The 72,089-nt window shown below is 43.6% G+C and overlaps 3 protein-coding genes across 3 annotated transcripts; 1 reads left to right on the top strand and 2 right to left on the bottom strand.

Moving 5' to 3' along the window:
• Positions 1-36,470: 36,470 nt before the first annotated feature.
• LOC125524009 (uncharacterized) lies at positions 36,471-37,122 on the bottom strand. The gene has a single exon (XM_048689089.2). It carries the CDS (start codon positions 37,044-37,046, stop codon positions 36,804-36,806), a length of 243 nt encoding a protein of 80 aa, XP_048545046.1. The 5' UTR covers positions 37,047-37,122; the 3' UTR covers positions 36,471-36,803.
• A 4,357-nt stretch (positions 37,123-41,479) lies between these two features.
• On the bottom strand, positions 41,480-46,231 carry CNX5 (co-factor for nitrate, reductase and xanthine dehydrogenase 5). Its single transcript, XM_048687155.2, has 11 exons — positions 45,866-46,231; positions 45,688-45,780; positions 45,524-45,579; positions 45,152-45,216; positions 44,918-44,992; positions 44,746-44,824; positions 44,494-44,532; positions 44,301-44,409; positions 43,797-43,915; positions 42,917-43,036; positions 41,480-42,159 (listed from the first exon to the last, which is right to left on the bottom strand). Exons 1-11 carry the CDS (start codon positions 46,152-46,154, stop codon positions 41,770-41,772), a joined length of 1,434 nt encoding a protein of 477 aa, XP_048543112.1. The 5' UTR covers positions 46,155-46,231; the 3' UTR covers positions 41,480-41,769.
• A 123-nt stretch (positions 46,232-46,354) lies between these two features.
• Positions 46,355-49,948, top strand: LOC125522082 (zinc finger CCCH domain-containing protein 40). Its single transcript, XM_048687153.1, has 4 exons — positions 46,355-46,589; positions 47,209-47,478; positions 47,914-48,137; positions 48,875-49,948. Exons 1-4 carry the CDS (start codon positions 46,485-46,487, stop codon positions 49,767-49,769), a joined length of 1,494 nt encoding a protein of 497 aa, XP_048543110.1. The 5' UTR covers positions 46,355-46,484; the 3' UTR covers positions 49,770-49,948.
• Positions 49,949-72,089: the final 22,141 nt, after the last annotated feature.

The following is a 72,089-nucleotide window of genomic DNA, read 5'->3' as shown; positions in this document are numbered from 1 at the left end:
ATATGGTGAAGTGTCATGTAGTCGACGTTCACATGACACCACTAAGGAAATCACAACATACATACTATCAAAATATCGAACACATATCAAGTTCACATGATTACTTGCAACATGATTTCTCCCTTGACATCAAGAACAAAAGTAACTACTCACAAATGATAATCATGCTCAAGATCAGAGGGGTATTAAATAGCATATTGGATCTGAACATATAATCTTCCACCAAATAAACCATATAGTAATCAACTACAAGATGTAATCAACACTACCAGTCACCCACAAGCACCAATCTATAGTTCCGATAACAAGATTGAACACAAGAGATGAACTAGGGTTTGAGATGAGATGGTGGTGTTGAAGATGTTGATGGAGATTGCCCTCCCCAAGATGGGAGAGTTGTTGATGATGATGATGACGACGATGATTTCCCCCTCCGGGAGGGAAGTTCCGCCGGCGGAATCGCTCCGCCGGAGGGCAAAAGTGCTCCTACCCAAGTTCCGCTTCGAGACGGCGGCGCTCCGTCCCGAAAGTCCTCTCCTTATTTTTTTTCTAGATCAAAATGACCTATATACCAGAAGACGGGCACCGGAGGTGGGCCTCGGTGAGCACAACCCACCACGGCGCGCCTGGGCTCCCTGGCACGCCCAGGTGGGTTGTGCCCACCTAGTGGGACCCCTCTGGTAGTTATTTGCTCCAATATTCATCATATATTTGATAAAAAATTCCATGAAGTTTCAGCTTGTTTGGAGTTGTGCAGAATAGGTGGCCTGACGTAGCTTTTCCAGGTCCAGATTTCGAGCTGCCGGAATTCTCCCTCTTTGTGTATACCTTGTATATTATGAAAGAAAAGGCATTAGAATTACTCCAAAAAGCATTATTATGGATAAAAACATCATAAATAATAGTAAGAAAACATGATGCAAAATGGACGTATCAACCTCCCAAGCATGAAGCCAAACTGATTTTTGGTCACGCTTGTCGTTCTTCTTAAGCAGTGCTCAATGACTCTCTCTCATAGCTTCATTGTATGGCTCATCAATTTAATTCCACGGTAATTAGCACAAATCTGAACATCTCCCTTGTTCTTGAAGATTGGTACTAATATACTCCATCTCCATTATTCTGGCATCTTGTTTGCCCGAAAAATGAGGTTGAAAAGCTTGGTTAGCCATACTATCGCTATGTCCCCGAGGCCTTTCCACACCTCAATGGGGATACCATCAGGACCCATTGCCTTGCCTCCTTTCATCCTTTTTAAAGCCTCCCTGACCTTAGACTCCTAGATTCGCCGCACAAAACGCATGCTGGTCTCATCAAAGGAGTCGTCCTAGTTCGATGGTAGAATTCTCATTCTCCCCATTGAACAACTTGTTGAAGTACTCCCGCCATCTATGCTTAATCTCCTCGTCCTTCACTAGGAGTTGATCAGATCCATGCATCCTTGATGCATTTGACTTGGCTAATATCCCTCGTCTTCCTCTCACAGATCTTGGCCATCTTGTAGATGTCCCTTTCACTTTCCTTCGTGCCTAACTATTGGTAGAGGTCCTCATACGCTCGACCCCTTGCTTCACTGACAGCTTGCTTTGTAGCCTTCTTCGCCATCTTGTACTTCTCTATGTTGTCTGCACTCCTATCCAGGTATAGGTGTCTGAAACAATCTTTCTTCTCCTTAATCGCATTCTGGACATCATTGTTCCACCACCATGTATCATTAGCATCGCTTCTCCTTCCCCTAGACACTCCAAACTCCTCCGAGGCCACCTTATGAATGCAGGTCGCCATCTTCAACCACACATTGTCTGCATCCTCTCCTTCCTCCCAAGGGCCATCCTTAATGACCCTCTCCTTGAAATCCCGAGCCACCTCCCCCTTGAAAGCTTCCACCACTTCGTTCTAGCGACTTTGGCAAGCTTATCCCGTTGGACACGAATCTGAAAGCGGAAGTCAGCAACCACTAGCTTATGCAGAGGGACAACACTCTCTCCAGGTATCACCTTACAATCTAGGCACGCATGCCTATCTTCTCTTCTCGAGAGGATGAAATCAATCTGGCTAGAGTTTTGACCACTACTAAAAGTCACCAGATGTGATTCCCTCTTTTTAAAGAGGGTGTTAGCTATGAGCATGTCGTAAGCTAGAGCAAAGCTTAAGACATCTTCTCCTTCTTGATTCCTAATGCCATAGCCAAAGCCCCCATGCACCCCTTCAAAACCTGTGTTAGCTCTACCCACGTGGCCATTGAGGTATCCTCTTATGAAGAGCTTCTCACCAATTGGTACACTCCTAACCATGTCCTCTAGGCCTTCCTAGAACTCCCTCTTGGTGTTCTCATTGTGGCCTACTTGTGGGGGCATAGGTGCTGATAACATTGAGAACTAAGTCCCCAATTACTAGCTTGACCAGGATAATCCGGTCCCCACGTCTCTTCACGTCTACCACTCCATACTTGAAGTTCTTGTTGATCAAGATGCCTATACCATTCTGTTTGCAGTTGTCCCCGTGTACCATAGCTTGAAGCCGGTATCCTCCACCTCCTTCGCCTTCTGCCCCCTCCATTTGGTTTCTTGGATGCAAAGGATATCAACACCTCTGCTCACTGCTGCATCAACTAGCTCCCGAAGCTTCCCTGTCAAAGACCCTACATTCCAGCTACCTAAGCGGATCCTCCTAGGCTCGGCTAGTTTCCTTACCCTTCGCACTGGTCGATTCAAATGGGAAGACCCTTGCTCATTTTTCACTACATCCGGGCACTGATGTAGCATGCCACTAAGGATGCGACGACCCGATCCTCGCTCACTTGCCACCGTATCCAGATCAAGATACGACGCGCCACCGGGGGGGAGGGGGTGGCGGCCCGACCCTTTCTCATTTGACACCACACCCGGATTTCGATGTGGCGCGTCGCTGATGACCCACAAGTATAGGGGATCTATCATAGTCCTTTTGATAAGTAAGAGTGTCATACCCAACGAGGAGCAGAAGGAATTGATAAGCGATTTTCAGTAAGGTATTCTCTGCAAGTACTGAAATAAGTGGTAACAGATAGTTTTGTGATAGGATAAATCGTAATGAGCAACAAGTAACAAAAGTAAATAAAGTGCAGCAAGGTGGCCCAATCCTTTTGTAGCAAAGGACAAGCCGGAACAAACTCTTATAATAGGAAAAGCGCTCCCGAGGACACATGGGAATATCGTCAAGCTAGTTTTCATCGCGTTCATATGATTCGCGTTCGATACTTTGATAATTTGATATGTGGGTGGACCGGTGCTTGGGTGCTGTTCTTACTTGAACAAGCATCCCACTTATGATTAACCTCTATTGCAAGCATCCGCAACTACAACAAAAGTATTAAGGTAAACCTAACCACAAACATATGGATCCAAATCATCCCCTTACGAAGCAACGCATAAACTAGGGTTTAAGCTTCTGTCACTCTAGCAACCCATCATCTACTTATTACTTCCCAATGCCTTCCTCTAGGCCCAAATTATGGTGAAGTGTTATGTAGTCGATGTTCACATAACACCACTAGAGGCTAGACAACATACATCTTATCAAAATATCAAACGAATACCAAATTCACATGACTACTAATAGCAAGACTTCTCCCTCGTCCTCAGGAACGAACGTAATTACTCACAAAGCATATTCATGTTCATAATCAGAGGGGTAATAATATGCATATAGGATCTGAACATATGATCTTCCACCAATTAAACCAACTAGCATCAACTACAAGGAGTAATTAACACTACTAGCGACCTACTAGCACCAATCCTGGACTTTGAGACAAGAATTGGATACAAGAGATGAACTAGGGTTTGGAGATGAGATGGTGCTGGTGAAGATGTTGACGAAGATTGCCCTCTCCCGATGAGAGGAGCATTGGTGATGACGATGGTGATGATTTCCCCCTCCCAGAGGGAAGTTTCCCCGGCAGAACAGCTCTACCGGAGCTCTAGATTGGATCCGCCAAGGTTCCGCCTCATGGCGGCGGAGTCTCGTCCCGAAAAGTTCCTTCTTATTTTTTTCTCATCGAAAGACTTCATATAGGAGAAGATGGACATCGGAGAGCCACCAGGGGGCCCACGAGGTAGGGGGGCGCGCCCTAGGGGGGGCGCCCCCCACCCTCGTGAGCAGGGTGTGGGCCCCCTGGCCTTCATCTTTGGCGAGGATTTATTTATTTATTTTAAGACGTTCTGTGGAGTTTCAGGACTTTTGGAGTTGCACATAATAGGTCTCTAATATTTGCTCCTTTTCCAGCCCAGAATTCCAGTTGCCGGCATTCTCCCTCCTTATGTAAACCTTGTAAAATAAGAGAGAATAGCCATAAGTATTGTGACATAAAGTGAAATAACAGTCCATAATGCGATAAATATCGATATAAAAGCATGATGCAAAATGGACGTATCAACTCCCCCAAGCTTAGACCTCGCTTGTCCTCAAGCGAAAAGCCGATAACAATAAATATGTCCTCATGTTTAGAGGTAGAGGCATCGATAAAAATAAAATACGGACATGAAGGCATCATGATTATTCTCATAACAGCAACATATATAGATTTTGTCATATGATTACTTATGTTCAAGTGATGATCCATTCACAATGCAAGAGTATAAATCATAAACCTTATTGGGCTCCGACAAACTATAATCTCAGTCATTGAAGCAATTGCAATTTATCATAACATCGGAAAGAGTCTATGTCAGAGCTAAAAAGCAAGTCCACATACTCAACTATCATTTAGTCCTCCATAATTGCTAACACTCACGCGATACTTGTGGTTACGGAGTTTTAATCGGACACCGAGAAAGATAGGGGCTTATAGTTTTGCCCCACAACCTTTTACCTCAAGGGTAATGTCAACAATAATGGTTCATGCTCCCCTACATCCAATTAGATATATATATCATGTTCTTTCCAACATGCTGAGCTTGCCAAAGGATAAAATGAAAAAGAAAATGACTCTTGCATAAGGTAGAAGATAATAATAAAGGATAGGCCCTTTGCAGAGGGAAGCAGAGGTTGCCATGCGCTTTTATGGTTGGATGTATAAAATCTCAATGCGAAAGAACGTCACTTTATATTGCCCCTTGTGATATGAACCTTTATTATGCAGTCCATCGCTTTTATTACTTCCACATCACAAGATCGTATAAAGCTTATTTCTCCCACACCAATCAATCGTACATATTTAGAGCAATTTTTATTGCTTTGCACCGATGACAACTTACTTGAAGGATCTTACTCAATCCATAGGTAGATATGGTGGACTCTCATGGCAAGCACAAGTAGTATTTCTACTTAGTGCTGAGAATTTGGCTAGCATGAGGGGGAAAGGCAAGCTCAACAAGTTAGAGGATCCATGACAACATACTTTATCTCAGATATAAGAAATACATAACTCATTACATTGTCTTCCTTGTCCAACATCAACTCTTTAGCATGTCATATTTTAATGAGTGCTCTCAATCATAAAAAATGTCAATGATAATATATCTATATGTGAAAACCTCTCTTTCCTTATTACTTCCTATTAATTGCAACAATGACCAAAGCTATGTCTGCCAACTCCCAACAACTTTTAATCATCATACTCTTTCTATGTGAAGTCATTACTCTCAATAAGATCAATATGAACTTTTTGTTTCTTTTTATTCTTTTTCTCTTTTATTTTATTCACCCAAGATCATGGCAAAATAATCAAGCCCTTGACTCAACACTAATCTTTATTATATATAACTCACGGACTCGATTACATAGAGAGATCATAAAGCAAAACTCAAAACTAGATCATGCCATAAACTTTATTCTACTAGATCAAGATACTACTAATAGGATCGAACTAAGAAAAACGGTGAAGATAGGAGTTGTGATTGTGATACGATACCGGGGCACCTCCCCCAAGCTTGGCAGTTGCCAAGGGGAGTGCCCATACCCATGTGATTATATCTCCTTGGTTGGTGAAGAAGGTGGAGGTGTTGTTGATGATGCGGTCTTGTCATCCATCTTCCAAGGCATAGGTTCACCATCATAGAAGGATGATCGAGTCTCCGGAATCCTCGAATCTGCAGCCAAACTCATTCTTTTGAATCTATATTCATACTCACAATTTTGGTTTTGCAGGTCATAGATTTGGGCTTGGAGGTGCTCGATCTTCTCATATAGCTTGAAGATGGCCTCCTCGGTGTTCTTGGCATCCGGCTTGTAGTTGTTAGTGAACTCCGCGAGCATCGTGTGGCTAGCGTTGATCCCACGCTCCACCATCCCCTGGCACTTGAAAATTTCTTGCTCCATTGCTTCGAGCCTCGTCTCCACTCTTCCGGTTCCCTTTGGTCCCTCAACATCACGGATGTGCAACAACCCATCACGCATCTCAATGGTTTGAGGGTGTCGCAGCACCTCCGCGAGGTAAGGGTTGATGACCTTCTCGAAGAACTTGTCCATGGAAGCACTTGGGGACGTCATGATAATCTAGATCTGTCAGAAAAACAGCTCGAAACAAGAGCAGAGGAGGTTTGCGTGATACGGGAGTCAAAACCTTCGGGAGATTATATAATGAATTTTTACCGACCAAAATACGTAACGTTCAAGAAAACAGAGTCCGAAAGGCACACGAGGTGCTCACGAGGTAGGGGGGCGCGCCCAGGGGGGTAGGGCGCGCCCACCACCCTCGTGGGGCCCTCGTGTCCTTCCCGGACTGCTACTTATTTTTCTATTTTTCTAAATATTCCAAAACAGAGAAATATTGCCTTAAAAATTGTTTTGGAGTCGGTTTACTTACCGTACCACATACCTATTCCTTTTCGGAGTCTGAAACGTTCCGGAAAGTGTTCGTTATGTATTCCTCCGGGGTTACGGTTTCAATAATATTGGTTTCAACATTTATGGGATTACCTGAGATATAATGTTTAATTCTTTGACCGTTTACCACCTTCGGATTTGTGCCCTCGAAGTTGTTGATTTTTATGGCACCGGAACGATAGACCTCCTCGATAACATAGGGGCCTTCCCATTTAGAGAGAAGTTTTCCTGCAAAAAATCTTAAAAGAGAGTTGTATAGCAATACATAATCACCTATATTAAACTCATGCTTTTGTATCCTTTTGTCATGCCATCTTTTAACTTTTTCTTTAAACAACTTGGCATTTTCATAAGCTTGGGTTCTCCATTCATCAAGTGAGCTAATATCAAATAACCTCTTCTCACCGGCAAGTTTAAAATCATAGTTAAGCTCTTTAATAGCCCAATATGCCTTATGTTCTAGTTCGAGAGGTAAGTGACATGCTTTTCCATAAATCATTTTATACGGAGACATACCCATAGGATTTTTATATGCAGTTCTATAAGCCCATAATGCATCATCAAGTTTCTTGGACCAATTCTTTCTAGACCTATTAACAGTCTTTTGCAAAATTAATTTGAGCTCTCTATTGCTCAACTCTACTTGACCACTAGACTGTGGGTGATAAGGAGATGCAATTCTATGATTAACATCATATTTAGCAAGCATTTTACGGAAAGCACCATGAATAACGTGTGAACCACCATCAGTCATTAAATATCTAGGGACTCCAAACCTCGGTAAAATAACTTCCTTGAGCATTTTAAAAGAAGTGTTATGATCAACACTACTAGTTGGAATAGCTTCTACCCACTTAGTAACGTAATCAACAACAACTAGAATATGTGTATATCCATTAGAGGCAGGAAAAGGTCCCACATAATCAAAGCCCCAAACATCAAACGGTTCAATAACAAGTGAATAATTCATAGGCATTTCTTGACGTCTACTAATATTACCAATTCTTTGACATTCATCACAAGACAAGACAAACTTACGGGCATCCTTGAAGAGAGTAGGCCAATAAAAACCAGATTGCAATACCTTATGTGCAGTTCTATCTCTAGCATGGTGTCCTCCATAAGAATCGGAGTGACATTTGCGTGGGATCTGTTCCTGTTCATGCTTAGGTACACAACGTCTAATAACACCATCTACTCCTTCTTTATAAAGATGTGGGTCATCCCAAAAGTAATGTCTTAAATCATAGAAAAACTTTTTCTTTTGTTGGTATGTGAAGCTAGGTGGTATAAACTTAGCAACAATATAATTAGCATAATCAGCATACCATGGAGTACTATGAGAAGTACTTATAACATTTAATTGTTCATCAGGAAAGCTATCATTAATAGGTAGTGGGTCATCAAGAATATTTTCTAACCTAGACAGGTTGTCTGCAACGGGGTTCTCAGCTCCCTTTCTATCAACAATATGCAAATCAAATTCTTGTAGCAAGAGAACCCATCTAATAAGTCTAGGTTTAGCATCTTTCTTTTCCATAAGATATTTAATAGCAGCATGATCAGTTTGAATAGTTACTTTAGAATCAACAATATAAGATCTGAACTTATCACAAGCAAATACAACTGCTAAAAGCTCTTTTTCAGTAGTAGCATAATTTCTTTGAGCATTGTCTAGAGTCTTACTAGCATAATGAATAACATTTAATTTCTTATCAACTCTTTGCCCTAGAACAGCACCTACAGCATAATCACTAGCATCACACATAATTTCAAAGGGTAGGTTCCAATCAGGTGGCTGAACAACAGGTGCAGTGACTAATGCTTTCTTAAGTATTTCAAATGCTTCTACACAATATTCATCAAAGACAAATGGTATATCTTTTTGCAATAAATTAGTCAGAGGCCGAGAAATTTTTGAGAAGTCGTTAATGAACCTCCTGTAAAATCCGGCGTGACCAAGGAAACTTCTTATACCTTTGATGTCCTTGGGACATGGCATCTTTTCAATAGCATCAACCTTGGCTTTATCAACTTCAATATCTCTTTCAGAAACTCAGTGCCCCAAGACAATACCTTCATTAACCATAAAGTGGCACTTTTCCCAATTCAAGACAAGATTAGTTTCTTCACATCTCTGCAAAACTCGATCAAGATTGCTCAAGCAATCATCAAAAGAGGAACCATAGACGGAAAAGTCGTCCATGAAAACCTCACAAATCTTTTCACAAAAGTCAGAGAATATAGCCATCATGCATCTTTGAAAGGTAGCAGGTGCATTACATAAACCAAAAGGCATACATCTATAAGAAAAAGTACCAAAAGGGCATGTAAAAGTAGTCTTTGATTGATCTCTAGCCGACACAGGTATTTGAGAGAAACCAGAATTGTAAGTGCATCTAGTGCCACCCCTAGTTGGTTTTGGAGTATTGACGACAAACCTAGTTGAGGGACTAATGTGTTTGTGAGAATTGCAGGAAAACACAGGTAGAAGTCCCTCATTGATTCAGTTTTACTACCAGAGATGACCCCTAAAAATGTACGAAGACATTGAAGACAATGGTGGTTTATGAAGATATTCATATTGAAGACAATGACATGAGAAGACTCCCTATGAAGCTTTTGGAACTCGAAGACCTAGATCCTTCGTAGTTTTATTTCATTCATGTTGTGTCATAGGAACCACCGTACTGTTAAGTGGGGTCGAAGAGAACCAGTCAGAATGACTGAAGTGATGCCTAATTCAAATCCTATGTCTTCGAGCGAAGCCTATGAGAGAAAATCTTGTCCAGAGTCAGACAAGTCAGCTTTACTTGTAGCCCAAGTAAAGTTGCTGTGTGAGTTCGAAATCCGACCGTTGGTACACGTGTCAGTTCCTTAGTGACCCAGGGTCATTTCGGACAGATCAGGTCGGGTTGCCAAGTGGCTATAAATAGTCCACCCCCCACAACCTTAAACGGTTGGCTGCTCAGATTTCAGTGCACGGCTTTTGTCGTTTGAGAGCAACCCACCTCGAAGCCTTTGAAAGAAAAATTCCCAGTGAGGAGAAAAGCCCTAACCACCCAGAGCCAGAGTAAATTGGGCATCACTTAAGTCTTCGTGTCTGTGTGATTTGAAGACTTGTTACACTTGAGGACTGTGCATCCTCCAGACGGTTAGGCGTCGCGTTCTGAGCATCCAAGAGAAATTGTGGATTGTCAGTGAACGAAGTCTGTGAAGGTTTGGGAGTCTACCTTGAAGACTTACCTGAGTGATTGGGCGAGGTCTGTGTGACCTTAGCTCAAGGAGAAAACGGTGAGGACTGGGTGTCTTGGACTGAGTGTCCTTGACTGGGTGTCCGGGACTGTGTGTCCTTTGGTTTAAATACCTAGCCGCTCCAACCAGACGTACAGTTGTCACAGCAACTGGAACTGGTCCAACAAATCATTGTCTTCAACGTGTCACTGGTTTCATCTTCACTTCCCTTCGCTTACAGTTATTCATTGTGAAGCCATTGCATGCCTGCTTTATCTTTTGTCTTCACAACATGAATGTATGATCTGTTCGGCTTCATAACTTCTTCCTACCTGATCCTTATTACACTGAAGCTGTTTGTCATTGCGCTTTCACTCTATTGAACACATGACCATGGCTGGCCTAGTGTAATCTAACTTCCGCTGCATAGTAATAGGCATGATCTTCACTGTTTGTCTTCACAACTCTCACGTTTTGAAGACTTTCATAAAAATCGCCTATTCACCCCCCCTCTAGTCGATATAACGCACTCTCAATTGGTATCAGAGCTCGGTGCTCCCTTGTTCTGTGTGATTCGGTTTAACCACCTGGAGTTTTAGCTATGTCGACTGCAGGGATAATCAAAGTCTCCGCTGCTTGTGCCGTCTTCGATGGAACTGAATATCCCTACTGGAAGAATAAGATGCGCATGCATCTTGAAGCCATTGACGTCGACCTATGGTATGTCGTCGAAAACGGCGTTCCCAAGGCTGGAGAAGGTGTCACTGCTGCTGATGTCAAGAAGTTCGTTCAACTGGACTCTACTGCCAAGAATATCATCTGTGGTCATCTGACCAAAGGACAGTATGGCCGTGTGAGTGCCTTGAAGACATCCAAACTGGTCTGGGATTGGCTCTCCAAAGTTAATGAAGGCATATCAACCCAGAGAGATCAAAGAATCAGTGTCCTTCGCAATCTCTTCAACCGCTTCAAACGAAATGACAATGAGAATGTCCAACACACCTTTGATCGGCTCACTGACATCACAAATGAGCTTCAAGCCCTCGGAGCTACTGAGATCACCAAACATGAAATCGTCAAGACGCTGCTGAGATCACTTGATAGTTCGTTTGACATTCTGGCCCTGATGATTCAAGAACGTCCTGATTTCAAGACACTCGATCCGTCTGACATACTTGAGAGGCTCAACACACATGAGTTTCAGCTTTCTGAGAAAAGAGATATCTACGGTCCAAATTATGGGCGAACTCGTGCCTTGAAGGCAAAAGCTATCTCCTCATCTGAAGAAGAATCTGACTGCAGTTCTGATGATCCTGAAGACATTGGAAGAGAACTTGCAATGCTAGTGAAGAAGTTCCAAAAATTCACTAAGAAGAAAGGCTTCAGGAAATCTTCACGATCAAGCTCAAGGAATGATGAAGCTTCTGCTCATGACTACAAGAAGAAAACATGTCACAAGTGCAAGAAAACTGGACACTTCATCTCTGAGTGTCCACAGTGGGACAATGAGAACAGAAGGAAGAAGAAGAGCAAGGAATATGATTCTGACGACAAGAAGAAGAAGAAATACTCAAAGTCTTCTTCCAAAGCTTCGTCAAGGTCTTCATCACACAAGAAGAGCTCATCTGGCAAGGCACGTGCGTTTGTTGGAAAGGAGATGGATTCAGAGGAGGAGTCCGCATCTTAGGAGGCAGAGGTGGAGTCTGAGGAGGAGTCTGATTCTGGCATTGCGAGTCTGGCTACAGCATACGTCGCCAAGTCCATCTTCAATACTAAAGACAATGACTGCATCACCGACACCGACGCAAATGACAAGAACGACTCCACTCCTACCTACTGCTTCATGGCACGCGGTGCCAAGGTAAACACACGCACAACTCGCCATGAAACATCTAGTGACGATGAGTCTGAATGTGATTCAAAACCCAGCTACAAAACACTTGCTAAAATTGCAACTGAACAACAGAAAGCTATGGAACATATTCAAAAATTGTTAGACAGAAGCGATGATCTGTTGGGTGCTGAAATGACTCGATCTGAATCCTTAATTGAAGACATAAAAAACCTTCACGTTAAGTATCAGGAACTTGAAGATCGTCATGATACTCTCTCAACAACTCATGAAAAGCTTTCCTATGATTATCTTCAAAGGAAGCAAGAACTTGAGAAATTGAGGGTGGCTCATGAAGATCTTCAAAAGGAAAACGAGTCACTTCGCACTGAACAGATCAGTCCCGCTCAGGAAGGATTTGAACCACCATGTCTTAAATGCATTGAGCGTGATAATGCTGCTTCGGTTGCTGAATGTTCCACTGCTACTACTGTTTCAATATCTTCAACTGTTGATGTGGTAACTAACCCCTCTGCTGAGGATACCACTGCTATTGCTGATGAGAATGCTAGGTTGAAGACATTGCTTGAAACAGGGATGTACAAAAGTCTGAAAGGGCATCAGACATTATGTGATGTCCTTAAGAAGCAGATTCTGAACCGAAACCCTAGGAAAGAGGGTGTTGGGTTCGTGAGGAAAATTAATGCAGATGGGTCTTACTAGAAACCTGAGCAGTACCCCAAAACCACATGGGTTGCTGCAAAGGAATCCTCAGCAGATCCATCCAATCTGTCTGGCTTCACTTGTGCTAACCCAATTATCATTGATGAATCCTTTGATGCGAACTATAAACTGTTTAAGAATCAGAATGATGAAGTGTTTGCCAGGTACATTGGTACTAACTGCAGGAATGGACCGCCTATGAAGAAGATCTGGGTTCCGAAAACATGTCTGGAAAATCTTCCTGTGAATGTCTTCATGACACCTCACTTGAAGAAGATAAACCTCAGACCAAAGGCTTCATATGGTCCAAATGCTTCATACAAACAGGGGACTCACCTGAGTCGCACTAACGCAAATGTTTTGCAGGGGAACCATACTCAGGCATATGAATATGAGAGTGGTTCATCGAACCGTCATGTTCATATGACCAAAAATTATTCTGCTTATTCCTATGAGTATTATTGTCCACCTGCTAGACTGTTTGCTAAGGTTTCAAAGCCAAAATTCTCAGATGCTGCACTTAGACTTATAGCTTCTAAGCCACCCTTGAAGATGTGGGTGGTTAAGAAAGCTTAACTCTCCTTTGCAGGGAAAGGTCTCCAGCACAAAAACAAAATCTTCTGATGCTATTGCTGGGGACCATAAAAATCTTGTGGGGCGCAAGATAAAATGCCCAAATGGCATCATTATGTACTTCGTTCCTGAATCGCATGCTACTCTCCCCATTAGTCCTAATCTAGATCTAAGTTTTCATAACCCACTGGTTCGTCAAATGTTTATGCTTCACAACACTCTTCGTGAAGCCTATCCCCCTAACTGCACTGTAGGGTACGATACCAGCGACTTCAAAGTCTTCAGAATGGATTATTGACAGTGGGTGTACAAATCACATGACTGGCAGAAGAAGCCTTCTTATGGACTCAACTTTACGTCCATCCGACAAGAGCCACATTACATTCGCTGACACTGGTAAAAGTAAGGTATTGGGTCTAGGTAGAGTTGCAATCTCAAAGGATCAACACATGGATAAAGTCATGCTTGTTGAATCCCTTGGCTTCAACTTAATGTCTGTCTCAATGCTTTGCGATTTGAATATGATTGTAATGTTTGGCAAATATCGCTGCCTGGTGCTAATGGAATCTGACAAATCTCTAGTGTTTGAAGGGTATAGGAAAGGTGATTTGTATGTGGTAGATTTCTCAGCAGGACCACAACTTGCAGTATGTCTTCTTGCAAAAGCTTCAGAATGCTGGCTTTGGCATCGAAGGCTTGGGCATGCTGGCATGAGGAACCTCCACACCCTTGCGAAGAAAAAGCACGTCATAGGCATCGAAGGCGTCAAGTTCAAGAAAGATCACTTATGCGGTGCCTGTGAAGCAGGGAAGATGACAAGGGCAAAACATCCTTCGAAGACAGTCATGACTACTACACAACCCTTTGAACTGCTTCACATGGATCTTTTCGGTCCCACTCACTACTCAACTTTTACTACTTCTGCATGCCTCTATGGCTTCGTAATTGTTGATGATTATTCTAGATATACTTGGGTGCACATAATCCTTTACAAGACTGAAGTGCAGGATGTCTTCAGACGCTTTGCAAATCGAGCTATGAACAATTTTGGCGCCAAGATAAAGCACATCAGAAGTGACAATGGCACTGAATTCAAAAACACTGGCCTTGATACATATCTGGATACCTTGGGCATCACACATGAATTCTCAGCTCCATACACGCCACAGCAGAATGGCGTTGTCGAACGCAAGAACAGAACACTCATTGAGGTGGCCGGAACAATGCTAGATGAATAGAAGACTCCAAGAAAATTCTGGACTGAAGCCATTGATACTGCATGCCATACAATCAATCGTGTTTATCTTCACAAGATTCTGAACAAGACATCCTATGAACTCCTAACTGGCAAGAAGCCAAATGTCAGTTATTTCAGAGTATTTGGCGCAAAATGCTGGATCAAGGACCCACACCACACCTCAAAGTTTGCACCAAAAGCACATGAAGGCTTCATGCTTGGATATGGAAAGGATTCGCACTCCTACAGAGTCTTCAATCTCTTCCACTACAAAGTGGTTGAAACAGTGGATGTGCGATTTGATGAAAACAATGGATCACAAAGAGAGCAATTGCCAAATGTGCTAGATGAAGTTCCAGCAAATGAATCAATCAAGCTTATGGGAACTGGAGAAATTGTACCTTCTGAAGCTCAACCTGAAGAAGAACTTATCATCTCAGCACCTGATCCATACGAAGACAATGCTCAGACTGAAGATATACCTTCAAATGACCACATAGATCAGCAAGAGCAAAGTCTTCGCCCCACACACCCTCGTGTTGCAAATGAAGTACAAATTGACAAAATACTGGACATCATCAATGCACCTGGTCCACTCACTCGTTCAAGGGCAACTCAGCTAACAAACTTCTGTGGGCATTTCGCATTCGTCTCAATATCAGAACCCAAGAAAGTTGAAGAAGCCTTCATGGAACCTGAATGGATTCAAGCTATGCAAGAAGAGCTTCAACAGTTTGAGCTGAATAATGTATGGGAACTGGTTAAGCGTCCTGATCCACGGAAGCACAACATAATAGGCACCAAATGGATATACCGCAACAAGCAAGATGAGCATGGTCAAGTTGTCAGAAACAAAGCTCGTCTAGTTGCTCAAGGATATACTCAAGTGGAGGGCATTGACTTCGATGAAACATTTGCTCCTGTGGCTAGGCTTGAAGCCATACGCATACTGCTGGCCTATGCAAATCATCATAACATACTTCTCTATCAGATGGATGTGAAAAGTGCCTTTCTCAATGGAAAGATTGAAGAAGAAGTGTATGTTGCACAACCACCTGGCTTTGAAAATCCAAAACATCCTGATATGGTATACAAGCTCAACAAGGCACTGTATGGCCTCAAACAAGCCCCTAGGGCCTGGTATGATACACTCAAGTACTTTTTGAAAAGCAAAGGCTTCATACCTGGTTCCCTGGATCCCACTCTTTTCACGAAGACATATGATGGTGAACTGTTTGTGTGTCAAATATATGTGGATGACATTATCTTCGGCTGCACCAATCAGAAGTATAGTGAAGAGTTTGGATACATGATGCAAGAGCAATATCAGATGTCCATGATGGGGGAGCTGAAGTTCTTTCTCGGTCTTCAAATACGGCAACAACGCAACGGCATCTTCATATCTCAAGAGAAATATCTTAAAGAGTGCCTGAAGAAGTTCGGTATGCAAGACTGCAAAGGCTTCACAACACCAATGCCAGCCAAGCATCATCTGGGTCCCGACGACAATGGTAAAGAGTTCGATCAAAAGGTATACCGCTCCATGATTGGGTCTTTGCTTTATTTATGTGCATCTAGGCCAGATATCATGCTTAGTGTTTGCATGTGTGCTCGATTTCAAGCGACACCAAAGGAGTCGCATCACTTAGCTGTGAAGCGAATTCTTCGATATTTGGCTCACACCCCAACTCTAGGATTATGGTATCCAAAGGGCTCAGAGTTTGATTTAGTTGGATTTTCGGATGCTGATTATGCTGGTGACAAAGTTGATCGCAAATCTACATCAGGCACATGTCATTTTCTGGGACGATCACTTGTATGTTGGTCTTCAAAGAAGCAGAACTGTGTATCTCTCTCCACTGCTGAATCTGAATACATTGCTGTTGGATCTTGCTGCGCTCAGCTTCTGTGGATGAAGCAAACACTCAAGGATTATGGCATTCATCTGAAGCAAGTGCCACTTTACTGCGACAACGAAAGCGCCATCAAGATTGCCAACAACCCAGTTCAGCACTCGAAGACAAAGCACATTGAAATTCGTCATCACTTTCTCAGAGATCATGTTGTGAAGGAAGACATTGATATCATACACGTCAACACTGAAGAGCAATTGGCAGATATCTTCACAAAGCCCTTGGATGAGAAGAGATTTTGCAAGTTACGGTGTGAGCTAAATATCTTGGAATCCTCAAATGTCCTGTGATCAGGCACACATCCTAACACTAAGCATATTGATGACTTAGATGTTCAACACACGAAGTAGCGTATATCTTCAAACAATGAAGACATACATTCTAAGTGTGAATACATTAATGTGGAATTTGACTTCGGAGCGCCACGATAATTGTGCGCCGTGTCTGGGTCTAATACTTCCTATACGGTGGGTAACGCCACCACCAAACGTTCCATTTTGAAGTGTTTCTCTCATGGCGTTACCTCTCAATGTCTTCACAATTGGTTTGGTTTCATTCTCAATATGTCTTCATGATTATCTTCACTGCGTTGATTATATGGATATATATGTACTGATGTTCTGTCCTCTACAGCATTCACTTATAGCTATGTCTTCCTGGTTGAATCTGTTGAACTAAGTGAATGTGATCGGACCCTAACCTCTCTATGCTTTCTATCTCAAACTCTATCTCTCCAAGTCATATGCATTCTGTTGAAACTGTCAAATGTCTTCACTGTGTCCTTGTCAGCTGAAGACATAGTGACAACCATAAAAGTCCGTTTTTAATGCTCATTCCTCCACATAAGATCCGGAGAAGAAGGAATGACCGCCCGACAATTTAGGCGTGCGTGGGACATGGAACAAATCCCAACCTTCCTCTAACTGGCCACGCGTGCCCCAAATGTGAACCGCCAGGGGCACCTGCGTAATAGCGCAGTGCCGCCTCTATCCCTATAAATACACGATTCACTGCGGTCATTATCTCCTTCTTCCACCCTCGCACGAACCCTAGCGCCACCGCTAGCACTCGACGACGCCGGCGACGAAGCGCTTCACTGCCGCAACCTCTCCGACGCCGTTTTCACGCCGACAGCGGACATTGCTCTCTCCGCCGTCGCCGTAGGTGTCTTCCGTCGCCAAGTTAGGGCACGGAGGATAGAACTGCTCGGCCTCAAATCTCACTTCGTCTAGCAGTTCCAAGTGTGGTAAATAAAACCTCTTTTTACAGCTTCTTTTGATCCTACAGTCCAGTCACTTTCTGCCATAAGAAGTTTTTCTTCACACCAGTTAAAACTCTCGCTGCATCTCATAACATGCCTAGTATATTCACTTGTACTTCACAAAGTAGTTAGATTCCTCACTTGTACTGATCTATGGGTTCGTACAAATCTGGAACCAACTTCTTATCTACAAGTGAATGTCTTCGCATAATGAGGTCAATGTCTTTTAAACCGATTTATCTTCAAAATCTTCTGAGAATGCATATGACCTCTTCCCCTTCCCTCGCACCTTAATGCTGTCACAGGTACATGTCCGTGGGAGAATCCTTTGGTTCTCATAGTCTGCATTCATTTGCAGAGTACTTGCAGCATCACATCAACTCGCCTGAAGCCAGTTCTTGCAAAAGGAAGCCTTTGAAGCCTTTGAACATCTTGAAGCCTTCCAAGTTATTCATGGCTTCAAAAACAGCAGCAAGGAAGGGAGGCAGACAGCGACGTGGTGAAACGTCCAAAGATCTGCCTGATGAATTGGCAGAGATGTACAAAACTGATCCTGAAGAAAGCTATGGTCAGCGCAAGACACGAATCCAATGGATTCGAAGATATTGGGTAGAGCAATGGTTTCACTACCGCTTCGTCACTCAGGAATATGCGGAGAAGTGCGCCATCAAGAGACCGTGGGGAGATGTATTATACAAAAACCTCGTACCCAGGTCCAGAGACGAAGCCATTGCTCAAGGCTTCTATCCATGCATGGTGAGAGGACCACAGCCAGCTGAGGCACATCCGTCATCACTTCTCTGGTGCCGTGATGATAATCTCTTCAAGCGCAACTTTAAGTTTGCACAACAGTCAGCGAAGATAAACAAGAAGAAATTTGGGCTTGACTTCAACCCTGGTCCCTCCTCACCAAGGGCAGATGGCACACGCAACGCCGATCCCAATATCATCGGGCCGTATGCCAATCTTGCAGGCCTCATCACTCGCATCCTAGTCCAAGGGACTGCTGTGAATGACCCTCCAGCAAATACTGAGTCAGATGACGCCCCTGCTGCTCCGAAGCCAAAGCAGAAGAAGCCAAAAGCTCCAAAAGCTTCAAAGCCAGTCGCTTCTCCCAAGATCGCAAGAGTGAAGCCTTTAGCAACTGCTCCTCCTGAAGCCAGTGTGCAGTCAGAAGGCTTATCACGAGTGTCCAAGCCCCAAGAAGCCAAGAAGCCTCAGCCACACATAGGCAAAGAGCTCATAGCTGCTGACGTTCTGCGCTGCGAAGCCATTGATCTCTCAAGCGATGAAGATCTTGGAGATGATGCTCTTGAGCAGCTCATCAAGAGCAAGGAGGAGGCTGAAATTTTCAACAATCTGCCTCTGTTTGATGTCGCCATCATCCACAACTTCATCGATGAATGGTTTGACACACCAGACATAAGCTTCAATGATCTGCAGCTACCCATAGGCCTCAGCGTTGCCTTTCAAGGTGCAATTGCTTCAGAACTTGCAATAGCTCAGCGAATTGTAGAACTGAAGCAGAAAATTGATCATGAAAAGGCTCAGTTCAAGAAGCACGTGGCCAAGCTCAGTGTGCAAGAAGTGAAAAACTTCAAGATCATGTTGCACGAGCTGAAAGAGAACTTCCTGAAGACGCGTGCCGAAGCTCAAGGCTCGCGAGAACGCATGAAGACTTTGGCTGATCGCTGCGTGCAAGCCTACAATGAGGCAGAAAAGCGCAAGGCACTTGGGCGTCCCGGCATTGACCCCAGGATGGCCGCGAAGAAGAAAAAGAAGGCGGCTGTGCCCGAACCTGAAGCGCCAAGGTCAGAACCTGATGCTCCGATTGTCTTCCCCGCTGCAACGACTGGCTCGAAGCCAAAGAGTCGATCAACCGCCTCACAGCACAAGAAGACACGGACTGCAGAGGCTGAAGCTAAGAAGAGAAAATATTCTGAAGCCTCTCCTTCTGAACCCATCATCAAGAAGCGCAAGACCAAGATATCTCGGGCTGCTCCCACAGAGCCCCTGATAGTTGAACCACTCTGCGTCCGCTATCCTGACGCAGATCGTCAGTTGACAGTGCATGAGCCTGCTTACATAGAGGCTCCGCACGCTGAAGACATTCCAGCAGCCAACCCCAATGCTGCTGAAGACATTGGTCCCCAAGACAATGTGCAAGGTGATGCAGCCCTTCCTCAGCTTGAGACAAGCGAACAGATCAGTATTGGTCGTCCATTGACGCCAATCACACAAAATGCGTCGTGGGCAGATCGCCCACGGGAGGAAGATGAGCCCCAACCCACTGCAACTCCACTAGCGCCTACACTCCATAGGCTTCGCAGAGGGCCAAGGGCTCAGGCTGCTGAAGACATTCCGGCTGCATCAGCCGAAGAGCAAGCTGAAATACCACAAGCTCCAACTCCCCCGCACCAACAAGAAGCAGTTCTCAAGGAGAACGTGCCTGAAGCTGAAAATGTTGAGGCTGCCACAAACAACGCCGAAGCAAATGTGGAGCCCTCCCCACCAACAGCTTCAGAAGACACCGAAGCTACTGCTCCTGAACATTCTATGCCTGAGTCTGCTGCCGGACCACAATTCAACTATCATATTGCGCACAGGCCCCAGGTCCAGAAGCCGATCCCACAACTACCAAGGTTCCCAGGTCCTGCATCAGCTCCCGGTTCCTTCAACATCAACGGCTTCAGGGCAGATAACACATTTTTCGACCGCTCCAAGAACCCTTATTCAAGGGAACGGATTGTATCAGATAGGTTCTGGAGCCATCAACAGCGCAGCTATTATTCATGCATCCTCTACAACCAAGGCCGCATCTTTCCTCACAAGCGCCTTGAGGTTGAAGCTGTTGCAGGTCTGCCTTGTCTGGACGAAGCACTGGATTGCTTCAAGCAAGTGGGTTTGCTGCCATTTATCACTGATGAAGAGCACTGGAACGAAGAGCTTCTGCTCCAGTTCTATGCCACTTTGCATATCAAAGGCTACAACAGAGATCCGAAGACATGGATCCTGGAGTGGATGACAGGCAATATCCATCATGAAGCCAATGCTTTCGACCTAATTGAGCTTACCGGCCTTCCCACTCCTGGCGAATTCTTTGAAGAAGGGTGCCAACTCCATGCTGAAGCAATTGAGAGCATATTTCAGCGTCCTGAGCCAGATATGAGTCAGATGCTCTCAATGATGAAGCCATTTCCTCCAAATGCACCCTATCCAACTAAGTTCTTCGTTGAAGACTTAGAGTACCTGCCCAGAACAATATATCACATCATAAGGCGGACTCTCTGGCCAGTCAAGGGACACTCTCGATATGCAACGATTGATGGTGCAATGAAGACTCTCATATTCTGCATTCTTCACGGCAAATGCTTCAATACACAGGATCTCTTCATCCGTCAATTTGCAGCGTCTGCTTCAGAACTGTTTGGATTAAAATTTTATGCTCCTTGGGTTATGAGGCTGATCAAGCTTCACTCTACAATCTCCTATCAACCCTCAGCCCGCAATCATAGGATATTTTTGCCAGATGTGGACACATCTGCTGAAGCAATATATCCAGAGCCGGCCAAGCAACCACTAAGTCTTCAGAATGCAGAACACCAGAGCTTCACTCAAAATATTGAAGGTGTTGAAGCTCTCTCCCGAGTGTATCCAATGGCTGGCACCACACGTGCCCCTGCATCAACTGAAGCCACCAACAGCACAGCTGCCAAGAGACCCAAGAAGCGCGCTCGTGCACTCAATGACAGAGAGCTTCTTGTGGCTCTTCACCAAAAGCAAGATAGGCATCACGACTGGCTCAAGAGGCAGATGAGAAGCATCATGCAAGAAGTCAATCGCATCAGAAATCTGGCAACCAAGAATGCATTTGTCACACACGAGACCTGTCGCCGCACTTGGAAGGGCCTCACCATGATGTGCCCTAAAGCTGAACTGCATGAGGATGGCTTCACAGAGCACTTCAAATTTGACTCCACGCCTCCAAGAAGAGCGGTGATGCGCAGCACACCATCACTTGAAGAGTCAGAGTTCTCTTCTTCTGCTGCCACCGTGTCTGCCCGGATTATTGAAGAAGAAGACGACGCGGCATCATCTCCACCTGCTTCAACGCGCGTCGAATCTGCACCAAGCTCGTCTGCACCACCGCCAAACAACTCCACCGACCCTGCTGCGCCTGGGAACGTGTAGAAACCTCTATGTCTTCAAACCTTTTTGGTCATCACTGACAAAAGGGGGAGAAGCATATGATGGTTATAGTCTTCAAGCGGGTCACTATGGGCGGGTGCCTTCATATTTTTGCTACATTTTGCTTCGTGCTTACAACTCCCGTTTTTGCTACATTTGCTTCTTTGAGTTGTAACACTTAGCCTTGATGGCCGTCTGCTACCTGCTTGTCACTCCGTTATGCGAAGATAAATTCCTCATGTGCGACGATAAATTCCGCACTCATCTCTTACTGCAGACGTCCATTTTCCATTATGCATGTCATTATCTTCATATACTTTCACATGCATAGTGGATTGTCATCATAAGTTGAAGTGGATCTCCATAAGTACAACCTGCCATGTGCATTTGCATTCAAAAGGCAAATTACTTATATGCACATCTTCAGGGGGAGCCCTTGCAACTTATGAAGACAAATTCCTTTACAATTTCACAAATTATGTTTCCCTTTGAAAACTTCAACTAGTTTGTCATCAATCACCAAAAAGGGGGAGATTGTAAGTGCATCTAGTGCCACCCCTAGTTGGTTTTGGAGTATTAACGACAAACCTAGTTGAGGGACTAATGTGTTTGTGAGAATTGCAGGAAAACACAGGTAGAAGTCCCTCATTGATTCAGTTTTACTACCAGAGATGACCCCTAAAAATGTACGAAGACATTGAAGACAATGGTGGTTTATGAAGATATTCATATTGAAGACAATGACATGAGAAGACTCCCTATGAAGCTTTTGGAACTCGAAGACCTAGATCCTTCGTAGTTTTATTTCATTCATGTTGTGTCATAGGAACCACCGTACTGTTAAGTGGGGTCGAAGAGAACCAGTCAGAATGACTGAAGTGATGCCTAATTCAAATCCTATGTCTTCGAGCGAAGCCTATGAGAGAAAATCTTGTCCAGAGTTAGACAAGTCAGCTTTACTTGTAGCCCAAGTAAAGTTGCCGTGTGAGTTCGAAATCCGACCGTTGGTACACGTGTCAGTTCCTTAGTGACCCAGGGTCATTTCGGACAGATCAGGTCGGGTTGCCAAGTGGCTATAAATAGTCCACCCCCCACAACCTTAAACGGTTGGCTGCTCAGATTTCAGTGCACGGCTTTTGTCGTTTGAGAGCAACCCACCTCGAAGCCTTTGAAAGAAAAATTCCCAGTGAGGAGAAAAGCCCTAACCACCCAGAGCCAGAGTAAATTGGGCATCACTTAAGTCTTCGTGTCTGTGTGATTTGAAGACTTGTTACACTTGAGGACTGTGCATCCTCCAGACGGTTAGGCGTCGCGTTCTGAGCATCCAAGAGAAATTGTGGATTGTCAGTGAACGAAGTCTGTGAAGGTTTGGGAGTCTACCTTGAAGACTTACCTGAGTGATTGGGCGAGGTCTGTGTGACCTTAGCTCAAGGAGAAAACGGTGAGGACTGGGTGTCTTGGACTGAGTGTCCTTGACTGGGTGTCCGGGACTGTGTGTCCTTTGGTTTAAATACCTAGCCGCTCCAACCAGACGTACAGTTGTCACAGCAACTGGAACTGGTCCAACAAATCATTGTCTTCAACGTGTCACTGGTTTCATCTTCACTTCCCTTCGCTTACAGTTATTCATTGTGAAGCCATTGCATGCCTGCTTTATCTTTTGTCTTCACAACATGAATGTATGATCTGTTCGGCTTCATAACTTCTTCCTACCTGATCCTTATTACACTGAAGCTGTTTGTCATTGCGCTTTCACTCTATTGAACACATGACCATGGCTGGCCTAGTGTAATCTAACTTCCGTTGCATAGTAATAGGCATGATCTTCACTGTTTGTCTTCACAACTCTCACGTTTTGAAGACTTTCATAAAAATCGCCTATTCACCCCCCCTCTAGTCGATATAACGCACTCTCAAGAATAACCATCTAGAAAGCAATAGTGTGTATGTTTGCATAATCTTTCTAGCATTTGATCAATAAAAGGTAAGGAGTAATGATATTTCTTAGTAGCTTTATTTAATTTGTGGAAATCAATTACCATCCTATAACCTATGATAATTCTTTGTAGAATCAATTCATCTTTATCATTAGGAACAACAGTAATACCTCCCTTCTTAGGGACACAATGGACAGGACTTACCCACTCACTATCAGCAACGTGATAGATTATACCTGCCTCCAGAAGCTTTAGTATTTCTTTTCTTATCACTTCTTTCATTTTAGGATTCAGACGTCGTTGAGGATCACGAACTGGTTTGGCATCTGCTTCAAATTTATTTTATGTTGACATAGAGTGGGACTGATGCCCTTAAGATCATCAAGAGTATATCCAATAGCAGCACGGTGCTTCTTCAGAGTTTTCAATAATCTTTCTTCTTCATGCTCTGAAAGGTTAGCACTAATAATAACAGGATATATCTTCTTTTCATCAAGATAAGCATATTTAAGATTATTAGGCAAAGGTTTAAGCTCAAACACGGGATCACCCTTGGGTGGAGGAGGATCCCCTAAGATTTCAACAGGCAAATTGTGTTGCAGAATAGGTTCCTGTTTAAAGAATACTTCATCTATTTCCCTTCTTTCATTCATGAACATATCATTTTCATGGTCTAGCAAATAGTGTTCTAAAGGATCACTAGGAGGTACGGCAATAGAATCAAGACCAATAATTTCATCCTTACTAGGTAATTCTTCCTCACGATGTTGTTTACTAAATTTAGAGAAATTAAACTCATGAACCATATCATCCAAGCCAACAGTAACAACATTCTTTGTGCAATCTATGGTAGCATTGACAATATTTAAGAAGGGTCTACCAAATATAATGGGACAAAAGCTATCTTGTGGAGAAGTACGAACAAGAAAATCAGCATGATATTTAGTTTTCCCACACAAGACTTCAACATCTCTAACAATTCCAATTGGTGAAATAGTATCTCTATTGGCAAGTTTAATTGTGACATCAATATCTTCTAACTCAACAGGTGCAATTTCATTCTTAATTTCTTCGTATAAAGTATGTGGTATAACACTAGCACTAGCACCCATATCACATAAGCCATGATAACAATGATCTCCTATTTTAACAGAAATGACAGGCACGCCTACCACAGGTCTATGTTTATCTTTATTACAAGGTTTAGCAATTCTAGCAGTTTCACCTTCAAACTGAATAACATGCCCATCAATATTATCAGACAAGAGATCTTTAACAATAGCAATATTAGGTTCTACTTTAACTTGCTCAGGAGGTGTATAAGTTCTAATATTGCTTTTACGAACAACAGTTGAAGCTTTAGCATGATCCTTTATTCTAACAGGGAAAGGTGGTTTCTCAACATAAGAAGTAGGAACAATAGGATCATTATAAGTGACAGTCTTTTCTTCAACTTTAATAGGTGCATCTACTTTTACTTCTATGGGAGGATGATATTTAAACCACTTCTCCTTAGGGAGATCAACATAAGTAGCAAAAGATTTACAGAAAGAAGCTACTATCTCAGAGTCAAGTCCATATTTAGTGCTAAACTTACGGAAAATATCAGTATCCATAAAAGATTTAACACAATCAAACTTAGGTGTAATACCTGACTCCTTACCTTCGTCGAGGTCCCAATCTTCAGAGTTGCGTTTAATTCTATCCAATAAATTCCATCCGAATTCAATAGTCTTCATCATAAAAGAGCCAACACAAGAAGTATCGAGCATGGTGCGATTGTTATCAGAAAGCCGAGCATAAAAACTTTGCATAATTATTTCTCTCGGTAGCTCATGATTGGGGCATGAATATAACATTGATTTAAGCCTCCCCCAAGCTTGAGCGATGATTTCTCCTTCACGAGGCCAGCAATTATATATATAATTGCGATCACGATGAACAAGATGCATAGGGTAATACTTTTGATGAAATTCCAACTTCAATCTTAAATAATCCACAAACTTCATCCACATATATTAAGTGCTCATCAGGATGCTTCGTTCCATCTCCTGTAAAAGGGTTAGCTAGCAGTTTTTCCATCATACCCGAAGGAAATTCAAAAGGAGTTTCATTTTCAATAGGTTCAGTAGGTTGAGGAGCAACTCTTTGCTCTACTGGACGGGGTGAAGATACCCCGAACAAGCCCCTCAGAGAATTACTTTCCATAGTAACAAGTGACAGTAAATTTCAGCACAGTATATAATTTTTTCCTTACCAAATTCCACCTACCAAAGGCGCTACACTCCCCGGCAACGGCGCCAGAAAAGAGTCTTGATGACCCACAAGTATAGGGGATCTATCATAGTCCTTTCGATAAGTAAGAGTGTCGTACCCAACGAGGAACAGAAGGAAATGATAAGCGGTTTTCAGCAAGGTATTCTCTGCAAGTACTGAAATAAGTGGTAACAGATAGTTCTGTGATAGGATAAATCGTAACGAGCAACAAGTAACAAAAGTAAATAAAGTGCAGCAAGGTGGCCCAATCCTTTTGTAGCAAAGGACAAGTCGGAACAAACTCTTATAATAGGAAAAGCGCTCCCGAGGACACATGGGAATATCGTCAAGCTAGTTTTCATCACGTTCATATGATTCGCGTTCGATACTTTGATAATTTGATATGTGGGTGGACCGGTGCTTGGGTGCTGTTCTTACTTGAACAAGCATCCCACTTATGATTAACCTCTATTGCAAGCATCCGCAACTACAACAAAAGTATTAAGGTAAACCTAACCATAGCATGAAACATATGGATCCAAATCAGCCCCTTACGAAGCAACGCATAAACTAGGGTTTAAGCTTCTGTCACTCTAGCAACCCATCATCTACTTATTACTTCCCAATGCCTTCCTCTAGGCCCAAATTATGGTGAAGTGTTATGTAGTCGACGTTCACATAACACCACTAGAGGCTAGACAACATACATCTTATCAAAATATCAAACGAATACCAAATTCACATGACTACTAATAGCAAGACTTCTCCCTTGTCCTCAGGAACGAACGTAATTACTCACAAAGCATATTCATGTTCATAATCAGAGGGGTAATAATATGCATATAGGATCTGAACATATGATCTTCCACCAATTAAACCAACTAGCATCAACTACAAGGAGTAATCAACACTACTAGCAACCTACTAGCACCAATCCCGGACTTTGAGACAAGAATTGGATACAAGAGATGAACTAGGGTTTGGAGATGAGATGGTGCTGGTGAAGATGTTGATGGAGATTGCCCTCTCTCGATGAGAGGAGCGTTGGTGATGACGATGGTGATGATTTCCCCCTCCCGGAGGGAAGTTTTCCCGGCAGAACAGCTCTGCCGGAGCTCTAGATTGGATCCGCCAAGGTTCCGCCTCGTGGCGGCAGAGTCTCGTCCCGAAAAGTTCCTTCTTATTTTTTTCTCATCGAAAGACTTCATATAGGAGAAGATGGACGTCGGAGAGCCACCAGGGAGCCCACGAGGTAGGGGGCGCGCCCTTGGGGGGGGGCGCCCCCACCCTCATGAGCAGGGTGTGGCCCCCCTGGCCTTCATCTTTGGCGAGGATTTTTCTTTATTTATTTTAATACGTTCCGTGGAGTTTCAGGACTTTTGGAGTTGCGCAGAATAGGTCTCTAATATTTGCTCCTTTTCCAGCCCAGAATTCCAGCTGCCGGCATTCTCCCTCCTTATGTAAACCTTGTAAAATAAGAAAGAATAGCCATAAGTATTGTGACATAAAGTGAAATAACAGTCCATAATGCGATAAATATCGATATAAAAGCATGATGCAAAATGGACGTATCAGTCGCTGAGAGGGTTACACCCCAACGAAAATCTTTTAGGTTTCATCTCCATAAGAGTTGCTAAGTTTTTACGTTGGCTCACCAAGTCTATCACAACCCTCCTCCTCTACCCAGTCTTGGGAGCGGCTATGTTAAGACAACATAGGTGGAGTTTGTCTACTATTTTTAAATAAACAATATAAATTACTTAACAAATTTATTTGACAAACTCACTTTGAGGTAGAACCAGAAGCATATCCACATCCACAGAAATGTCGATATTATCTTCAATATCATCTCGAGGACGAATATCAAAGGTTATTTGCATATTCTCCTGAAATTCAAATGCCTTGCATAGAGCTCTCCAATTTGAGCAACCAAAATGTGGGTGATTAACTGCATTGTAGAGCTTAACCCGAAATGTGTAACCATGCTGAGTCCTAAGGCGAGCTTTCCTTGTCTCCATACTGTCACTATCTTGGAAACCGAGCTTCTCCAAGACATACGGTCTTGCATGGCAGGGGACGCACTAGTCAAATTGAAAAAAAAGATAAATTAAACGTTGAAGCAAAGAAGCACAAGTCATGATTAATTACGAAAAAATACTTGTCGTCGTTACGTACCGTAAAAACATCGAAGGTCTCGTCTAGCTTGATGATGAAGAACCTATCATTTTCCAGATGAGGCCCGCTGCGCATACCCCGGTCGTCGCTGCAGTAATCGCACTCAGGGATCCTATCATCGTCAGACATTTCCTGTGTTTATAATTCAAAGATTAAAAATCATTGGCAATTACCAGGAACTCAACACAGAGATCACTATTCAGCACGGGTTGACTTTCGGTATGCCGAGTATTCCTTGAAAACTCATCTCACGTGGTGTATATGGTGGGAACTCCCTCTCTGATATATTCGACCGTCGGTGATGGTCGCTCCTCCCTTCGTTCCCGAGTGCATTACACCAAAATGTCTAGCACACGAGAACGAAGGAGAAGCGACCCCCACGACAATAGTCGGGATTTTTCCTCTCTCATATATGGTGGACACCCCCTCACAGATTTTTCGACCATGGGTGGTGGTCGCTATTCCTCCTTCCCCTAATGCATTACAAATGTCTAGCACAAGGAGAAGAAGGAAAAGCAACCCCCATGACAATAGTCAGGATTCTTCCTTCAAGAACAAATTGAAAGTCACACAAGGAGCTGCCCCAAACAGACTGGAAGCCAGCCCATTACATATATGGAGTAATTACATTAAAAAATGGCCTATGTTTTGCGGGAATGTCATTTAATTCTTGTTCCGGAAAATCACAGGCACTCAATATTTCTTACTTTATAGCACAAGTCATGTTGAAATCCACGAAAAATTTCGGCATGACTTTTGCTAAAATAGGACATGTTGAGTGTCTGAAATTTGCCGAAACATAAATGAATCAACATTCCGGCAAAACATAGGACACTCGAAGGTGTTCCCTGGAAATTCATACACATGTCTGAATAGACAAGTAATACATGTCCAAATATCGTCATGCACATGTCCTAAGATCATCATACACATGGCTGAGGAGAATAGAAGTAGGAGGTGGACTTTTAGCTCATCGAATCAGCTGTAGAGGAAGAAGAGGAAGCTCCGACGATGATCACTCAAGGGAGATGCGACACTACAAAGCCTAAATATTCCACTGAGTGAAAAAATTAGATCACCAAATCTCATATAGCATTTTTTGACGACAAAGTGGTAATGATATAAAAATAATTAAATTGTCCAATACATTTGTATATTGAAAAAAGTTACTAACAATTACTATACCAAATTTTTTTACTGAAAAAATCTATTACTAAATTTGATACCTAAAAATTTCTCATATAGCATTCCAATACATTTCTAGATTGAAATTTTTTCATATGGCATTCCAATACATTTCTATATTGAAAATTTTCTATACCTAAAAATTTCTGTACCTAAATTTTTTTACTAAAAATTTCGTAAGTCCCAAGTCCTCGCGTTTTCATTTCAGAAAAATACTAGCTTTAGTTTTTCATTTAAAAAAACTATCTTCACATTTTCATTTAAAAAATACTAGCTTCACATTTTTATTTCAAAAAAAATATGAACTTCACATTTTCACAACTACTCATCTACTACTACTACTACATCTATGAAAACCTATGAAAACTTTCATATAGTAGGACCATTTAGCAATTCATTTCCATTTAGACCTAGAACTTGAAGAAAATTGTTGGAGATATGCCCTAGAGGCAATCATGTATGATGATATTTCCTATGTGTTTATGAATAAAGATAGTCCTTGGACATTATCAATGATGTGTATCAGCAAGTACGTGACTTGTTTGTGGAACTATGCATTGTATGATGAACGTCCTAAAAGGTCCCTAGTCGAAAGGGCTGTGTGGACACGCAACGACTAGACTAGCATATGACACGGTCGATGACTTGGTCTCACTAGCCATGCAACATTGGATGCTAACTAGATAATATGGACTCGGAAGAATCTGGTCGGATTTGACATAGTCGGATCTGAGTTGAGATAAGGTCCGAGTCGGACAGACACAACTATGAGACGCAGCGATATGTCATATGTGAGTCTCTAGTACAACATACGTTCTATGTCCTAAGACCTAAGCTGACGCATGTACTCGGGATGGTGACAGACTTGCTTTGGGCCAACCAAACGCTACTCTGTGACTGGGTAGTTACAAAGGTAGGTTACAGGCTTGTCCAGACCCATGCCGCGAGACATGGTCGAGCAAGATGGGATTTGCCCCTCCGATCAGGAGAGATATACTCTGGGCCCTTCGTGTGATCCGACCAAGATAAGCATGGCCATGCGATTAGGATTACGAGATAATCCGGTTTGTGGTCGACATCACTAGAACGAGAAAGAGGTCGGGCTAGCACAAGGATGACAGACTCGCCTTGAGCCCGACAATATATATCATGTGGCAAAGGGAACATATGTGTGATGTACGGGTTCGCCTAACCAGCTTCATCGGACACTTGGAGTCGGCACGCTTTGCTAGAGGCCGCTACCGACCAGCTGAGTTGGATGTGATATGACTCCCGACCAAGTGAACGAGAACCTAAGGGGTCGCGCGCTTAAGGGAAGGAACCTGCGAGGCCCGGTCCGACTCCACGAGTCAGAAGTGATCCTACTCGGACTCGGATCCAGGCCGAACAGATTTTGGGCTTTAGGGTCCGTGCGAGGCCCAAGTGTTGAGCCCGCGACGGACGCACATATAAAGTGGGGGTGCGGCACACTCAAGAGATTGATCGCTTCGACGCTGTCACCAGGGTTTGCATGTGCTGCGAATAGCCACCTCCACTCGATCGCCGACTGTGTGATCGGATCTAGCAGTCCGCCGCACGGTGTTCCTCCTGCACACACGGATACCGTTAGAGGCAGTGTACTTGCGCCGCTCCGGCGAACCTGTACGTGGGAACCGACGACCGGTTGTTCGAGGGAGATCGGACGAGGAGGAGACGCGTTGCCCCAACTCTTCTTCCGCTACACAGCGCTGCGCGTCTAGTGGTAACGACCTGTGATCCATCTCCCGTAGCATGTTCTTGGTTATTCTGCGCGTAGGAAATTTTTAATTTGCAGTCGACGCACCCTACCGTAGAACCCAACAAAAATCCCCAAAACCTAGGGAGGATGGGCAGCGGCTGGAGGAGGGGCAGCAACGGCTAAAGGAGGGAGGAGGGGCGACCGGCGGTTGAAGGAGGGAGGAGGGGCGGCTGCTAGCTGGAGGAGGGAGGAGGGTGGCGACTGAAGGAGGAAGGAAGGCGAGGAGTGAGGAGGCTTACCGAGCAGGAAGTCGGTGCTACGATGGCGGCGATAGCGCGGGAGGTTCAGATAGTGGAGAGGGAGAGTGGGCATCAGGCGCCGGTATAGGATAAGGATAGTGTAGCAGTAGCGCTGGCCGCTACTGCTAAATGTTAGCAGTAGCGGGTGTTATATGGGCCGCGTTGCTACTATAGGTAGCTCGGTGGGTAAGGTAGGGACCACTTATCAGCAGCGCTTGTTGGCACACCCGCGCTACTGCTATATGCTTACTTGTAGTGTAGGTTCCGACCCTGCGTTGCTGAAAACTAGCAGTAGCGCGTGCCCATTACCCCACGCCCCCTCTACCTATAAGGTATTTTCTAGTAGTGATATACAACTAGCTCATGTGTGGCCTAGTTGTGTCTCGAGAATAAATGCAATTGGGTTAGGTCCGGTGAAAGTTATGTGATGAGGGTGGGCATGCAACTGGACCGGGTCTGAAAGTTGTGTGACCAGGATGGGCATGCAACCGGATCGATGTGGAGTTGTGTATCAAGGTTTTCACATGCAATAAATCAAGTCGAGGCAAGTTGCATGTCAAAGTTAGACATGCAACCGGGTTTGCATGCCAAAATTTCAAATACAACTGGGTTAGTCACGGGTAAGTTGCATGTCGAGGGTGGACAACTAGGTCGAGGTTTGAGGAGGGACACAAGTTTCGTTTTGAGGATGGACATGCAACTGGGGGCCGGGTCGAGACAAGCTACGTGTCGAGGATGGACATGCAACCGGGTCGGGTTGAAGTTGTGTCTCTAGGTTTAATAAGTGTCGTGATTTTAGTTTAAATTGAAGTAGTAAAATTTGGTGTGAAGTTGACCAAACTTAAAAATATTTGACATTTTAAAAATACACCTTATATTTTTGAAACAAAGGGAGTAATAGATATTCAAGTACGCATGCATCATGTTGTTGTGCTGACACCTCAGGGGCTGCTCTGCATATGACAGTCCAGCCAGCTCGGAATATCGGCAGGAATATATTAGTGGCAGGTACATAGGGCACGTGATGGATCGGTTTGTACATTTGTCAGACCTCGTCCTACCTACGTGCAGTTCAGTAGCACTACGGTCTACTCCCTCCGTTTCAAATTACTCGTCGTAGAAATGGATATATCTAGAACTAAAATACATCTAAATACATCCATACCTGCGATAAGTAATTCGAAACGGAGAGAGTACATCATATCGTATATATTAACCGGATGCACAAGCAAGGAAATTACCCGTACGTGCGCATATATAGCTTTTTAGGATTTGTTGTTCTTGAGTGTAGCTTTTCAGGATCTTTGTATGTTCTTTGCTGCTAGCAGGAGCATTAGCTAGTAGCTGTACGGTCGATCAGTAAGGGTTTTGAATTTGATCATATTCTCATGCATGCACCATGGGAACCACCGACCCGCTGACACAAATGGACGTGCATTTGATTTTTTTTTCGTTCAGGTCGGCTATAGGGACAGTGTCCCCCCCTCCCCCCCCCCTTTTTTTTTTGGTTGGTCAGTGCGTCCAACCACCGACGTATTTTGTCAGCGCAGCCAGTAAGCGGTCGTATATTTACACAAATTTTCATACAAATTTAAACATAGTTTTTACATCAAAATAATAAATAGTTTACAACCAAATAAAAATCTCATATTTACAAACCAAATGAAATTTAAATTGTCACAAATACATTGAAAGAAAAAGTCAGATATATCTATTGGTTGCCAAAGTGAGTCCACATATGCTCAATCAATCATTTTGAAGTTGAATATGAGTTGCTCAATCACGTATTTCATGACGAAATTAGACAAACTGTGAACACGTTGCCAGTCCATGCTCAGATACAACATTTTCACCCTGAAATTGAAGCCCTTGGCCGAACATGCTGTCATCATGCTCATCCTCTACGATCATGTTGTGCATGATCACACAAGCAATCACCACCTCCCATATTTTTTGGCGCTCCATGTTCTAGCAGGGTAAAAATTTATAGCCCATCGAGATTGAAGCACACCAAAAACACGCCCCACATCCTTCCTATTACTATCTTGTACTTGGGTAAATCTAACCCTCTTCTCTCTTACCAGATTGGAGATTGTCTTCACAAGAGGTGACCACCGAGGATACATTCCATCAGCTAGGTAGTATCCTTTCTTGTAGTTGTGGCAATTGATCTCAAAGTTGACCTCCGGACACTTGCCTTCTGCAAGCTTTCCGAACACCGGAGAGCGTTGTAGCATGTTGATGTCATTGTAAGAACCAGCCATGCAAAAAAAAAAGTGCCAAATCCAGAGATATGTGAAGCCACAACTCTAACTATGACAATGCAACATTTAACATGCCCTTATGTTTCCCCTGCATGCCCTTATATTTTCCTTGCCAAGCAGATGGACATTTTTTTCACTTACAGTGCATACAATCTATATATGCTACTAGCAATTCTGGGAAGTCTCTCTCTTCATTGATCACCAAGAACCGGGTTGTATCCACATCATTTGGCTCTCTCAAGTACTAAGGGCAAAACACTGCTCCACAACCTTGCAAAACTTGTACATGCAAGGCATGTGGACTCACTCATGCGGGCGTACTCATCAACAAGATCACTAGGAATTCCGTATGCAAGCATTAAATAGCTGCAGTGCATTTCTGATAAGAGGAGAAGCCAACCTTTCCGAGGGAATCTTCCTTGCATACGAAATAATCATCATATGCCATCACTCCCCCTCAAATACGGTTGAATGCATGTCTCACCATCCGAAAGCGGCGTCGAAAAAGCTTGGGATTGTAGAGTGGCGATGTGCATTGAAAGTAATCCGCGAAGATTAGGCAATTAATGGCCGCTCTTCTGTTGCAATTCAATGCCGGAGCATGGCCCGGGATCAATCCCCTAAACCTCGGCTGCCACCTAGCAATGTGGTCACTGACAACCATAGTCGCAACAACAAAATCATCATCGTCCGATGAACATATGAAGTTATTGCAAAAAGAACTCATCCCCACTATCCATGGTACCTTGCGGGCAAAATGTCGAACACCTAGCGGGCATGGTGGAGTTGCGGCTGGTGAAGAGCCCCGTGCCTCTCCCCCGTACAGGCAGTAGGCCTGTCGAAGTGGAGGCGGCCGTGGGGCGAGGCCGGTGGCTGTGGCGTGGCCGTGGAGATGCTATGACAGCGGTGAAAAGAGGCCACCAACGCCAGCAAGAGCGGGCATCTGATGCGGCGTGGAAATGTGGGAAGTGTGTGGAAATATGGAAAGTGTGTGGATACCAGCGGTGTCCTATGCAGTGTCAAACCGGCCGGAAGTACAAAGCTCACCTGGCTTGACGGTGGCGGCGAGGGCAGCGTGGCTGGAGGTCTCGGGTGTGCATGGGGAGGAGGAGAATGGCCTATGTGCCATCGACGAGCGGGCCATGGGAGGACAAGGGCGGGTGTCGCACACATCTGTGTTGACGCAAACCCGACCCTAATTTAAACTGGAAATGGGCCACCTACGGACGGAAAACGAACAGTCGTCCGTTTGTATCGGTGCGTTGAGCCGCGTTTTCTGTCCGTTTTGATCAAACAAACACCAAATGGACGGGGCGTTGCAGCTGCCCTAATGCAGGTGGACAATTATGCACGCAGCATGCGAATTGACTCATCAGCCATAGAAAAATGCAGGAGGTTTAATCTCACTACTCACGCGGTTGTGGTTGTGTATACGGCCGGGCTCACATGACAGCACTGCACTGCACTGCAGATGGTCGTTGCTGCATGAGAAGCGAGACTTTTCAAAAGCGAGAGGATCGCAACAACTTCCTTTGCCGGTACGACGTACGTACGTGCTCGCATGTGAAACCCTGAACCTTTTACTTACCTCGACGCCGGCCGGTGGGTTGATTAGTTACCCATCTAAAGCCTGAGCCTTTGCCTGGAGAGCAGGCTGGGTACCGATTCAAGTCTGACATTAGAACACTACTGGCCGTCATGGCTGTAAGAAAAAATCAACCACAGTAGATAGGCCATAGATCGACCAAGAAGACTTTTCAAAAGGTGGACCGGATCAGGATCGTAACAAACTCTTTTGCGCTATGACGTCGAATCAACCATCTGAGCTGTGAGCTCTGAACACTTGCCTCGAGGGCTGCCGGTTCCTCTGCACTGCATGGAGCTCTGCTAGCTTCAGCAATGAGTACGAGATCTTTACTCTCTCACTGCAGGGCACTGCAGTGGGCTATTTCACATGCACACTCCAACCGAACCGGGTCCCTCTCGACCCCCCTCGTAGAGAGCATCTCTCTCGTGTGGCCTGGCTGGTGCAGCACCTGAATGTGGAAAGTTCTTGCTCTTTTCAATGTGAAAAGTATCCTATCGTATCCATGCATGCATGCAGGCCTAGCTTGCACACTCCTACTTCCTGTGTTGGAGGACGGGGCGTCGAGCTGGTTGGGCAGCTAAGGTTGTTGCCAGTCCATCCGAGTTTGAGTCCTGACACGGACGCGTGGTGCTCACGGAGTTTCTCCTATAAAGAAAAGCCAACGAGGGTTAGCCCTCGGGTTGGTCTCATTTTTTTTTTACTTCCTGTGTTGTATATGGATGGTGTTTTACTTTTACATATGCTTCCAGCCGGTAGCTGAGGCAGGTTCATGCTTTTTTCCTCAAGAACAAGGCAGGTTCATGCTCACTTGCTCGGTTCCAACGGTGGCATGCAAGACTAAGATCCGATGGAGCCGAAGCCAGTCAAGATCGGTGTGAAATAATACTACCTTTTCACATCTTGTATAGTTCACACCATGGGTGACACAGCTCATGAGCAAATTGCACAAACACATCATGGATATGTATTGCAGATATCGTTTTTTTTTTCTCATGGAAGAGAGCTTCGCCTCTACATTGTGAGACGCAGGCGCACATAATTTTTCTTTTGCCTCTGTTTCAAAAAAAGTAAATTGTAATCACTTGCATGTTTTAAAAATTTGTGTTACATTTTGCATGGTAAATCGTGAAACCGTCTGGGGCACCGATTTTGTTTCTGAAGTTTGGTACATTATGTCAAGGGGCCATGCATGAACACCCTTGGACACAAAACTTGTCTGACGTAAAAGAAAAGAACTTTCATGGGAAAATCTCAGCAAATCAACCAAGCATATAAAGGCAAACAAAAACTCCACCTAGTTCACAAATATATCTTACAGAAACGGTCGGAAGACACGCACCAGACGACTGCCGTTGACACACACAAACTAGTAGAAATATGCAGATGAGCGTACGTAGACATATACTACACTACTAACCCACTGCCGCTGCGGCATTACGCATGCACCGATCGACCACAAGCTCATAGAAGTAACTAACTTACATACTTAGGTAAATCACTCAGCTAGCTAGTTAACTACGCACCCCAACCTGGTGCACCATACACAGAAGCTAGATCATCGTCGGCGCCGAGGAGTTTGGAGTTGCATGCTGCTAGATAGGGTCTAGACTCTAGACTAGAGGTTGTTGGCGGCGAAGAAGGCTTCGACGTCGGCGCCGGCGTAGAAGCCCCTGCCGCCCTGCTGCGAGACGGCCCCGGGCGCGGCCCTCCTCTTCCTAGGAGGCGCGGGGCAGCCCCCGTCGGCAGCCGCGCGGGCCTTGGAGCCGCTCGGCGTCCTGCACCCGGAGGCCTCCGCCTGCTTGCCGCCGCCGCTGTCCGCCTCCTCGCTGCCGCGCCACTGCTCAAGCGGGAGACCCATGCCTGCCCCTCAAGATCTCTCTCACACACTTGCTAATTCGGGCGATGGGGTGGGGAGACGGCCGAGAGAGCTAGCTAGTCCTGAACCGCTGGGGCGGGGGTGCAGGGGTTTATATAGACGGAGGGCGTACGTGGGAGGTGGGCGGCGAGGTGCAGCGGATGTACGGACGCCCCGATGGATGTATCGCTATCGCCCCGATTCTGACTTCTGAGCCGGGGATCGAATCGGATCGTGGCGTGATGGCAGGGCAGGGCGGTGCCATGCCATCCATGGATACGATCATTGATCAGCGTAACGTGCTCCATTGCTTTATTTTGTCCGGAGGCGCGTACACGGGATGCATGCTTGCTGCATGACTTCTCCTCGATCGACCGCCATATGCAACCTGCTGCGTGGGGTTTCTCTCCGCTAGCCTCTACTTTTTCCAGAAACTAACTCGTTAATTCCAGTAGCTAACTAAATACACGCTGCGTTGCTACCGATTAACAATTTATGTTGGCCAATATATATGTTCATATGAGAGCAGTTTTAACGAGGTCCCTCTTACCTCCTCTTTTCACATGAGAGGTAAGAGTACAAAATAGATATGAGGCGTTGATCTCATTAATTAGTAACCACGTTAAAATTTTCCGTCATATGATTGGTGTGCTCTAAGAGAGACAGCGGTGCAACTAGAATCTAAGTACTAAGGGCATCTTCAACACGGACCACAAACCACCCGCAACCATCGAGACCGAGAGCTAGGTTCGGACACAGTTTGCCATTCATCATAGTACTCATCGGTTCGCAAACTGGTCTGAATGTCCGTTTTCCCGTAAAGCGGACACATACCATGGGGGCTTTGCGAGCGTCTGGATCGGGGCCACGTACGCATCAGCCTCCCCGCACCCTCCCCAAATCCCCTCCCGTGTGAAGCAGTTGATGTGCATTCATGCCTGTCAGTGCCACTCCAGAGCGCCAGCGCCACATTCATGCCGGTTTGGAGCGGATGCGACCTCTCACTAGAGTCATCTTGAAGCGGCGCGCCGGCAGAGAATGCAGAGGTCTCCGATGATGACCAGACGATGGAGGAGGCCTCCCCCGACGAGCCGACTTCACCATGGAGCAGGTGCAGACACACTTCCACGTCGTTATGGCAGAGGAGCAACCAGCGCCGTAGCCGGTGTCCTGGTAGGCGCAGGAGGAGCAACGTTACAACCTCGGTCTCCTCCCGCATCACCGGCTGGAGGAAGCCCAAATGTACAGGGAGTTCACGAGCGAGGAGGCTGTGGCGTCCATGGCCACAGAGAACCGAACTTCATCGAGAAACAACATATGTTCTATTACTTGATGTTCTTGTTGCTTCCCTAGAATTTGATTTATTCTGTTCTTGGCGGCATGGTGGAATTTTGTAAAAAAGTTATGCCCTGTGATCCTTCTATGCTGCTCCTAGTATGCTAGTTGTCACTTGTCAGATCAACGATGTGTTCTCAATTCTTTGGATTCCACCTTAATCTGGAAAGTTGTTGTAAACTGGAGGGCATGTAGATTTGATCTACATGGGGTCATGCGTATGACGAATTTTAGTATTGGGGCTAGATATTTTTAATTAAGTCTTTTCCTACATACACCTCGCAAAGTTAATCTAGCATCTTAAATAATCATACTTGATGATGAACGTAGGTAACAATGGTTTGTTTTAAATGTTGGAAGTATGCCCTAGAAGCAATAATATTGTAGTATTATATTTTCATGTTCGCAATTAAGAGTTTATATTCTATGCTATAACTGCTATGATCCTGTAATATGCGATTCAGTGAAAAACTCATATGCACGTGTAGAATAATAAATGGTAAAATATGACTGGCTCAAGTGTTGTTAGTGATCACGTTTTCTGGATCTTAGGATATCGTTAAGTGTAAACGATAGTCCTAAAAAAACAATGAGTGTATGATGTTAAAAAAGAACGATCATATTGAATCGACCCAAACTTGTATGTTATACTTTGAGATGATATCGTCACAAGTCAATTGTTAATTATAACACAGAGTGTTAGCGTGTGTTTTAGTTCCTTAGACCATGAGAGTATCGTAGTCACTTCTTACCGTACGATGAGCTTTGGGGTTGCTCAAATGTCATTTGTAACACGGTGATCATAACGACAACTTACAGGTTCACTAGAAAGTTTGACAAGGGACTCGATAGCTCGAGACTGGAATTTGCTCCTTCGACGATGGAGAGATATTTTTAGGGCCCTCTCTGTGTAACGACATCCATTATTGTTTGGCTAGACACAGGTGACTACGTCACGGGGATGCCAGAACATGTGAGCGAGAAAGAAGAACAAAACCAGCAACGAGGAGACCGATACAGTGAGCATATGTTTGAATCAAGAGGATACCAAGGTATCTCACCGCGGGTTTTGTAAAGTATCGTGAAGCAAAGGGGACATCACATGACAAGCAAAGGTTACAATCATTCGGGTAATCATAGGGATCGATATGGACGTCTACAGTTCCGATATCGGTCATTGAATGAAGGGGTTTCGTTCATGTCTATGTTTTACCGAACCTACAGGATCACAAGCTTAAGGTAATCATGATATACTGAGTGTTAGTAGGATGAGAGTATCAAGAATTTATTTGTTGAATTGTTTCATTAATATTCGAAATAGTTCCGAGAGGAAACGGAAGCATTTTGGGGTCATCGGAAGGGTTTCGGAGTTTGTTGGGCAATACCGGGTATTACAGATAAATAATATATCGGTGGAAAATGTTCCGGTGATGTTAAATTAATAATAAAGGCTCTAGTAGTTGTTAGGAGGCTTTTATAATCAATTAAATATTAACGGGCCTTAAAAGGCCAAAGTGATGGAAGGAGAATTGGGTCACAAGGGCCCAATAGGGGGTGGCACCCCCTTTCCTCCTAGGGACGCCGAATTGGAGTGGGGGAGGACTCCTCCTCCCGTACTAGGCCAGCGCAAGGGGGGAGTCCTTCCCACTTGTGTGGCAGATCCCCTCTCCCCTACAACCTATATATATACTAGAGGCTTTGGGCACTTTTAAAGACACAAGTTTTGGAGACTCCTCCAATTCTCTAGCTCTAGTTCTAGTTGGTCCTAGTTGATCAATTAGAGCTTGACATAGATTCTCTAGTCCTTATAGTTAGAATCCCCATGTGGTTCTAATCTGCTCCCTCTAATTCTCCGACGATGATTAGCTCTAGACGACAAAATGCTGACGGATCGTGAAGACCGTACACTTGCAATCCATGGAGAGGCCGTGCCTTTGGTCTTCTGTTCGAGGGACTATTCTGGGAGGTTTACGAGATCGTTCATCCATGGTTCGAGGGACTCCAAATATGATGTACACCGACTCGTCTACTTCCGCTGCTACTCGGAGTCAGTAATGATATCTTAACCATTGATGCATCTTCATATTGTTCCTCGGTGATAGTAGGGCGATTTTTTTGTTTTCTATTATATTTCCCAACACTAAAACCATAGAAGGCACGTACAATAAATTTTGGTATAAACCGAGTAGAGGCGTCTAACTTAGTTCTGCCAGTTGCATGTGATGTGGCATAGTCTTCATCATATTGATGAAATTTTGCATTAGATGTATATATGTTGTAATATTTAACATGACGTGTGTTTCATGATATGACATAATGGCTGGAGCCATATGATTGCCACTTTAATGACCTGCGTGTCAAGTTTTATGTAATGCTATTTTTATATAGTATCTATAGAAATAACTGTGATAAAATAGTGATTACATATGATGGTGACAAGTTTGTGGAGGAGCCCGACACAAAAGGAACTGTTACCGATTGCCGCCAATTCTGGCAGAAATATGTTTTTGTTAAAACTGCTACCAGGAAATATGTGTATTCTTGGACACAAGGAATTATTACAACAAATAAGCATACAAATGATGCTAATCTCAGTAAGTCACACTTGTTTCTTCAATTGAATTTGACCCCCTTGTATTACTAGATAGATACACCAATCTCTAGTGTAAGGAAATGGGAGAAGAATTCAAAAGTGCATACAATTTTGAATGTATCGACATGGTGAGTACCTACCGTGCTACAAAATTCCACAGAGAAGTCAGGAAACCTACAAGAAATTTTTGAGACGGACACAACAGCGAAAACACTATTCACAAAATATGTTAGTCTATTCACGACAGAAATCATCCTTTTTATTACACGATGCATGACTTAAATTTGAACTCAAATTTTTGTGGCACGCTACATGTCAATTGTGTAACCCACTAAGGAGTCCAAACTTTTTAGTCTGCTCCAATGGCAGCAGCACCACATGAGCGCCATTCGTTATGTTCTCGCTGGACCAGGTTTCAAAGAAAGTTGATATACTAACAGAATAAATGGTCTCCCTGACGGCTAGAAACCATCAGCGATGGCAACAAAAACAGTCAGGAACGCCTCACTTCAGGCATAATGACAACAGTAATACTCCTCGACGATGACAACCGGAAGTTTACAGGAAACACCTTTCACAGAAACTTCACCAAGGCGCCTCGCGCCTGTATACCTGCTGCAGTGTCTTACTACAACTCCACCAGATTTTTGGAGGTAGCAATCCGGAGTTCTAGACTTACAGCAACAAATTACAAGATAGCTCAAGTAAGCAACGCCACACAAAACAACGGTCTCAAGCTGGACGTTCATGTCCAGTATTAAGGCTGGAACTTCGGCAATAAGCCCAAAATGTACTTCGCTAGTATGCGGGGAAATCAGGATTGACGTCATGTGCCCAAGACTGCAGGCCACCGACTATGTCCTTGGCGGAGTGAAAGCCCTTCTCGCGGAGAAGCTGGACAGCGCTCTGTGAGTCGTTGCCTCTTCTGCAGACAACGTACAAGGAAGGCTGTTTATCTGAGGTGGCGGAGGCATCCATAGTTTCCTTCATTGAGGTCTCGAGCATAGGCAGCTTCTCCTCCAGAATGGAGAGTGGTATGTTCAGAGACCGGGAAAGTGAAACTATTTGGAAATGATGAGCAGGCCGTACATCCAACAGCACGTGAGGTTCCCCCTTGTCGATCAGCCCTTTGTACTCTGTACAAGTGATGCGGGCACTTTCTGGTAGCAGGTTCAGGCTCGGTGCCGTCTGCATTAATCATAACAATATGTGAAATGTCATAGCTTCACAACCTGGAACAAGAACTAAGTGATCCAGAAGAAACTAGTTTAGTACTCCCTCCGTCCCAAAATAAGTGTCGCTGATTTAGTACACTAAATCAACGACACTTATTTTGGGATGGAGGGAATATTATTTTGTTTGGCACTGCACCTTTGTTTTCAGGGAAACTAGAGAAGCCCTAAAGAATTATGAATTCCATGTAAGGACTTACTGGCAACATGGCATTCAGCTTGCTTACTGTGTAAGCTGGTTATCAATGGTGGCCATTCCATGTGACACGCAGGCTCTACCGAAAAAGAAAAAAAACTGGACTTGGACTGCTCAGTACTCACATACCCATATTCCAACTCAGGTTGTAGAGCTACTAGAGGGTGCTCATTAAATGTTTTCACTGCACATCTGTACTGGACTATCACTCCACATTTGTGTATGGGACAATGGATTAGCCAAAAATTGCCAAGTAGGGAAACCCAGTTGGTTTGCAGTGCCATGAGCATTTCCTATAACACTTGCTAAACACTAAGTGCTAAGCTAGCATTAGAGTTCTACTCTGTAACTCACACGTGATTAGAGTAACAAGAAAATAGTCGAAACATGCAATTCATAGCTCCCTTTGTTTACACAAAATGCCGATCGCATTAAAGACAAACTATGAAGTCAGTGTTCTGAAGCCCTCTCAAGTATTAAAAGCAAACCAGAATCTCAATACAGAGGGAAAACATACCTTGTCAGACATTGGGGATTGTGTGAAGGTCTCATAATCAAACTTCTGAAAATCTTCTTGCGTGAAAACTGAATTTTCTGCACAAACGGTACAAGTAGGCGAGCTTCCTCGAATCTTAACCTGCAGAAATATGCAGATTTGATAATGAAATATATAGAATTTGTTTAGTATGAAACAAGCATAATATAAAGTAACAAATTATAGGCAGGTTTGAACTTGTCCTGTGCAAGTCAATCCTCAAACAATTGATACAACTTCAAAAGGTCATACAAGGCTAATGACAGTTTGCGGGATCAGCAGAATAGGCTTAATGATCATAATATACTATGCATATCCCAATCCAACTGTTACATATGGTACAAAAACCTACATTGTTTAAATTGCCACTTTCAGGGCTGAAGTCAGTTAGTAGGATTGGCCAGATGAACATACCCCACTTGCCATATTATAAATATGACTAGCAGTTTGATTATATGATAAAATATACTAAAAACATTTAAGTTGGAGGTAGACAGTATATGGCGCTTGCACCCATTATTTGAGCTGCAGCAGCTGTAAATATAAGAGTAGACTTATCATGTTCAAAATTTGCTAGTACACAGAGGACTGGACAGCAAGTCTAATTTTCCCTTGTCCAAAATGCACATATTCATGGATGACTCTCATGTAGAAAAGTGAAATTTCCTTCCTAATTACTCCCTCTGTAAAGAAATATAAGAGCTGTAAATGCTCTTATATTTCATTACGGAGGGAGTATTTGTTACACTCCTAATATATGGAACGGGTATTACAAGTAGCAAATAACACCTGACTGTATGCAGCACAATATGGGAAAATGAATAGATTTACAGGCGCATAAGCAGGAAGTAGAGTAACATACAATTCGAATACGAGCAGATAGAGCGTCAAAGAGCAGCATTCTTCCACTTAGAGGTTCACCAACATCACTTGCAACCTTTATAGCCTCTAGGGCTTGCAGGCAGCCAATCACTCCCGGAACTAGTAAACAAAAAGTAGTGAGCCTACAGTACGAAATTAGTTATGAAAAAAGAAGATATGAAGTCAATTAAGCACACACAGACCATCCTATTTACTGCCAAATAATTTACAACTACAGTAGTAAATGCATGCTCTATCTAGAAAATGAAGCATTGTTATACAAAAAACAATCTACATTGTAGTCACCCGATAAATAAACTAATTTAAAAACTGTGTAGTGTTTGATGAGTAACTTAATTATTTGTGTTTTTAATTGTTTGTGCAACAGAAATTTGGGTACGCATACATACCCGGAAAATGTTTACAGTGAAAACTACAGTTCATATTTCAACTGCTGCAGTATGCTGTTGCTATGCCATGAAACATGATTTACTAGAGTACTTACCAACCCCAAGAACGCCGCTGTCTGAGCATCTCTGGCAAGCTGCCACTGGTGGTGGATTTGGGAAAAGACACCGGTAGCATGGGCTTCCGTTATGATGATAAACAGTCAACTATTCAAGACATCAGCAAATGAAGACAAAAATACTAAGTCAGACTATAAAAAATACAAGATCTTTTGCAAGAAACAACTTTACCTGTCCTTCTAAACCTAATGCTGCACCAGATATAAGAGGCTGCACGAATAAAATAACAGTTCAGAATTTGATCAATGAAAACCAGTGCAAATGAAATAAACATAAATATAGTGGCGCAAGCTAATAAATAAGAACCAACAGCCTGGCAGAAGGCTTGCTAACCACCAACATAACACAACAGACAATCAGGATTACATTGTGAAGTAGTTAGAGTACCACTTGTTAACAAAAGCCAAAAACAAAATGTGTTACCTTGTTTAGCAATACACAACAATCACTGATCATGTACCGCGTAGGAAGGTTGTCAGTTGCATCAACAACTATATCATATCTGTGATAATTTAGTGCTGAAAACAGGGGTATTCATTGTTTTTAAATATATGTAGTGTTCATTTGCTGATCACATCAGATCACTGAAGGATACTTCCTCACAACCTCCAAAGCGTTGCTTGGCTTCAAAGTATGATGATGTTCTACCACCTTAATAGACGAATTAATCCTGATTTCACAATAACACAACTGAAATTAGTTACACGGTAGCCTCAAATCTGCAAGAGCTTTTTTGCCATAAATACTATTTAAAAGGGGGTACGACCACATTCGCAAAAAGAGAGGGGATACAACCATACAAAGAATGGTTGAAAGAGCAGTATCTTACGCACGGCAAGTATCAGCTGCTGACTTCACTTTCGATCTTCCAATGTAAGCTTCTTGGTGGATTATCTAAGACAACATTCAAATATTTAATATGAGGAATAGCATGCCCCGTCACTGTTAAATACTTGAAATAGCAACCAATTTCTGATGAGCAGTTATGTTCAAAAGGTCCACTTTTATCAAGCAAAGTGACCGAATTCGATAGCTAACACCCTGAAAAGCGAATGAGAATATTTTGCCTACTTCTATCATTCAGATTTGTTTCTCAGATAGACAGATGGCATGATTGCCAACATAACTCAGAAGGTAGATTGACATAAAGATAAGGGAATAGGAGATAAGAGGAGCAAAGCAAATCCCAAGTTATTCATACCTGTCGATGAAGGTTGTTAAGCTCAACATCATCACCATCGACAATGCCCAAGACCCCTAGGAGGACAGCGGGTTACAGGAAAGCAATGCGTCAGTGACAGCAAGAAGAAGTGCCCTGCACACGGCTTCAGTCCAGCAGCAACAGGGACAGGGCAGGAGCATTACCAACACCGCAAGCTGCTAGATACAGCGCCACGGGCGAGCCCAGTCCCCCGGCGCCGACCACCAGAATCGATGACCGGGAGAGCTTCTTCTGGCCTGCCACGTTGTTAGCAAGGCGTCAGAGGGCAGGTTCATCGAGCCTCGCCGAGCAGGTGTGCAGTTGAGCTGAGAGCTGACAAACCTTCGACCCCGAAGTCCGGGAGGAGGAGGTGGCGGCTGTACCGGTAGATCATGTCGGCCGGGAGGGAATCGGCATCCGCGAGCCCAGGGCGCGCCTGGCACGCACCGCCACCGCCGACGCACCCGCCGTCTCCCACCCCCGCCCCGGGTGAGACCGGAGCGGCGGAGCCGGCCTCGAGCTCCGACTCTAGCAGCCGTATGCGGGCGTCTAGCTCGTCCCTCTCCGCCCGCAGCCTCTCCAGCTCCCTGCTCCTCCCGCCGTCGCCGCCGCCGCCGCCGCCGCCGTCCATCTCGCCGCAGCTCGACACCTCTGCCGGGGTCGCCCAAGCCGCCGGCCGAGTTAACTTTCTCTAGTGGGCCGCTAAACCAACTACCCAATATTGGCTGACTATCTGGGCCCTTGCAATCCGTATGTCGGTCGGGCCTACGTCTTAGAAGCCGACTAAGGCCCGGATGACCCAAGCCCATTTAAATAGAGGCAGCCAACCCACCCAGGCCAGACGAGAAAGAGAGAGCCCGATAGCGCGTCGCGGTCGTCTAATCGAATCGAGGTCTCGTCCCGTGCGCTCCCTTCTCGCTCTCGCTGCCTCTCGGCGACTGCATCGGCGGCGGCGGCGGCGATGGCGCACCGGCTGCTGCGGGACGCGCAGGCCGACGGCTGGGAGCGGTCGGACTTCCCCATCATCTGCGAGTCGTGCCTCGGCGACAACCCCTACGTCCGCATGGTACGCGTCGCGCGCCCCCTCCCCTCCCCTCCCCCCCAAACCCTAACCCTACCTTGTCGATTCGCGCGCTCGGTTGCTGGTCCGGCGGCGGTGTCGGCGCGATTTTGTGCGCGCCGCCGCGATCTGCTCGGTGCGGTTGTTGTCTCTACGTTGGGGAGTAGATCGGAGTCGAAGCTAGGCGTCTGTCTCGCTGGCGTGCGCTTCGTTTAGAACTTCTCCGCGTTTTAGGATTTTTTAAATAAAATCGATATCAGTAGCTCTCGGCTGAACTGAACAGATTGGTTGTGTTGTTGTAGTTGCCACGTTGTAGAATTTTTTACCAAGTATCAAATCGGTAGCTCAGGGTGGATTGGTCTGCTTGGTTACATGTGTGGTTGTTTACCTGTCCCTGCGGTTGTGTCTATCTATGGGTAAATTAGATGTAAGCAGTTAACTGGATAGCAAAACAGAAAGAAGGTATCAATCAGATGGTTTAGGGGTACAATTAAACATGCAGTGGATGTGAAAACATCTGCAGTTAAAGCTTTTTTTTTTGTTTCTGTGAACTGCTCCTTGTTCTCTATTGCTTCAGTTCTTTGTAAGACGGATTATTTACCAGTTTTCTTGTTTGCGTTGGCAGCTCAGAGCAGAATATGACAAGGAATGCAAGATCTGTGCGCGTCCTTTTACTGTCTTCCGTTGGAGACCTGGTCGGGATGCAAGGTACAAGAAGACAGAGATCTGCCAGACGTGCTGCAAGTTGAAAAACGTCTGCCAGGTCTGCCTTCTGGACCTTGAATATGGTCTGCCAGTTCAGGTTCGCGATACGGCACTCGCGATCAATTCGAATGATGCAATTCCAAGGAGTGATGTCAACCGTGAGTACTTTGCAGAAGAGCATGATCGTAAGGTATGTTTTATTTTTCATCACAATCTTGCTGCCATCATTTACTAGATGTGATTTTGCTTATATCTAGATGTATTTTTAGTTCTAGATACATCTATTTTCTATCCATTTCTGCGACAAGTAATTTGGGATGGAGTGATACTTAACTTCCATATCTACTGCAGTGAGCATGTCTATAATCACTGGTTTTATGACAGGATGACACTAAAAACCAAATTTCATTGTGACTTGCAATGATCTACTAAAACTTAGTGAGATGGATGCGCTTAAAGTATATTGATAACTAATAACCACAATATCTTTTAACTGTACTCTGATTTTCCATACTGCCTTGTACAATTTATCTGCTTATGTCACCCATGCTCAACTTCTTGTGCCTGCCTCTTGAATCTATGATTAGTTCCTCCGAATGGAAGTTCATGCTTTATATGTATGCAGGCTGCAGCTGGCATAGATTATGACTCTTCATATGGAAAGGCCCGTCCAAATGATACCATTCTGAAGCTTCAGAGGACTTCACCATATTACAAGAGGAACCGAGCTCATGTTTGCAGTTTCTATGTGCGGGGTGAATGTACAAGAGGTGCTGAGTGCCCATATCGCCACGAGATGCCTGAGACAGGGGAGTTATCCCAGCAGAACATCAAAGATCGCTACTATGGGTATGTGATTTTATTGTGCCTACGAAATTGAGGTATATGCTTTTAGTTCTCTGCAATTTTTCCGTATAGCATTGACAGGTAGTTTTTCATAATCACGACATATGAGTTAAAACTTCCTGTAGCAACCTCAGATTAGCTTTTAGACATTGACATGTTGCTGTACTTTGTTTTCTGAAATTGAGTGTCCTTGATATATATGGCATGTTCATATGTCCATAATATTGCACACTTCTTTTAGAGTGTCTGGCAAGAACCATCATATCATGCAATGATTCTCCTTTAATAGCCTTGTAGTTGGATCTTAGCCGACTTATCCAAATAAGCAGATTAATCTCACTTCCTCTGTTGTTTTGACCTATAGTTTCAAGTTATGTTTAGAGTATGATGTGATTGCACCACTAAACTCAATTCTCTTTCATGTTTCCTGAGGATGGAAAAAGCAACTGCAGGATTAATAAACATTTAAACTTGTATGTGGCTGATCTGAATTTGGGCATTAACTGAAGAAAATTATCGTACATCCATTTATCTGGGGATTAAAGCTGTCTAAACTTAGATAAGAACTGAGCTTGTAGCTATTTAAAATGGTATCTCAACCTAATTGAAATTCCGTTATACCAAGCAGTAGCAGTAGATCAATTGCTCCTTCTTGTTGACTCTTGAGTGAATATCTTGATGTGCACACTTCACTTAAATCTTTGGTTTGGTTTCTGATGTTCCCTTCTTACTCTTTACAGAGTTAATGACCCAGTGGCTCTCAAGCTTTTGGGTAAGGCAGGTGAGATGCCATCTCTGCAGCCACCAGATGATGAGACTATAAGGACCCTCTACATTGGTGGACTTGATAACCGAGTCAGTGAGCAGGATTTGAGGGATCAGTTTTATGCACATGGTGAGATCGAATCCATCAGGATGGTAATCCAGCGTGCTTGTGCATTTGTGACATACACAACAAGAGAAGGTGCTGAGAGAGCTGCAGAGGAGCTTGCTAACAAGCTAGTCATCAAGGGTGTGCGCCTGAAGCTCATGTGGGGCAAGCCTCAAGCCCCAAGGCAAGATGATGACGAGGCTGGGAGGCAAGGCCATGTATCCCATGGAGGATTGCTCCCTAGGGCTGTCATATCCCAGCAGCATAGCAGCGACCAGCCTCAGCCACCTGGGATGGAGGGCCAACAGCAAGTGGCACCACAAGGATCGGGCTACTTCAACATCCCACCACCGCCAGCGGTGGATCAGCGGATGTACCCTTCAATGGACCCACAGAGGATGGGTGCTGTAGTCAGGTCGCAGGAAGGCGATGGCAGCAAGGCAGGGCCACAGCATGCCGGGCAAGCTCAGGCGTCAAGCAGCTCAGGACAGGGCTATCCTATGCGTCCGCCGCTGCCGCCTTACTACCAGGGTGCTCAGTACCCTCCATACTACCCACCCCCACCATATGGCGGCGGTTACATGGCCCCGCCTCGCATGCCGTACCCACCCCAGTATCCGCCATACCGGCCAATGCTGGCGCCCCCAGCACAGCAGCCACAAGGGAGTTCATCCCAGCAGCCGGTACCAGCGCCGGCAGGGCAGCAGCAGGCTCAAGCACCTCCTGCTCAGCAGCAGCCACCGGCGGCGGCAGCCCAGAACTGAAGAAGCGGAGGATGTCAGAACAACTGCAGGCGATTGTAAACCCCTGGCTGGTTTTACCAGCTTTTGTATTCCCAAAATTTGTGATTAGCAGTTAAACCTTTCGGAGTGTTGTTGCTTATCTGGATCTATTAAAACTGACAGCTATAGTGGGTTTTTATTGAGCCACTAGATTTTGTTTTTGTCACCTGGTCGCAAGTCTTGCCTTGATGTCTATAATTGCAGAGCACATGAGAGCTTTCAGTATCATGTCATATTACCAGTAAACGTTATAGGCCAAATTCTAATACTAACATGTTTTTTCAATGAACGGTCTGACTTGATTGATAAACTAGACAAGAGTAAGTACATCAAATCGAACAATTTAGGGATTCCGCTCCCAAGAACCAGGCTTGTGCAATAGAAACTTTAGAGAAGAAAAGGAAGATTGTACGATTTTTGGCACTAAACGTAGCTGGTATGGATGGTGTGCCTCCTCGCAGTATAGAAGGCTCAAAACACGAGGAAACAAGACTCACCGGACTGAATGTGCTCCAAAATTGACACTGTATTTTCTGAGCGAAGCAGCTTAAGAAATGAACTACTGACAGAGCTCCAGGCAACGGTATTTATGAATTCATGGTGCCCAAAAGATACCTTCAACCAATATGTCTCGAACAGTTGACAGAGTTAGTTGGAATTAAACTTCAGTGCTAGAAATGAAGTAAGAGGAGGAGCATCGTCGGTATGTCTGTGTAACTTCTTAAGAATCCATTTTCTTCTGAAGTGTTTTCATTTCTCGTAGGAATTTCTTTGGCTAATAGCCTAATACTGAACTCGTGATATGCCAGTCTTTTTACAACAACTCAGAAAGCCAAAACAGAGTACTGCAACTTAGGGCATGTACAATAGTTGATAAGATAGTCTTATCTTAAATTTTGCATATAATTTAGAGATAACAAAAAAAACATGTTTACAATGGGTCATCTTTTAACCTTATCTTCAATAACTAGCTATTTTTAAAAACATGGTGAGACATATTATGCTAAGAGATCATCTCTTGTCTTTTCTTAAATAAGACAAGACAATCATTTTCCTATGAGTTCTCTCTCCTCCATCTCATTATTTATTCTACGTGGCAATCCTAAGATAACACCATTGTACATGCCCTTAATTCATTCGTGCTATTTAAAAAAAAATTGAGGGAAGGGAGATGCCTTAGATGGATGCTCGTTCTGGTGCTCCAGTTCTAGCTGTGTTTTTCTTCCTCTCGTGTAGCCTATCAGTCCAGGTGTTCTTTCTCTTTGAACTTTTGTTTTCCAAATGTCTTTTTCTTCAGACGTTTCAGTGCCTGGCCAGGCCTTGGCTTGCTTTTTCTGCTCGTTTCATACGGAACGTGAGCCATTGTTATGTTCCACGGGCCGTTTCTCTTTTTTCTTTGTCTTCTACTAGCAGGCTATTCGTTCTTATTTTGTGCTCGTTCTTTTCAGTTAGTTGAGAGAGTAAAAGGGTAGTTGGACTCATTTCCGAGGAGATTAGAGTGATGGCTCATAAGGCTTTTCTTTTTCTTTTGTTATTTTATTTTGTTCTTATCATTTTGTAAATTTTTACATTCTTTTTTTCTTGTTTTTCTACTTCATAAATTAAGAGGTTATATTGTTTCTAATTTTTTTGTCAGCCTATAAAGTGTCAAAAGTTGTGTGTTCTATTTATTTGGAATTGCTAAAACTCAACTAGATGAGATATACATATAATTCACATTTCTAGCCATTCGATCAAAGCGCGCTGTGATTTGTGCAGATTGTCCACCGAACATGTGTGTATCCTGTTGTCGTCGTTCTTTTTGTGGTTGTTTGGCATGCGACCTACCCGTGGGTTATTCAACGAACCTTTTTTGGTTCCACAGAACTGGATCAAGAGACGGGTGGGTAGTACTTTAATTTTTGGAACTTTAACTATTTTTTAGAGAATAGGTTTCTATAATCTTGCCATGCACATTTTTTATTCATTGGCAATTTTACTAATTAGAACATGGCAAGTTTTAATTGTCTCCGTGATGAATTTATATGTGTTTTTGCCATTGTAAGTGGTTTCTATTTCATCATAGCAACTTTTATACCGTACTTGTCATCATGGTGAAACTCACATGCATGTTGTCTCTATTATCATTTTTTTGGAATCATGGAAAGTTTTTTTCATGTGCATCACATCATTTTTTTTATTTAAGATAGCATGGCAAATTCATTTTTACTAATGGCATTATGTACTATGTCAATTAGTTCAACATGGAAAATTGGAAATAGATCACGCACATGGAAAACTCTATGATTTTTTTGTTCTCAACTAATGGAAAATTTGAAAAATAATTATATAGTGACATGGCATTTTCAGAAAACTTTTTCCAAACACATGGCAAATTTTGGAACATACTTTTCATGCTCACATGGAAACTTTTAAAATTAATTTTTATGGTCACATGTCAATTCCAAATACTTTCTTTTTTCCAGGACATGGAAAAATAATAATGCTCACTTGCAACTATATGATTTTTTTGGTTCAACACACATGGCAAATTAGGGTACCATGGCAATCATATTTTCCGCCATGTTTTTTTTTCTTCTTGAACTTGCCATCATCCCATTTTTCAAAAATATATCTTGGTAAATTTGTATATTAGAGGATGGTAGTTTTTAAAATTATAATATCACATTTTTCTATACATTTACAACATGATAAAATATAAATTTATTTCTCTGTCCCTTTTTCTTTATAAGATTTTTTTTGTCCATGCATTCTTTTCCGAAAATAACTTCTTTTAGCAGGTAGTCGCCCTGGGGGATTCCTAGTGGATCGTTCCTAGTGCGAACACTCGACATGACTGATTTCGTTCACTGGAGAGTTCCTCACATATCGAATGATTCGTCCGCTGGGGGTCCCCCTAGATCGAACGTTCCCGAGATATTCGGGCCCAATAATAAACATCCAGTCCGATCTAATGGAAAATTTCATGCGGAGAATGCGGTGACTTCCAAACCTTTCGGCACGGTTTTTCCTCGCGTTTGTGCACCCAAGGAAGCTCGGCCGACACCCGAGATACCGCACCCGAGTCGCAAGATGCATGGATGTGATGCCATAGTCGTTCATGTCGGCGGATGGCAGGCCAGTAGTTCCAGTTTCACCTCACGCCGTGGTAAGGTCATCAATCGCCATGGAGCAGCAGGTTGTGCCTGCATCAAGGGTCCCCGAGGGACTACAACTATGAGCTGGTTTTGCCCAAGGTTCTCTCGTCCTCACGGGCGTCACAGTCCCTGACGATGAGGTCGGGAAGAAGCAAGCATACGTGTTGAATTTTATCGTATGATGATATACGGTGTATTTTCTGAGGGTGTACACATGCACGTGTTGTCGTTGCATCTGCGAACTATGTGGAAGCAAAACATCCCGAGGAAGATGGGCCAGTTTAAAATTTTGCAGTGGGCGGAATAAATTCCTCTTTTTTACTTCACTTGATGGTTGAGACATTTGGTCCAAACATGATTGGTTACACCGCAATGACAACTCCTCCAACCACTCTACTTCTTCCGACAAATAAGATTATATATAGTTAACCTGGAATGTTATTTTACATATTTCTTTCAATGGAGGAGTGTTTCCTTGTCCTTTTCTTAATAATTGAAAAAAAGGATTTGCTACAACTCAGCTAGCTGAGTTTTAATTTGGTCTCATTCACTATCACAGCCATTGGATTAAAATCATATCTCGATTGGTGTAGTTGCCGCATAAATGATGTCTACAGGCATGGCGGCCCGTTTTCAGTTTTGGCCTTGTTTGCACGCTAGCGGCCGGTCACGGCCCAGGAAATGCAACACTGTTTTTCCTTCTGAACTTAAACGCAACACTGCCTTTGTTGTTCAATCATTCGTTCTTTTTCTTTTTTTACTATACGCAAGCAGCGAACGGTAGAAGAAGAGAGCAAATTGAAGGAAATATGCCCTAGAAGCAATAATAAAGTTGTTATTTATATTTTCTTATATCATGATAAATGTTTATTATTCATGCTAGAATTATATTAACCGGAAACTTAGTACATGTGTGAATACATAGACAAACAGAGTGTTACTAGTTTGCCTCTACTTGACTAGCTCATCGAATCAATGATGGTTATGTTTTCTAACCATAGACATGAGTTGTCATTTGATTAACGGGATCACATCATTAAAGAATGATGTGATTGACTTGACCCATCCGTTAGCTTAGCACGATGATCGTTTAATTTGTTGCTATTGCTTTCTCAATAACTTATACATGTTCCTATGACTATGAGATCATGCAACTCCCGAATACCGGAGGAACACTTTGTGTGCTACCAAACGTCACAACGTAACTGGGTGATTATAAAGGTGCTCTACAGGTGTCTCCGATGATGTTTGTTGAGTTGGCATAGATCGAGACTAGGATTTGTCACTTCAATTGTCGAAGAGGTATCTCTGGGCCCTCTCGGTAATGCACATCAATATAAGCCTTGCAAGCAATGTAGCTAATGAGTTAATTACGGGATGTAGCCTTACGGAACGAGTAAAGAGACTTGCCGGTAACGAGATTGAACTAGGTATTGAGATACCGACGATCGAATCTCGGGTAAGTAACATACCGATGTCAAAGGGAACAACGTATATTGTTATGCGGTTTGACCAGAGACATGTCTCGGTCATGTCTACATAGTTCTCGAACCCATAGGGTCCGCACGCTTAACGTTCGGTGACGATCGGTATTATGAGTTTATGTGTTTTGATGAACCGAAGGTTGTTCGGAGTCCCGGATGTGATCACGGGTATGACGAGGAGTCTCGAAATGGTTGAGACATAAAGATCGATATATTGGATGACTATGTTTGGACATCGGAATGGTTTCGAGTGAGTTCGGACATTAACCGGAGTACCGGGGGGTTACCGAAACCCCCCGGGGAGTATATGGGCCCTAATGGGATTTAGGGGAGAGAGGGAGGGGCTGCCTAGGGCAGGCCGCGTGCCCCCAAGGCCTAGTCCGAATTGGACTAGGGGGGAGGGGCGGCGCCCCCTCCTTCCTTCTCTTCTCTCTTCCCTTTCCTACTCTCCTACTCTCCTACTCCTACTACATGGAAAAGGGGGAATCCTACTCCCGATGGGAGTAGGACTCCCCAGGGGCGCCATAGTAGAGGGCCGGCCCTCCCCCATCCACTCCTTTATATACGGGGAGGGGGGCACCCCATAGACTGACAAGTTGATCATTGATCTCTTAGCCGTGTGCGGTGCCCCCCTCCACCATAATCCACCTCGGTCATATCGTAGCGGTGCTTAGGCGAAGCACTGTTCCGGTAGCATCATCATCACCGTCATCACGCCGTCGTGCTGACGAAGCTCTCCCTCGACACTCTGCTGGATCGTGAGTTCGTGGGACGTCACCGAGCCGAACGTGTGCAGATCGCGGAGGTGCCGTACTTTCGGTACTAGGATCGGTCGATCATGAAGACGTACGACTACATCAACCACGTTGTCACAACGCTTCCTCTTACGGTCTACGAGGGTACATGGACAACACTCTCCCCTCTCGTTGCTATGCATCACCATGATCTTGCGTGTGCGTAGGATTTTTTTTGAAATTACTGCGTTCCCCAACACAAATCTGCTGAACTCCGAACACAAGTGTTCAGTTCTTTTTTGTGTCCAGTTTTTTTTGCGAAAGTGGTCTCGAGATCTTTTTCCAGCATGGGTTTCTTCTTCTCTTGCTATTTTTTATTGTTGTACAAAGAACACAAATGTATAGCATCATTGTTTTTTATATTTAATCAAGCAAATCTATTATTAGACAAGCCACTGCAATGGTATGTATCTAGGGTTGGAAGGGGACTTGTTGGGGCCAATTGCATGTCGATCACTATACACGTAACTGCAAGCATTTTAAACCAACTTCAACTGCATGTGCACAAAGCGACTGCAACTGGGGGCGGTAGGGAGTTGTTGGGGCTAGTTGCATGTCTACCACTAGACATGCAACTGCAAGCATTGTAACCCGACTACAACTGTAGGGGGAAAAGGGATTGTGTCTGGGGTCGAGAAGGAGTTATTGGGGACTAGTTGCATGTCCACCACTACACATGCAACTGCAAGCATTATAACCCCACTGCAGGTCGATATGGGGGTTGTCGAGCCACTTGCATGTCCATCACTAGACATGCAACTGCAAGTGTTGTAACCTGACTGCAACTGGGGTCGGTGGGGAGTTCTCAGAGCTAGTTTCATGTCCATCACTAGACATGCAAATGCAAGTGTTGTAACTCCACTACAACTGGACAGGCACAAAGTCGCTGCAACCCGGTCACGACAGGGTTGTCGGGCCACTTGCATGTCCACCACTAGACATGTAACTTCAAGCGTTGTCAGGGCCAGTACTTGACTGCAACTTTGGTTAGGTCGGGAGTTGTCAGGGCCAGTTGCAGGTGCACTACTGGACATGCAAGTGTTGTAACCCGACTACAATGCATGTGCACAAAGCGACCGAAATTCAGTTGTCGGGCCAATTGCATGTGCATCACTAGACATGCAAATGCAAGTGTTGTAATCCAACTGCAACATCAGGGGCACGCATGTCACTGCTACTAGGGCCGAGTTAGAGTTGTCCGGACCAGTTGCATGTTCACCACTAGACATGCAACTGTAAAAGTTATAACTCGACTGCAACTACATGGGCACATATTGACTGTAATCATAGTGGCAAGAGGGTTCTCATGTTGGAAATATGCCCTAGAGGCAATAATAAATTAGTTATTATCATATTTCCCTATTCATGATAATCATTTATTATCCATGCTAGAATTGTATTGATCGGAAACTCAGATACATGTGTGGATACATAAACAACAATGTGTCCCTAGTGAGCTTCTACTAGAATAGCTCATTGATCAAAGATGGCTATGGTTTCTTAGCCATCATTACTAGGGAAATGCCCATATACAGGAGCTTAGTAGTAGCGCTTTTTATAAGAAACCGTTGTTGCTACTTATCAGTAGCGCTTGCACATGGTAAGCGCTGCTGCTATGCACTTACCAGTAGCGCCGTGTTCATACAACACGCTACTACAATTGCCAGACCGTTGCCGGCAGGCCAGGCATACTAGTAACACTTGTATGTAGGAAGCGCTACTGCTATTGAACGTAGCAGTAGCGATTTCTACATACAAGCGCTACTACTATGGGATCCTTATCCACGCCCCGGCCCGCGCTCGACCTCACTCTCCCCATCACACACTCTCACTCACGCCCTCCGCCGCACGCCGTCGCTGCCGCCCTCCCCCGCGTGCCGCCCTCCCCCGCATCGGTCTTCTCCCGTCGGCCGCCCTCGCCCGCGCTGGCTCTCCTCCCCCGCCGGCCACCCTCCCCCGCGCCGGCCTCCTCCATCGGCCGCCCTCCCGTGCCGGCCCTCCTCCCCCACCGGCGCCCCCCCGCGCCGGCCCTCCTCCACCGAGAGGTACACCTCCTCCCTCCTCACTCCTCCTCCCTCTAGGTTAATTAATTTAGTTGAATTTTTTCATTAGGTTAACTAAGTGAACTAAGTGAACTAGCTAGGTTAATTTAGGTAAACTAACTAGGTTAGGTAACTAAGTAGATGTTAATTAGGTTAGGGCAGTAGTGGTACTGTTAATTAGATGTTTTTTAGTTAGGGAAGTAGGTTAGGTAACTAAGTAGATGTTAATTAGGTTAGGTAACTAAGTAGAAGTCAATTTAGGGCAGTAGTGTTTAGTTTAGAGAAAAAAATCAATATTGTTTTCTTACTGTTTTTTAGTAAGTGTTTAATAGAATTAGTAAGAAAATTAATAGAACTAGTTGAACTAGTTTAGTTTTAGTAAGTACTAGTTTATTTATATTTATAGTAAGTGCTTAGTTAAACTAGTTGAATTAATAGAACTAGTTTATTTTTAGTAAGAAAATTTAGGTATATGATATTTGATGATCTAATTAAATTTTTACTATAGAACTACTTTATTTTTAGTAAGAAAATTTAATAGAATTAGTTTATTTTTTTAGTTAAAGCAATTATTCCCGCATCGACGTCGACAATGCCTATCCCGCACCTCGTCGTCGACTCGGCGGAGGAGGCCTGCTTGATTAGAGGGGCCATGTCCGGGACTGGGCTCCGCCAGGCTGGTACTGGGAGGTGCTACCTTCCAGGGGCACATCTTGGTGAGGAGCCAGCCCGTCGTTGAGCCGAACCTTCTTTGGTGGCGGTCGCGAAGGTCAGTGACGGTGCAGAGGCTTGAGGACCCCGCAGAGGTGGTACGCCACCGTGTCAGCGAGGAGGACGAGCACGTCCGTCGCTACATGGTTGCGTTGGAGGGCAGGTTCTCCAGTACCTGGCAGGTTCTTCAGGGATCTCACTAGATCTATGATCCTGTGATGGTTCCTTCTCCTTGGGTGTCCACCACCCGCGCCGATACCCGTCGTTCGCTAGGGTTTTAGCTGTATTAGTGATGTTATATGTATGATACTATTCGAGATGTATTAGTGATAATATTCGACATGTACGGATGCAAGATATGATTTAGTTTTTGTTATTGAATGCATGCTAATTTGAATTCTAATTTATTTTATGATTTGGTTTGGCTTATTGAATGCTCAATTGGAGAACTACTCCTATTTTGAATGCTCAAATTGGAGAGCACTATGCAAGGTGTATGCATTTGATTAGTTGATAGATTATAGGGTTTTTGTTTTTGCAGAAATCAAGGAGCCCCTCCATCATCGTCGCCGTCGTCCCCGTCACCGACCCCCTCCGACCTCGAGGTGAGACCAGCCAAATCTCCATGTCAATATGAGTCCTATGTTTTTGTTCATATTTTCAACCATTGAAATGCAAAGACCATCAAGTCTGAATGCTCATATGATGTAGATATAAACATGTATATCTTGTGTTGCTCAAATAGGGTATGTGCTTGCCCAAGTGGTCGGCCATGTTTGCAGGTTACACCTCCGAATGGCCTATGTTTTGCTGGAATGTTGATTAATTTCTGTTCCGGCAAATTTCACGCGCTCGATATGTCCTTTTTTAGCAAAGGTCATGCCGGATTTTTCCGTGAATTTTGGCATGACTTGTGCTAGAATATGTAGGAAATATAGAGTGGCCTGGATTTTCTAGAAAGATAATTAAACGGAATTTCAGGTTGACTTTAAGTCTGTCGAGGCTCCATACATGACAGTCAACAAATGAGTGAGGGAGAAAGTCTGCACCATATATGAGAGAAGAAGAATCCTGACTGTTGTCGTGGGGGTCGTTTTTCCTTCTTCTCCTTGTGCTAGACCTTTGTTATGCACTAGGGGAAGGAGGAATAACAACCATCACCGACGGTCGAAAAATCAGTGGGGGAGTGTATTCACCATATATGAGAGAGGACGAAGAATCCCGACTGTTGTCATGGGGGTCATTTATCCTTCTTCTCCTTGTGCTAGACCTTTGTTATGCACTAGGGGAAGGAGGAGTAACGACCATCACTGATGGTCGCAAATGTCAGAGAGGAATCAGTGAGGGAGAGTCTCCACCATATATGAGAGGACGAATAATCCCGACTATTGTCGTGGGGGTCGCTTCTCCTTCGTTCCCGTGTGCTAGACATTTTGGTATAATGGACTCGGGGACGAAGGGAGTGACATGTCTCCAACGTATCTATATTTTTTGATTGCTCCATGCTATATTATCTACTGTTTTGGACATTATTGGGCTTTATTATCCACTTTTATACTATTTTTGGGAATAACCTATTAACCGAAGGCCCAGCCTAGAATTGCTGTTTTTTGCCTGTTTTAGGGTTTCGAAGAAAAGGGATATCAAACGGAGTCCAAACGGAATGAAACCTTCGGGGACGTGATTTTCTCAACGAACAAGACTCAGGAGACTTGGACCCTACGTCAAGACACAAAAGAGGAGGCCACGAGGTAGGGGGGTGCGCCTACCCCCACCAGGTGCGCCCTCCACCCTCGTGGGCCCCCTGTTGCTCCACCGACGTACTCCTTCCTCCTATATATACCTATGTACCCCCAAACGATCAAATACGGAACCAAAACCCTAATTCCACCGCAACAACTTTCTGTATCCATGAGATCCCATCTTGGAGCCTGTTCCGGAGCTCCGCCGAAGGGGGCATCGATCACGGAGGGCTTCTACATCAACACCATAGCCCCTCCGATGAAGTGTGAGTAGTTCACCTCAGACCTACGGGTCCATAGTTATTAGCTAGATGGCTTCTTCTCTCTTTTTGGATCTCAATACAATGTTCTCCCCCTCTCTTGTGGAGAACTATTCGATGTAATCTTCTTTTTGCGGTGTGTTTGTTGAGACTGATGAATTGTGGGTTTATGATCAAGTCTATCTATGAATAATATTTGAATCTTCTCTGAATTCTTTTATGTATGATTGGTTATCTTTGCAAGTCTCTTCGAATTATCAGTTTGGTTTGGCCTACTAGATTGATCTTTCTTGCAATGGGAGAAGTGCTTAGCTTTGGGTTCAATCTTGCGGTGTCCTTTCCCAGTGACAGTAGGGGCAGCAAGGCACGTATTGTATTGTTGCCATCGAGGATAACAATATGGGGTTTTCATCATATTGCATGAGTCTATCCCTCTACATCATGTCATCTTGCTTAAGGCGTTACTCTGTTTTTAACTTAATACTCTAGATGCATGCTGGATAGCGGTCGATGAGTGGAGTAATAGTAGTAGATGCAGGCAGGAGTCGGTCTACTTGTCTCGGACGTGATGCCTATATACATGATCATACCTAGATATTCTCATAACTATGCTCAATTCTGTCAATTGCTCAACAGTAATTTGTTCACCCACCGTAGAATACTTATGCTCTCGAGAGAAGCCAGTAGTGAAACCTATGGCCCCCGGTCCTATCTTCATCATATTTCCTTGTTGCAATCCGTGCTAAATTCTCCTCATGCTTATAGTCAAAATAAAGCGTTTACTAAACATATCGTTGATGCCTTGATGCAATCTTATGAAGAAAAACTTGAATTGGAAGTTTCTATCCCTAGAAAACTTTATGATGAGTGGGAACCAACTATTAAAATTAAAATTAAAGATCATGAATGCTATGCTTTATGTGATTTGGGTGCTAGTGTTTCCACGATTTCAAAGACTTTGTGTGATTTGTTAGGTTTCCGTGATTTTGATGATTGCTCTCTAAACTTGCACCTTGCGGATTCCACTATTAAGAAACCTATGGGAAGAATTAATGATGTTCTTATTGTTGCAAATAGGAATTATGTGCCGTAGATTTTATTGTTCTTGACATAGATTGCAATCCTTCATGTCCTATTATTCTTGGTAGACCTTTTCTTAGAACGATTGGTGCAATTATTGATATGAAGGAAGGAAATATTAGATTCCAATTTCCATTAATGAAAGGCATGGAAAACTTTCCTAGAAAGAAAATTAAATTACCTTATGAATCTATTATGAGAGCCACTTATGGATTGCCTACCAAAGATGGCAATACCTAGATCAATCCTTGCTTGTTATGCCTAGCTAGGGGCGTTAAACGATAGCGCTTGTTGGGAGGCAACCCAATTTTATTTTTTCCTTGATTTTTGCTCCTGTTTAGTAATAAATAATTTATCTATCCTCTGTTTTGGTTGTGTTTTTTGTGTTTAATTAGTGTTTGTGCCAAGTAGAACCGTCGGGAAGACTTGGGGAAAGTCTTGTTACACTTGCTGTAAAAAACAGAAACTTTAGCGCTCACGAGAACTGCTGCCATTTTTATTTGGAGAGTTCTATTTAGTTAATTATTTTTGAATATGATTAATAGATAAATTCCTCACGTCTGGAAATTTATTTTAGAATTTTTGGGGTTCCGGATCTTGCGCTAGCTACAGATTACTACAGATTGTTCTGTTTTTGACAGATTCTGTTTTTCGTGTGTTGTTTGCTTATTTTGATGAATCTGTGGCTAGTAAAATAGTTTATAAACCATATAGAAGTTGGAATACAGTAGGTATAACACCAATATAAATAAAGAATGAGTTCATTACAGTACCTTGAAGTGGTCTTTTATTTTCTTTCGCTAACGGAGCTCACGAGATTTTCTACTTTAAGTTTTGTGTTGTGAAGTTTTCAAGTTTTGGGTAAAGATTTGATGGATTATGGAACAAGGAGTGGCAAGAGCCTAAGCTTGGGGATGCCCATGTCACCCCAAGATAATCTAAGGACACCTAAAAGCCAAAGCTTGGGGATGCCCCGGAAGGCATCCCCTCTTTCATCTACTTCTATCGGTAACTTTACTTGGAGCTATATTTTTATTCGCCACATGATATGTGTTTTGCTTGGAGCGTCTTGTATTATTTGAGTCTTTACTTTCTAGTTTACCACAATCATCCTTGCTGTACACACCTTTTGAGAGAGCCATACATGATTTGGAATTTGTTAGAATACTCTATGTGCTTCACTTATATCTTTTGAGTTATATAGTTTTGCTCTAGTACTTCACTTATATCTTTTAGAGCACGGTAGTGGATTTGTTTTATATAAACTATTGATCTCTCATGCTTCACTTAGATTATCTTGAGAGTCTTAAATAGCATGGTAATTTGCTTAAAATCCTAATATTCTAGGTATTCAAGATTAGTAAAATTTTCTTAAGAGTGTTTTGAATACTAAGAGAAGTTTGATGCTTGATGATTATTTTGAGATATGGATGTAATAATATCAAAGTCGTGCTAGTTGAGTAGTTGTGAAATTGAGAAATACTTGTGTTGAAGTTTGCAAGTCCCGTAACATGCACGTATGGTAAATGTTATGTAACAAATTTGAAACATGAGGTGTTATTTGATTGTCCTCCTTATGAGTGGCGATCGGGGACGAGCGATGGTCTTTTCCTACCAATCTATCCCCCTAGGAGCATGCACGTAGTACCGAGGTTTTTGATGACTTGTAGATTTTTGCAATAAGTATGTGAGTTCTTTATGACTAATGTTGAGTCCATGGATTATACACACTCTCACCCTTCCATCCTTGCTAGCATCTTCGGTACCTTGCATTGCCCTTTCTCACATTGAGAGTTGGCGCAAACTTCACCGGTGCATCCAAACCCCGTGATATGATACACTCTTTCACACATAAACCTCCTTATATCTTCCTCAAAACAGCCACCATACCTACCTATTATGGCCTTTCCATAGCCATTCTGAGATATATTGCCATGCAACCTTCCACCATTCCGTTTATCATGACACATTCATCATTGTCATATTGCTTAGCATGATCATGTAGTTGACATAGTATTTGTGGCAAAGCCACCGTTCATAATTCTTTCATACATGTCACTCTTGGTCCATTGCATATCCCGGTACACCGCCGGAGGCATTCATATAGAGTCATCTTTTGTTATAGTATCGAGTTGTAATCATTGAGTTGTAAATAAATAGAAGTGTGATGATCATCATTTTCTAGAGCATTGTTCCAAGTGAGGAATTATAAAATAAAAAGAGAAAGGCCATAAAAAAGAGAAAGGCCATATAAAAAAAGAGAAAGGCCATATAAAAAAGAGAAGGCCCAAAAAATGGGAGAAAAAGAGAGAAGGGACAATGTTACTATCCTTTGCCACACTCGTGCTTCAAAGTAGCACCTTAATCTTCATGATAGAGAGTCTCTTGTTTTGTCATTTTCATATACTAGTGGGAATTTTTCATTATAGAACTTGTCTTGTATATTCCAACAATGGGCCTCCTCAAGTGCCCTAGGTCTTCATGAGCAAGCAAGTTGGATGCACACCCACTTAGTTTTGTTTTGTTGAGCTTTCATACATTTATAGCTCTAGTGCATCCGTTGCATGGCAATCCCTACTCCTTGCATTAACATCAATCGATGGGCATCTTCATAGCCCATCGATTAGCCTCGTTGATGTGAGACTTCCTCCCTTTTTGTCTTCTCCACATAACCCTCCTCATTATATTCTATTCCACCCATAGTGCTATGTCCATGGCTCGCGCTCATATATTGCGTGAAAGTTTATAGGTTTGAGATTACTAAAGTATGAAACAATTGCTTGGCTTGACATCGGGGTTGCGCATGATGAGAGCATTCTTGTGTGATGAAAATGAAACAAGACTAAACTATATGATTTTGTAGGGATGAACTTTCTTTGGCCATGTTATTTTGAGAAGACATAATTGCTTAGTTAGTATGCTTGAAGTATTATCATTTTTATGTCAATATGAACTTTTGTCTTGAATCTTTCGGATCTGAATATTCATACCACAATTAAGAAGAATTACATTAAAATTATGCCATGTAGCACTCCACATCAAAAATTCTATTTTTATCATTTACCTACTCGAGGACGAGCAGGAATTAAGCTTGGGGATGCTTGATACGTCTCCAACATATCTATAATTTTTGATTGCTCCATGCTATATTATCTACTGTTTTGGACATTATTGGGCTTTATTATCCACTTTTATGTTATTTTTGGGACTAACCTGTTAACCGGAGGCCCAGCCTAGAATTGCTGTTTTTTGCCTGTTTTAGGGTTTCGAAGAAAAGGAATATCAAACGGAGTCCAAACGGAATGAAACCTTCGGGAACGTGATTTTCTCAATGAACAAGACTTGGGAGACTTGGACCCTACATCAAGACACAAAAGAGGAGGCCACGAGGTAAGGGGCGCGCCTACCCCCACCAGGCGCGCCCTCCACCCTCGTGGGCCCCCTGTTGCTCCACCGACGTACTCCTTCCTCCTATATATACTTACGTACCCCCAAACGACCAGATACGGAGCCAAAACCCTAATTCCACCGCCGCAACTTTCTGTATCCACGAGATCCCATCTTGGGGCCTGTTCCGGAGCTCCGCCGGAGGGGGCATCGATCACGGAGGGCTTCTACATCAACACCATAGCCCCTCCGATGAAGTGTGAGTAGTTCACCTCAGACCTACGGGTCCATATTTATTAGCTAGATGGCTTCTTCTCTCTTTTTGGATCTCAATACAATGTTCTCCCCCTCTCTTGTGGAGAACTATTCGATGTAATCTTCTTTTTGCGGTGTGTTTGTTGAGACCGATGAATTGTGGGTTTATGATCAAGTCTATCTATGAATAATATTTGAATCTTCTCTGAATTCTTTTATGTATGATTGGTTATCTTTGCAAGTCTCTTCGAATTATCAGTTTGGTTTGGCCTACTAGATTGATCTTTCTTGCAATGGGAGAAGTGCTTAGCTTTGGGTTCAATCTTGCGGTGTCCTTTCCCAGTGACAGTAGGGGCAGAAAGGCACGTATTGTATTGTTGCCATCGAGGATAACAAGATGGGGTTTTCATCATATTGCATGAGTCTATCCCTCTACATCATGTCATCTTGCTTAAGGCGTTACTCTGTTTTTAACTTAATACTCTAGATGCATGCTGGATAGCGGTCAATGAGTGGAGTAATAGTAGTAGATGCAGGCAGGAGTCGGTCTACTTGTCTCGGATGTGATGCCTATATACATGATCATACCTAGATATTCTCATAACTATGCTCAATTCTATCAATTGCTCAACAGTAATTTGTTCACCCATCGTAGAATACTTATGCTCTCGAGAGAAGCCACTAGTGAAACCTATGGCCCCCGGGTCTATCTTCATCATATTAATCTCCTACTACTTAGTTATTTCCTTTGCTTTTTTACTTTGCCTTTATTTTACTTTGCATCTTTATCACAAAAATACCAAAATATTATCTTATTATCTCTATCAGATCTCACTCTCGTAAGTGGCCGTGTAGGGATTGACAACCCCTATTCGCGTTGGTTGCGAGGATTTATTTGTTTTGTGCAGGTACAAGGGACTCGCGCGTAGCCTCCTACTGGATTGATACCTTGGTTCTCAAAAACTAAGGGAAATACTTACGCTACTTTGCTGCATCATCCCTTCCTCTTCGGGGAAAACCAACGCAGTGCTCAAGAGGTAGCAGGGAGGAACGACCATCACCAACGGTCGAATATATACACCACGTGAGCTGAGAGTTTTCAAGAAAAGACTGGGCAAACCGATAGTCAACCCGTGATGAATAATAATGATCTAATCTAGTTTTTTAGTACACACACACACACACATATATATATATATATAATTTTACAAGTTTAATCTTTGAATTATGAACCTAGGAAATGTTGTCATTGGAAGACGAAAGTCTTCCGGGGTAGTGCGACTGGTGCAACGACGATCGGGGTCTGTGTGAAAGGGCTCACCTGGACGAAGGTCGGCGCTTCAGCATTAAGCTTCAGGAGACCTTCGATGTTGAAACAGTACACAACGACAACAAGTATTTTTTTCGCAATTAAGCACGACTTCTACTACTTCAACGTGTAATTTTCATCTTTTACAATTCGATTAGCTTATCCCATCCCATGCAAGACGCTATGTATTGGGGAGGATGGATTTTGAAGATCATGAAAGTATGGAAACAAAGAAAAGTCGCCTAAGGACCCATCATGGTATGGATTTTGATGTAAATCTATACAATTCTGAGAGCGTATCCCATTTTGGTTGCCCGAATTGGGAAGCACTTTGCAAGATGTATGATTTGCATGAGGGTATGCTTGTCACCATGGATCTTGGTGATCCTGACATCACCCAAGACAATATGGACATTTGGGTCCTTGTTGGTACGCTTCCAATTCTACCGCTATGTGAGTTTATCAAACATAGTTTTTAAGTAATTTATATTGTTTATTTCAAAATATTTGACAGATTATTTCCATTCATAGCTTATTTTCATTCTTCAAAGAGTGTGCAGAAGATGGTAGACAGAACCTACTACACCGATGGCTCAGAATTAACTTATCAGGAGAAAAATCATCTGATCTCATTTATTACTAATCTTGGGAATTACAATATCTATTATCAAACTCCTCCACATTATGGTCAATACGTGCCACTAGTGCACGTGCTGAACAACGGTAACATCCATGGAGATGCCATGGTAAGATTCTTTACTATTACGACATCTGTGCATCTTTTGCATAAATTCACTCAACTACATTGCTAACTATGAAGTCATTACTTTGTTTTCTAACAGAAAATCCCGAAGGATTGTGTGCCTCATCTGATGTTTCGGAAAGGTCGCCTTGATGTTTTGAACTTATGGCTAGGTCATCCTGCGAATCACTCATGTCCATACCAGATTTCTAAAACCGATGAAGACATGACAATCAAAGATTGGAAAAAAATGTATGGTCAATCGTAGGGAGCTACTTGGAAGCAACATTGTGCGAAGGGCAAGAACTGGATACATGATAATCTCCATTCTCCATAATGGAGAGTCAGGGCCTATCTTGTTTTATGCTATTTTACCTTAGAGAGGGTATTTAGGTCCTAGCTAATACTCATGATCATGTGTTAAGAGAAATTAAGTAGGATTGGTTAGATGACTATGATGATGATGAGTATGACTTGTTATTATGATAATGAGTAGAATTCGTATGATCGATGATGATGGATAGTGAAGGAAATATGCCCTAGAGGCAATAATAAAGTTATTATTTATTTCCTTATATCATGATAAATGTTTATTATTCACGCTAGAATTGTATTAACCGGAAACATGATACATGTGTGAATACATAGACAAACAGAGTGTCACTAGTATGCCTCTACTTGACTAGCTCGTTTATCAAAGATGGTTATGTTTCCTAACCATAGACATGAGTTGTCATTTGATTAATGGGATCACATAATTAGAAAAATGATGTGATTGACTCGACCCATTCCGTTAGCTTAGCACTTGATCATTTAGTATGTTGCTATTGCTTTCTTCATGACTTATACATGTTCCTATGACTATGAGATTATGCAACTCCCGTTTACCGGAGGAACACTTTGTGTGCTACCAAATGTCATAACGTAACTGGGTGATTATAAAGGTGCTCTATAGGTGTCTCCGAAGGTACTTGTTGAGTTGGCGTATTTCAGGATTAGGATTTGTCACTCCGATTGTCGGAGAGGTATCTCTGGGCCCACTCGGTAATGCACATCACTATAAGCCTTGCAAGCATTGTAACTAAAGAGTTAGTTGCAGGATGATGTAATACGGAACAAGTAAAGAGACTTGCTGGTAACGAGATTGAACTAGGTATTGAGATACCGACGATCGAATCTCGGGCAAGTAACATACCGATGACAAAGGGAACAACGTATGTTGTTATGCGGTTTGACCGATAAAGATCTTCGTAGAATATGTAGGAACCAATATGAGCATCCAGGTTCCGCTATTGGTTATTGACCGGAGACATGTCTCGGTCATGTCTACATAGTTCTCGAACCCGTAGGGTCCGCACGCTTAAAGTTCGGTGATGATTGGTATTATGAGTTTTTGTGTTTTGATGTACCGAAGGTAGTTCGGAGTCCCGGATATGATCACGGACATGACGAGGAGTCTCGAAATGGTCGAGACATAAAGATCGATATATTGGATGACTATATTTGGATACCAGGATGGTTTCAGGTGAGATCGGGAATATATCGGAGCACCGGGAGGTTATCGGACCCCCCCGGGAGGTATATGGGCCTTATTGGGCTTTAGTGGAAAGGAGGGGAAAAGGAGCAAGGGAGGTGGCGCGCCCCCAAGCCCAATCCGAATTGGGAGGGGGGCCGGCCCCCCTTTCCTTCCTCCCTCCTTCCTCTTCCTTCCCTCTCCTACTCCAAGTTGGAAAAGGGGGAATCCTACTCCCGGTGGGAGTAGGACTCCCCTTGGCGCGCCTCTCCCTGTCCGGCTGCCTCCTCCCCCTTGCTCCTTTATATACGGGGGCAGGGGACACCCCATAGACACACAATTGATCATTGATCCCTTAGCCGTGTGCGATGCCCCCCTCCACCATAATCCACCTCGATCATATCGTTGCGGTGCTTAGGTGAAGCCCTGCGTCGGTAGCATCATCATCACCGTCACCACGCCATCATGCTGACGAAACTCCCCTGTGAATCGTTGCTAGATCGGAGCTCGCGGGACGTCATCGAGTTAAACATGTGCAGAACTCGGGGGTGCCGTGCGTTCAGTACTTGGATCGGTCGGATCGTGAAGACGTACGACTACATCAACCGCGTTGTGCTAATGCTTCCGCTTTCGGTCTACGAGGGTATGTGGACACACTCTCCCCTCTCGTTGCTATGCATTACCATGATCCTGGGTGTGCGTAGGATTTTTTTTGAAATTACTATGTTCCCCAACAGTGGCATCCGAGCCTGGTTTTATGCGTAGATGTTATATGCACGAGTAGAACACAAGTGAGTTGTGGGCGATACAAGTCATACTGCTTACCAGCATGTCATACTTTGGGTCGGCGGTATTGTTGGATGAAGCGGCCCGGGCTAACATTACGCGTACGCTTACGCGAGACTGGTTCTACCGACGTGCTTTGCACAGAGGTGGCTGGCGGGTGTCAGTTTCTCCAACTTTAGTTGAACCGAGTGTGGCTACGCCCGGTCCTTGAGAAGATTAAAACATCACTAACTTGACGAACTATCATTGTGGTTTTGATGCGTAGGTAAGAACGGTTCTTGCTCAGCCTGTAGCAGCCATGTAAAACTTGCAGCAACAAAGTAGAGGACGTCTAACTTGTTTTTGAAGGGCATGTTGTGATGTGATATGGTCAAGACATGATGCTATATTTTTTTTGTATGAGATGATCATGTTTTGTAACCGAGTTATAGGCAACTGGCAGGAGCCATATGGTTGTCGCTTTATTGTATGCAATGCAATCGCCCCGTAATTGCTTTACTTTATCACTAAGCGGTAGCGATAGTCGTAGAAGCAATAGTTGACGAGACGACAATGATGCTACGATGGAGATCAAGGTGTCGCGCCGGTGACAATGGTGATCATGACGGTGCTTCGGAGATGGAGATCACAAGCACAAGATGATGATGGCCATATCATATCACTTATATTGATTGCATGTGATGTTTATCCTTTATGCATCTTATTCTGCTTTGTTTGATGGTAGCATTATAAGATGATCTCTCACTAAATTTCAAGGTAAGAGTGTTCTCCCCGAGTATGCACCGTTGCCAAAGTTCGTCGTGCCGAGACACCATGTGATGATCGGGTGTGATAAGCTCTATGTTCATCTACAACGGGTGCAAGCCAATTTTGCACACGCAGAATACTCGGGTTAAACTTGACGAGCCTAGCATATACAGATATGGCCTCGGAACACTGAGACCGAAAGGTCGAGCATGAATCATATAGTAGATATGATCAACATAGTGATGTTCACCATTAAAAACTACTCCATTTCACGTGATGATCGACTATGGTTTAGTTGATATGGATCACGTGATCACTTAGATGATTAGAGGGATATCTATCTAAGTGGGACTTCTTAAGTAATATGATTAATTGAACTTAAATTTATCATGAACTTAGTACCTGATAGTATTTTTCTTGTCTATGTGATTGTAGATAGATGGCCCGTGCTGTTGTTCCGTTGAATTTTAATGCGTTCCTTGAGAAAGCAAAGTTGAAATATGATGGTAGTAATTAGAAGGACTGGGTCCGTAACTTGAGGATTATCCTCATTGCTGCACAGAAGAATTACGTCCTGGAAGCACCGCTGGGTGCCAGGTCTGCTGCAGATGCTGCTGATGCATTAAGAACGTCTGGCAGAGTAAAGCTGATGACTACTCGATAGTTCAGTGTGCCATGCTTTACGGCTTAGAACCGGGACTTCAACGACGTTTTGAACGTCATGGAGCATATGAGATGTTCCAGGAGATGAAGTTAATATTTCAAGCAAATGCCTGGATTGAGAGATATGAAGTCTCCAATAAGTTCTATAGCTGCAAGATGGAGGAGAATAGTTCTGTCAGTGAACATATACTCAAAATGTCTGGGTATCATAATCACTTAACTCAACTGAGAGTTAATCTTCCTGTTGATAGTGTCATTGACAGAGTTCTTCAATCACTGCCACCAAGCTACAAAAGCTTCCTGATGAACTATAATATGCAAGGGATGAACAAGACAATTACCGAGCTCTTCGCAATGCTAAAGGCAGCGGAGGTAGAAATCAAGAAGGAGCATCAAGTGTTGATGGTCAACAAGACCACCGGTTTCAAGAAAAAGGGCAAAGGGAAGAAGAAGGGGAACTTCAAGAAGAATAGCAAACAAGTAGCTGCTCGGGAGAAGAAACCCAAGTGTGGACCTAAGACTGAGACTGAGTGCTTCTACTACAAACAGACTGGTCACTGGAAGCGGAACTGCCCCAAGTATTTGGCGGATAAGAAGGATGGCAAGGTGAACAAAGGCATATGTGATATACAAGTTATTGATGTGTACCTTACCAGATCTCGCAGTAGCACCTGGGTATTTGATATTGGTTCTGTTGCTAATATTTGCAACTCGAAATAGGGACTACAGATTAAGAGAAGACTGGCTAAGGACAAGGTGACGATGCGCGTGGGAAATGGTTCCAAAGTCGCTGTGATCATCGTCGGCATGCTACCTCTACATCTACTTTCGGGATTAGTTTTAGACCTAAATAATTGTTATTTGGTGCCAACGTTAAGCATGAACATTATGTCTGGATCTTGTTTGATGCGAGACAGTTATTCATTTAAATCTGAGAATAATGGTTGCTCTATTTATATGAGTAACATATTCTATGGTCATGCACCCTTGAAGAGTGGTCTATTTTTGTTGAATCTCGATAGTAGTGATACACATATCCATAATGTTGAAGCCAAAAGATGCAGAGTTGATAATGATAGTGCAACTTATTTGTGGCACTGCCGTTTGGGTCATATTGGTATAAAGCGCATGAAGAAACTCCATACTGATGGAATTTTGGAATCACTTCATTATGAATCACTTGGTACTTGCGAACCATGCCTTATGGGCAAGATGACTAAAACGCTGTTCTCCGGAACTATGGAGCGAGCAACAAATTTGTTGGAAATCATACATACTGATGTATGTGGTCCGATGAATATTGAGGCTCGTGGCGGGTATCGTTATTTTCTCACCTTCACAGATGATTTGAGCAGATATGGGTATATCTACTTAATGAAACATAAGTCTGAAACATTTGAAAAGTTCAAAGAATTTCAGAGTGAAGTGGAAAATCATCATAACAAGAAAATAAAGTTTCTACGATTTGATCATGGAGGAGAATATTTGAGTTACGAGTTTGGTCCACATTTGAAACAATGCGGAATAGTTTCGCAACTCACGCCTCCCGGAACACCACAGTGTAATGGTGTGTCCGAACGTCATAATCGTACTTTACTAGATATGGTGCGATCTATGATGTCTCTTACTGATTTACCGCTATCGTTTTGG

The sequence above is a fragment of the Triticum urartu genome, chromosome 7A (genome assembly GCF_056163025.1).
Source record: "Triticum urartu cultivar PI428250 chromosome 7A, HENAU_Tu73, whole genome shotgun sequence".
Classification (NCBI taxonomy): domain Eukaryota; kingdom Viridiplantae; phylum Streptophyta; class Magnoliopsida; order Poales; family Poaceae; genus Triticum; species Triticum urartu.
Note: the sequence above shows the minus strand (reverse complement) of the source record. Positions and strands in the feature narration are given on the sequence as shown.

Bases quoted from the DNA above. Each gene is read 5' to 3' on its own strand.
- LOC125524009 (XM_048689089.2), bottom strand. From the start codon at position 37,046: ATGGGTCTCCCGCTTGAGCAGTGGCGCGGCAGCGAGGAGGCGGACAGC.
- CNX5 (XM_048687155.2), bottom strand. From the start codon at position 46,154: ATGGACGGCGGCGGCGGCGGCGGCGGCGACGGCGGGAGGAGCAGGGAG. The intron at 45,217-45,523 runs GTATGAATAACT...ATGTTGTCTTAG, and splicing joins TTAACAACCTTCATCGACAG to ATAATCCACCAAGAAGCTTA. The intron at 44,533-44,745 runs GTAACACATTTT...TTATTCGTGCAG, and splicing joins GTTGTGTATTGCTAAACAAG to CCTCTTATATCTGGTGCAGC.
- LOC125522082 (XM_048687153.1), top strand. From the start codon at position 46,485: ATGGCGCACCGGCTGCTGCGGGACGCGCAGGCCGACGGCTGGGAGCGG. The intron at 47,479-47,913 runs GTATGTTTTATT...ATATGTATGCAG, and splicing joins CAGAAGAGCATGATCGTAAG to GCTGCAGCTGGCATAGATTA. The intron at 48,138-48,874 runs GTATGTGATTTT...TACTCTTTACAG, and splicing joins ATCAAAGATCGCTACTATGG to AGTTAATGACCCAGTGGCTC.